At 41.9% G+C, this 66,509-nt stretch overlaps 3 protein-coding genes and 1 pseudogene across 3 annotated transcripts; 3 read left to right on the plus strand and 1 right to left on the minus strand.

The window, feature by feature from the left end:
- Positions 1-349: 349 nt before the first annotated feature.
- On the minus strand, positions 350-10,474 carry LOC134451483 (hydroxylysine kinase-like). Its single transcript, XM_063201974.1, has 5 exons — positions 10,456-10,474; positions 7,994-8,302; positions 3,807-3,949; positions 2,989-3,169; positions 350-995 (listed from the first exon to the last, which is right to left on the minus strand). The coding sequence occupies exons 2-5, from the start codon at positions 8,295-8,297 to the stop codon at positions 550-552; spliced, it is 1,074 nt and encodes a 357-aa protein (XP_063058044.1). The 5' UTR covers positions 8,298-8,302; positions 10,456-10,474; the 3' UTR covers positions 350-549.
- Positions 10,475-14,440: 3,966 nt separating this feature from the next.
- Positions 14,441-24,794, plus strand: npl (N-acetylneuraminate pyruvate lyase (dihydrodipicolinate synthase)). Its single transcript, XM_063201976.1, has 12 exons — positions 14,441-14,507; positions 16,179-16,245; positions 16,370-16,443; positions 16,541-16,628; positions 16,770-16,827; positions 16,926-17,001; positions 19,618-19,710; positions 20,809-20,954; positions 21,932-21,978; positions 22,567-22,651; positions 22,869-22,908; positions 24,492-24,794. The coding sequence occupies exons 2-12, from the start codon at positions 16,181-16,183 to the stop codon at positions 24,632-24,634; spliced, it is 915 nt and encodes a 304-aa protein (XP_063058046.1). The 5' UTR covers positions 14,441-14,507; positions 16,179-16,180; the 3' UTR covers positions 24,635-24,794.
- Positions 24,795-31,109: 6,315 nt separating this feature from the next.
- LOC134451480 (vesicle-trafficking protein SEC22b-B-like) lies at positions 31,110-52,552 on the plus strand (annotated as a pseudogene).
- A 2,391-nt stretch (positions 52,553-54,943) lies between these two features.
- Positions 54,944-60,529, plus strand: LOC134451486 (vesicle-trafficking protein SEC22b-B). The gene is made up of 5 exons (XM_063201977.1): positions 54,944-56,391; positions 57,156-57,265; positions 57,365-57,525; positions 57,923-58,069; positions 59,267-60,529. Exons 1-5 carry the CDS (start codon positions 56,317-56,319, stop codon positions 59,419-59,421), a joined length of 648 nt encoding a protein of 215 aa, XP_063058047.1. The 5' UTR covers positions 54,944-56,316; the 3' UTR covers positions 59,422-60,529.
- The last annotated feature ends 5,980 nt before the right edge of the window (positions 60,530-66,509 follow it).

Below are 66,509 nucleotides of genomic sequence, written 5' to 3' on the forward strand. Positions count from 1 at the left end.
ACAATCAAGAGAGGAGACGAGACTCACTACAGGAAAGAGGTAGACCTTTTGGGCAGCACAAAGATGAGAGATGTGGGTTTGCACATCAATGAGGACCAACACTCCATCACTAGAAAGTGAAGAAAGCCAAGTTGTGCCTCAACTTCTGGAACAATATAAATCGAGGCAAGTGCTTCACCATTCATCGTGACCAAATTTCTTAGACAAACCATTGAGAGCATCTATTCCATTTTCACCACAGTATGGATCAGAAGCTGCACTGACCACAACAGAGCCAAGATCATTGGTGTACCATCAGGTTGTTGTGGTGAGTCAAATGGAATGAAACATTGTTGATTTGATTGGCCACCGCAGGCAAAATCCGTTCCTCATTTGCATAATAATAAACTTGGTCTAATATTTTCGCTACGCTTTCAATTTGTCAGCATTTTATTTTGTAGAGGGTAAAAACATAGAACCTTGGGATCAAAATGGAGTCGCACATGTGATCCCTTCCTAGCCCCATACTTTGGCATGGTGTGTGTATGTGTGTGTGTGTGTGTGTCTTTATTAATGTTGGTCCCTGTACTTCTGGGCACACTCAAACCAGGTCCTGTCCACCTCGTGCTTGCCAAGCTCCCAGAGTAGGCTCAGGTATTTGATCCCGGGGCGAGAGTACCAGAGGGCCAGGTACTCCTCATTCTCGGGTTGCTGCAGCACAGCATAGCGGGTCAGCACCAGCACCTGGCTGAACCTGCACAGCACCAGCAGGAAAAGGCAGTCTCTCTCGGCCTCGTTCAGGGGGAAGACGCTCTCGTAACCTGCCAGAATATGGCCGCCCACGTCCACAGGAGTCATGCTCTCGATCATCATGTGCATGATGGCAATGGCCAGCTCGAAGATGTTGTAGCCACTGCTCATGTCACCAAAGTCTAGGATGCCCGATATTTTATACCGGGACTGGTTGTCCTGCATTACCAGAATGTTTTGATCGTTGAAATCTCCATGATTTATACCTTGGGGAAAGAAAAAAGGGCACCATGAATTACAGGGAAAGAAATAAATAATTATGGTGAATAATGAATGGTAAAATGTTATATGAAGGTGTCTACAAGGGTGTCGACCATGTTGTAAAAATGCCATTACACACATCATGGACATTAGTTGCAATTCATATCAGTCTTTGTCTGTAAGTTTTATTTAATTTTTGTACTGTTAAGTGGATTGTGAGTAGGATATCTCTCCCCTCTTCACTGTTTTTGAAGACAATATTGCTCATGTGTAAATTGGGGACATTTCTGAAGATTTGATTTGCCTGACAAACTATTTTGAGTGTCATGGATAATGCCAAACTCTTTCTGGAACGCACTCTGCATCACGGAAACCAAAGAATTTAGATTGGATATGAACTATCACTCGGGGGGAAATGCATTGACCACGGTGTAGTATGTGTGCGTGGCTTAAGGACGCGGTGCGCATGGTCAGTGCAAATATCGTCTAAGAGAGAAAGATATGTTAAAACTAGCCCATCCAATGCAAAGGAGTGTGCTCAAAATTCGGTCTCGTAAGGGGGCGTTGTCCCTCCTTCTTCTTCTTTTTTCGTGGTGTTTGCACAAGACGTGCGCTACCGCCATCTACAGCACTAAGGGGACCTGATTTATGTGCAAGAAAGTCCTTATGCACAACCCTTCAGCTGTCCAGGTGCAGGTGTAAGGCAGGAAAAGGTGATCAATATGAAAAGTTCATAAACACCTCACACTGGATACTGTTCTTTTCTTCTCTTTATTTTTTGTTGCGAACAACGCGTTTCGCCTAGTGCGTCTTCAGGGACCCGATTTATCTCTCTCTCATATACGATTCTCTGGTCAGTGGGTGCGACACCATAATGGATAAAAATTGTGATTCCCCAAAATCCAGAAACTCCAGCTGACAAGCACTCATGGCGTTCCACACTCCAACCCTGGCGGTAGTGGCATTGCACTTTACTTTGATGCCTCAAGTACTGACCGTAGACAGTGTTGCCAGATGTGTCTGACTAAATCCCGCCCAAAAGCTTTTCAAAAACCGCCAAAATGCGCTAAATTCTGCCCAAAATCAACAAATTACATTGACTTCTATGGGCCCAAAACGGCTGAAAAAAACGCTCATCCCAAGTAGCCCAATGGGCGGGCAACCGCCCAATCTGGCAACACTGACTGTAGGAGAAATGTGACTCCCCTCGCGTCCAAGCCATACTACGCTGTGATGATGTCTGTAATCCCTCTTCTCTTAACTCTCTTTGACGGAAACCCTGCAAGAGCAGGCGTGCCAACAAGAGACATTGTGGTCCGCCCACACACACCTGCTCACATGCACAGCCCACACAGCAGAGAGTTTTCCCTTAGAATGTGCAGCGTCAAACCTGCTGTCTGTTTACGAACAGAGACTTAGACAGAACATTGATTCCCCCGTCCCTAAGGAAGGAAGCCTTTTCTGGACATTCCCTGCAGACTTGTCGTCCGCGAGAGCGTCGGTGGCAGAGGGAGGGGGGGACTAGGAGTAAAGGAATCAAAGCGTCAAAGTCGAAGTACTCCGAATGTGTTACTACGCCTTTCATTACAGTGCCATTTCTTAATCTAGGTAGGAAATTGCTACGTTTCATTTTGTGCAACAACTTTTGGATCGGTTTACTAGTCGTGCAGGGATGTTTAAGGGAACATGTGGAACAATTTGGTCACTTCTAACATAAGGCACAGAATGATGTCCGTCGGCAAAGTTGAGCCAAGCTAACGCTAACCAGTTTGGGCTGCGCGCGTTGCTGACTGGGGGCATGTCCAAAGACGAAGGACGTGAGGAGCTCATCTCAGGTCAGAGAAGAACACACTTTATTATTGAAACACGGTGGACTGTTCCTTTGAACTAGATTCTAAACCTCACTGAGACCCAACAACCTCAGTACAGAAGGGATATGATCTCTTTTCTTTGCTTTGATGTATACAGTACTGTATATGTATACAAACAGTGACTTACATTTGCGGAAGGAGGCCATCTTGGGAACGGCCTCTGCCTTGAACTGAGTAATGATCTCGCTGACCACCTGCTGCATGGGGTCTCCATCTATGGCAGGGAGGTATTTCTCCAGAAGGGGAACATGGGCCAGACCAAAGCTGAAGTTATCCCTCTGGAGGACACCCAGGTTTGGGTGCTCCATCTGAGGAGGAGTTCACCACCCACAGACACCGGTCACACTTTACATTAGTAAACAGTGTTTAAATGTCTGTATGAGCACTGTCTATGTCCATACTGTCTTAAGTCCATGTATAAGTACTGTCTATGTCTATACTGTCTATGTCCTTACCTATATTAGTCTATGTCTGTATGGGAAAGCAAGAAATGTAATTTCAAATTCTTTGTATGACCAGTGCATGTAAAGAAATTGACAATAAAACCTACTTGACTTGACTTGACAGTGGCAGTGCTTTTTCCTCATTTAGTAGGTACAGTGAAATAACTGGTGTAACAACCTGTCATACTATGTCATGTTGCACTGATTCACCCACTTCTAAAAAAAAAATTAAAATAAAAAAAACGTAATATACTGTAGTATGTGCACAACACGTTACTACATGTTAGACTGTTTATTCCACTATATCTATTGAGGTAAGTACACTGTAACAGTGTATTCTAAGTAAGGTGTTGCCCAGACACCAGTTTTATTTACATACGGACACGAGTGTGTACTATAAAATGGAGGGGGAACAATTTAGCTATGGCCATATTGAAATTCTAAAATGACATGTACACTGTTGAATTACGGGCATATAAGTCTACATTAAATACATGCATACCTCTTGGAAGACATTATCCATGGTGGCAGCCATTTTTCCAACTTCATAGAGGATGGCAGGAGAGCTCAGGATCTTGGCAATGGTTGTACCAGGTAAATATGTCAGTAGGCGTACCAAGTATTTCTGAGGCCCAAAACCACAGTCTGTAATATGTACACAAACAGTAAAGAATGTAATATATACAATATAGCATTTTTATTCTATTTTATTTTATATACTTCATCTCTCTTATCTATTTTATTATCATTTTTTTCTGTTCTCTTTTACTTCGTTTCATTATTTTTTGTTTTTAACATTATTGTTACTCTAACTGTTAAGCTCATTGAGCTGTATGTCTTGTATGATGGTGCTATACAAATACAGTTATTATTATTATTATTATTATTATTATTATTAAGCGGGCTTGCGGAGCAAGGACCATGCAGAGCATGGCCCTTGCAGAGCAAGGCCCGTTTATAGTAATCTCTAAGTCCTGTTTCTTTTATTATTATTAAGCGGGCTTGCGGAGCAAGAGCAGAGCTCTTGCAGAGCAAGGCCCGATTATAGTAATCTCTAAGTCCTGTTAATTATTATTTATTATTGGTTCTCTTGTGCAGGGGCAGCAAAAATAGAAAATGGATATCCTCCTAGGCCTTTCGAGATAGAGACACCGTTCAAACACTAAAACGACCGGCTCGGCTTAGAGATCGCGTATATTAATAGGCTTTTCCGTGTCTCTTGTCGTTTTCCCGTTTTTGGCGATTTTGTGAAAGCCTGGGTCTCCATTGAAAACCATGGTGGAACCTTCATGAACGACAGTTCCGCCACTCTAGAGATTAGAGTGTAGGAGGCTTTTTCGGTCATAAAACATCAACACTTTCACCTAGAAATTTAGTTGACGCGTTGTTAGCGAGCTCTATGGCATGTCTCCAAATTGTGAAAGTTTCATCTCCCAACTCCCAATACTTTTTAAATGGCAGGTTTGTAAAAAAAAACAGGCCTGGCTCTATGGAGAATCCCAGTCTTTTGAAAAGTGCCTTTTTCAAGAGATCAGCGCATGTCCCACACGGAGGTCCATTTGTGCCTGAAAATTTTAACCTATAAACTTCATTCAAGACTGTTAGAGAGATCACAAGCATGACTCCGATCTGTGAAAAGGACACGTGCCAACTCCTTTTAGTTTTTTTACAACGATGTTGTAAAGACAAAAAAACTCATTCTCAGTTTCTCCCTGTTAAAGGCTCAATACTAACTGTCTTTCAGTCAATCACAACAGGTGCAGCCAGTGAAGGATTCCATTTCAACTGTCACTGTCTCAAGATTCCATTCTTAACGAGCAGGTGCGAGCAAGCATTCTAGAAGTCCATTGTTCAGCTCTGCAATGCAATGTAATATAGTCTTGCTGGACTATGCATGACAATTAACTGCTTGGCTTAGTGGTAATGCATGACCGCATTAGATTGGAGGTTGAGGGTTCGAAACCCACAAGAAGCAATGTTGATTTTCTAAATTATATCACTATGCAGCGTTCCTTGGCCGACTTAAAATGCCATACATGTATATCATTTAGTATGGATGGCAAATGTGCTGAATTACAGATATTGAGGTTGGGGGTTCGAAACCCAGTCAAAGCCATGTTGATTTTCAAAATTACATCATATGCAGTGTTTCCTTGGCCAACTTAAAGTGCCATGTATGTCATTTAGTATGCATGGCAAATGTGCTGGATTACAGATATGGAGGTTGGGGGTTCGAATCCCAGTCAAAGCCATGTTGATTTTCAAAAGTAATATCATATGCCAGTGTTCCTTGGCCAACTTAAAATGCCATGTATGTCATTTAGTATGAATGGCAAAATGTGCTGAATTAGGGATATGGGGTTGGAGGTTTCGAACCCCAGTCGAAGCCATGTTGATTTCCAAAATGATATCATATGCAGTGTTCCTTAGCCAACTTCAAATATCATGTATCGTATGTCATTTAATATCAATGGCAAAGGGGTTGGATTACAGATATGGAGGTTGTGAGTTCTAATCCCGCTCGAAGCCATGTCGATTTTCAAAATTATATCATATGCAGTGTTCCTTAGCCAACTTAAAATACCATCTATGTCATTTAGTATATCCCCAAAACGCAGAGCTACAGCACTTTCAAGATGGCTGAATCCAAGATGGCTGAATTGTTTGGCCCATAACTTCTGACTGGGTGGATGGATTTTTCCCAACATTTCTTTTAGCTTTGTTTTCTCAATAGTACTTTTTTTCATCTCTGCCCCAAAAGGCAAGCCCGCTTCCAGCATTTTCTGTGAGAATGCATTTCTAGTTATAGCTTGGTCTTGTGCAGGGGGACAGCAAAAATAGAAAATGGATATCCTCCTAGGCCTTTCGAGATAGAGACACCGTTCAAACACTAAAACGACCGGCTCGGCTTGGAGATCGCGTATATTAATAGGCTTTTCCGTGTCTCTTGTCGTTTTCCCGTTTTTGGCGATTTTGTGAAAGCCTGGGTCTCCATTGAAAACTATGGTGGAACCTTCATGAACCAAAGTTCCGCCACTCTAGAGATTAGAGTGTAGGAGGCTTTTTCGGTCATAAAACATCAACACTTTCACCTAGAAGTTTAGTTGACGCGTTGTTAGCGAGCTCTATGGGATGTCTCCAAATTGTGAAAGTTTCATCTCCCAACTCCCAATACTTTTTAAATGGCAGGTTTGTAAAAAAAAACAGGCCTGGCTCTATGGAGAATCCCATTCTTTCGAAAAGTGCATTTTTCAAGAGATCAGCGCATGTCCCACACGGAGGTCCATTTGTGCCTGAACCCTTTCACCTATAAACTTCATTCAAAGACTGTTAGAGAGATCACAAGCATGACTCCGATCTGTGAAAAGGACACGTGCCAACTCCTTTTAGTTTTTTTACAACGATGTTGTAAAGACAAAAAACTCATTCTCATCCTCTCCCCTGTCTAGAGCTCAATACTGTCTTTCAGTCAATCACAACAGGTGCAGCCAATGAAGTGTTCCATTTCAACTGTCACTGTCTCAAGATTCTATTCTTAACGAGCAGGTGCGAGCAACCATTCTAGAAGTGTTCAGCTCTGCAATGCAATGTCATATAGTCTTGCTGGACTATGCATGACAATTAGCTGCTTTGCCTAGTGGTAATGCATGCCGCTGCATTAGAGAGATGGAGGTTGAGGGTTTGAATCCCACCCGAAGCCATGTTGATTTTCTAAATTATATCATATGCAGCGTTCCTTGGCCGACTTAAAATGCCATGTATATCATTTAGTATGGATGGCAAATGTGCTGAATTACAGATATTGAGGTTGGGGGTTCGAAACCAAGTCAAAGCCATGTTGATTTTCAAAATTATATCATATGCAGTGTTCCTTGGCCAACTTAAAATGCCATGTATGTCATTTAGTATGCATGGCAAATGTGCTGGATTACAGATATGGAGGTTGGGGGTTCGAATCCCAGTCAAAGCCATGTTGATTTTCAAAATTATATCATATGCAGTGTTCCTTGGCCAACTTAAAATGCCATGTATGTCATTTAGTATGAATGGCAAATGTGCTGAATTAGGGATATGGGGGTTGGAGGTTCGAACCCCAGTCAAAGCCATGTTGATTTTCAAAATGATATCATATGCAGTGTTCCTTAGCCAACTTCAAATATCATGTATTGTATGTCATTTAATATCAATGGCAAAGGGGTTGGATTACAGATATGGAGGTTGTGAGTTCTAATCCCGCTCGAAGCATGTTGATTTTCAAAATTTTATCATATGCAGTGTTCCTTAGCCAACTTAAAATACCATGTATGTCATTTAGTATATCCCCAAAACGCAGAGCTACAACACTTTCAAGATGGCTGAATCCAAGATGGCTGAATTGTTTGGCCCATAACTTCTGACTGGGTGGATGGAGTTTTTCCAAGATTTCTTTTAGCTTTGTTTTCTCAATAGTACTTTGTTTCATCTCTGCCCCAAAAGGCAAGCCCGCTTCCAGCATTTTCTGTGAGAATGCATTTCTAGTTATTATTATTAGGCCTATTATTGTTATTCATTCATTATTCCACCCTGTTTAAACAGGCATGTGTAATAAATGTACAAATCCTAGCACTCATCAAAAGTGAGTCAGCATGTATGAACGTGTTGATGCGCCCCTCTGCATTTCAGATATGAATTAATGCATGAACACTGTACCAATCTCTTCCAGACTCATCAGGTTTCCTGTCTTGGTGAGGATGGCGGTCTGAGCTGGGAACCCTTTCTGGTGCAAGAAGTTCATGGCATGGGTCTGCAACTCCAGAAGAGTGGGGTTCTGGCTGTCTGCGGAGTTCACAACTTTGAGCACATACTCCCCACCTTCGCTCACAGACACGAAGAAATTCTGGTCCTCAAAACTTGGAAGTGGACGTATCTCAGAGTCAGTCAGGCAGTACAGGCGGCTGATAAGCTCAGATACCTGTGCATGACTGAGATTTGGTTTGGATTCCCTTGCTGCCATTTCGCCTGCAAGCATAGCAAATGCATCGTGTAACATACAGTAGTAAAAGTCAGGGGCAAGTTTAGGCCGTTTGCATAGTAGGACGGTAAAGCGTCGCAGGACAGAAGCGATTTTTACCGGCGTTGGTGAAAATACATGGAAACATATCTGTCCTTCCACACCAACCAGCGGTAATCGGGCGTCAGCGGCGCGGGAGCCGGCTCTGCTCCGCGCTGCATTTGGAAAATAGAACTCGAGCGTATTTTTCCCGCTGGCTACCTGTGGTGTTTCATTCAAATGAATGGCAAAGTAGCACGCTAGCTTTGGCTGTGGGGGGGATTTTGAACTAGACTGGCCGAGCACTCCGACGCTGTCGGTGTGAAAGTCAGAGTAGAACACAGCAGAAAATAATCAGAAAGCCCTCAACCGTCTCGCTTCCGTTCCGTTCTGCCTTGGTGTGTCTGACGCCTTAGGGTGTTTTTGGTGGTGCTATGGCACCTTCTATAGCTGGCCACGTTTCGAAACCAAGAACTGAAGGTCGGCTGCACATGTCAGCGGCCGCTCACTAACAGGTGGTAAGAGAACTTTTCAAACGATAAAAGCTAGTTTTACACATGTTGTTTTGTCAGACTTCATAGCTTTCATTTCTTGTAAGAACATAGGCCTAACTGCTAGATGCCGCCTCGCTTCCGTGTTGTATGAACTTGGGAGCATTTCTTGTTGGGTGCATTTCTTTGTTGTTTGCAATGCAATATCCCATTGGCAACTACCCAAGTTGCTAACTGCTAACAACTACGCTTTCGAGAAATGCATCCTGTGTTGTCAAATCTGTATTTCCATGGTCAGATGTTGCATAAATCATTTTCTAGTACTCTTTCACAACAAGCACAGACCTAGAGCTACCTCAGTCTCATTACTGCAGATGGGCACCTCGCACAATGCAGCACTGACATGCTGCTGTAGACGTGTGTGGTGCACATTGCGTGTAGCGCAACGCCCCACCACTCTTCAGACGGCATTTGCCAAATTGAAAAGACTTGTTGGTTTAAGTCCACAAACTTGCAAAACTAGTTGCAAAATTGCGATGGGTGCGAATGGTGTTTCACTGTTACAACCGGCTGTCGGATCTGGGCCGCATCTGGCCCTCGGGCCGTCAATTGAATAGTGACAGACTCACACTGAGTCTTGCGGTACAGGTAGGGCTGGATCCTTTTGTGGTGAAATGGCAATGACGTATACATTGGTTCTACACTTTTGTTTCCTCCTGACTGCGCGAAACTAGCTGCGCACAACTCAACCTCTGATTGTTGGAAATCGCTGTCAATCAAAAAATTAGCTCGTGTGGTTGGCTGCCAGTGTCTTGCCCCTCCTTATAACTGTGTTGATAAACAAAAAAATTCCATCTATTAATTTGGTAGATCTGTGTGTGTGATTGCGCATTATGGGATATGCTGCATCAAGATGACTAACTTCTACTGCGCTTGGCACATCAAACCACAGACCACCAGAGGGGTACACACACACAAACACACACACACACACACACACACACACACACACACACACACACACTTGCTTAGTTTATTTGGAAGGACCAATAATTATTGAAAAAACAATACAGCAGCCCAAACAATGTTAAAGAAGCACACACACACACACACACACACACATACATATCTGCATGTCTGTCTGACACCTATTGCAGTTATATGTCCATACTGGAACGCCCATACTGTTCACAATCCCCCGTGAGCAGCAAAGTTCCAGGAAAAAATAAACTTGTACACAACTTACAGGCAGCCTACCTATGTCCTTAGCTCCTACCCCTTGTACAAATTAAGCTTATGAAGCATCTAATGCTGAGTAGGTGTTGGTATGGGGGCCCCGGATGAAATTTTGCTTAGGGCCCCATAAAGGCTTGGGCCGGCCCTGGCTGTTCATGTCAGGTACCACTGTCAGCACTGGGCTTTGTGAGCACCCCTAAAGATCAGATGCTAGAATCGCCTCTGCTAAAAGTAATAGTGACATCAGTTGGAGGAGCAGCTTGAGTAGCCTAACAGTATATATGGTAATTATTGTCACACGGCCAATTAAATCTTAACGCTGTAATGTTTGGCCTATCTAAAACCTATGCAGTATAGGCTGTTGCATGAAAAGTCAAAGGCAGTTTGTTGCTTACCAGAATGTCCTCCCTTGGTCTTTTCAGGTGACTTTCTGCAGTTTGCATACTTTGAGAGAGTAGCCCCTGCGAACAGCAGCCCTGCCCTCCCACTCCAGCCCCGCCCCACATGTCAACCCCTTATAAACAGCTGTAAGCATCTACAAGAGAAAAATAAGCTGTGGAAGTAATTGCCCAGTGCACGCTGTGAACTACACTGTGGGTTTTTGAAAATAAGAAAATTATTCGTAGCAAAACTGGAATTCCACAAGTAAAGAGGATTTCAGATGAAACATGAGTATGATGAGCATGTGCGCATTCGGTTTTATACTCCTGGCAAGCCGTGAAGCTCATTGGCCTGGCGGCATGATTGAAAGTGAGATGTCGAAATGAGTCGAACGAAAGAGAACCTGTGGATAGACATTAGAATTATAGCTAGATCGTCTAAATCAGGTCAGGGATTCTTGAGAGATGGGACAAAACATGTCCGGGAGATAAAACTCATGTTTGTGCTTAAAATGTAATTAAAAATTGCAACAAAATTAGCTGGAATGATAGAAGAAGAAGTTTTGTACACTAAAATATGATTTCATATTTATATAGTTTTATTTTTTTTATTTTACACGTTGCAGTGTGTCATCAGTACCTTCAAAACCCCATGTCCGAAAGCAAGATTTAGAATTTGACAATACCAGAAATATAACAAACATCATAGCTTCTGTCATCAAGTATTTGGATAATTAATCAAACTACATGTATGTACAATGTTTTATAAACCTTTTTATATACTTTTTAAACTATTGAACATGTGTCCGGACTTTTAGTCAACACCGTAAGATTTTTTTAAAACACAAAAAAATGTACCATTATTGTGGTCAGTTCACACTCTAAGCAGCCTGGTACTACTTCCTGTTGTTAAGGTCACATTTAATATTTGATTTTATCAATGCATCTTTAGGAAGACCACCTATGTCACAACCATAATGTGTCAACACCATAGTGCATAAAAATAAGGGTTATTTCAGTATTTTGTATAATAAAAGCTTAGAATAACTTTATTGGCAAGTCCTTAAGCGACTGCTGATGTACCAGATGATTTCTGTTAGAAAATCATACGTTATTCTGAAAAGTATGTTTATTTGTCAACTCCGTAAGAGTCAACTCCATAAGATTTTCTTATGGAGTTGACATGCAAAATCTTATGGAGTTGACAAATTCACCAAAACTTTAACTCAATATGCTAATATGATATTCTTTTCAAACGTAGAAACAGGAGGAAAAGTTATTTTAGGATATTATATGTATATTAATGTGCATATAACGCATATAACTACATCATTTTTCAATATATGGACAAAAAAGTTAAAATGAAAGTTTGATTCAAAACAAATACATTTTTTAAAAAGAGAAGCTTAAGAATGTAACAAAACTGCAAAATAAACTGCAAAAAAACATTTTACACTAAATGGGCTCCGAAAATCAGATCAGTTTGTCAACTCCGTCAGTCTATTTGTCAACTCCGTAAGATTTTTTAAGCACTTCCAGGTGTTTTTGTAATATTTTGGGGGGAAAGCCCATCTTTCATCATTTTTTTTGTTTAAGCAATAAAGGGTCATTAGATCTATACCACCATGTATTTTAACCACTTTAGGTGTTTTCCTCATGGTTGCAAAATAAAAGATAAAGTCTGAAAATGGCAATTTTTCCGAACTCTCTGTGTTAATAACAGTCTTACATTAAAATATATATTTTTTAATATATATATTACACATTATCGTACATCAAGGTAACTAAGTATCATTACAATTCAAATCAGAGCTAAAGATTCTTGCTGGACTTTTATAATAATTTAATTATGCACTTTTCTTGTGTCTGACGGAGTTGACAAAAATCTAGGTGTGAAGGTAAACATGTTAATTTGTTAAAAATGTCTTTTTACCTGGAGCCTGTATTTTTACATGCCTGAAATCTACATGAATATATAACCATCAACAACATATTCTGCATTTTCAAAATCAGGTTTTCAAAACGTGTTTTGTCCCATCTCTCAAGAATCCCTGAGGTGATATGACACTGTAGTATAAGGGGCTATGTTTGGCAACCATCTTGGATTTGCAGAATATAAATGCTGGTTAATCTAACCTCAGAATCTTAATTATCTCACCATTAAGTAACAAATTAGGGCCTGTCTGGACTTGTGGACACTTTTGGACTTGTGGCTCACAACTGCCAACTGCCAGTTTGAATTATTTGGATCGACCACCATCTAAGTTTGAGCAGGCATGGAAAATTGTGGAATGCACGCGCTCAACCAAAAAACCCAAACAACCCTTATCTGTTTCAGCACCCCTGTCTGCAGTGGCCTAGGCCAAGGTCAATGCAGGAACAAACAGTCTCCCTGGAAGAACAACATAATGAAGATGCTCTGCCAACCTCACACCCCCACCCCCAAAGACACTTGGGGTTGTCAACTCTTCTGGTGGCTGGCAGGCTCCCAGAGGTGCAGCTCTTCAGGACCCTCTCCCCCATCAAATGCCTCCATTGTTGTGGTGTCTTCATGTTGTGTTGTCTTTAAATCTGCTGATCTGGTCTCCATATTGTGTCACCCATAATTAGAAGGCCTTCTCCCTATGTTGTTATCATCCCCCCCCTCCCTTGTCTAACTGTATTGTGCATATACTGTATGTAATGTGAATGTATCCTTAATTGATATGGAGCGTTAAACGTTACATGAGTGACTGAGTGACCAACTGTAGGATATTTCTGTAGCCATGAACACTACTACTGCCAGACACACAATCCTCGAAGGAGCTTTGAAGTAAGTTGTCAAGTCAAAGAAGCTGCGTTGTGATGCACCTCTAATATTTTTTCCCCCACTATACTAGCCTAAGCGTGGACTTGTGCCTGCTTGGGGCACAAAGCAGCATTGGCATGTTGCTAGAGATGTGTGTGGCGCACATTCCATAGGCTATTGCGTGTTGCACAATGCCCTACCCCACACTTTTCCGATGACATGAGTCTAACAATTAGTCCACAAGCTTGCAAAACTTGCTAAACTAGTTGGGAGTTAGAGTGGAGGACAAACTAGTTTCCCCGAGGGATTAAAATGTAAATTTGTTCTGGAGACTCCCGAATGTTGTTTCACTGTTGCAGCTGGCCGCTGTCTCAGCCGCATCTGGCCCTCAGGCCGCCAATTGAAAAACCTCATCTTAGATCTTCAGAGTCTCCTCTACTGGATGTGCCTTGGGTCAAATCCAGACAGGGTGAAATGCCCCAATTGTTTCTTGTTTTAAAAAATACATTTAGAACAAGCTTTATTTTCATCTGCCTTTGGTCATAGCTATCTACTATCTATAATAGCCAACAATATAGTTTTTTCTTCTCTTTACTCTTTCTCTTTAGTTTTGTTGACAGTTTTGTTTGATGATGTGCTATACATAATATTTATTGATGTACTATACTACATATGGCTTATTGAGGGTTTCCACAAGGGCCCCTACATCATTCCATGGGGAGTTGAGAGATATAGGCTACTACATGTCTGATCACAAATCAGTTCACAGTTTACTAATGGAGAATTGAAAGCGAATTCGATTCACATCGAGTTCTGAAGTAAAGGTACACATTAAACTAAATAGGTTTGCTTTCATGACTTGGGACTTCCTGTTCAAAGAATTCTGTAGCCTACATTTCCTACTACTTCTTTGCGTATGTGAAAATCTGAAAAATGCATATGCACCTAAAATTTCAAATGAAGTCCATGCATAAGCAGATTTCCATGCTGATTCGCATGGTACATCCAATTTCACATGAAATTTAGTACACAGGCACTTTTCCATGGAAGTCTTAGTACATTTGAACATGTGCGTAAAAAGTTACTCGTGCAACTTTTTTTGTGCGTAAGCAAGCTTTTTACGTGAGGCCCTTGGTTTTGTGACGTCATGGTGTCAGAAGTAGCGTAGAGGAATAAAGGAACTGAATCAACAACATTGGAATCACTGGAACTCTATAACATCCCATCAGCACTGCCTGAAAAGACAGTCTCTTACAGAACAACAAAATACCAGGAACAGGTAAGTGCTTTTTAATTATTTATGGCTGAATAGATCGAAACATTTTACTCTATGTAATTATTTTTCATCTTGAGTGAGAGAATGTACATGTATATTGGCATACGTATAGTGCTCTGCAATAATGCGTAGCCTACACCCCTGTTGAAAAGCAACATTTTCAACAATATTTCAGTAAGCTCACAAGTTATTTCCAAATTGTGCATATAGAGTAAGTTTAATACAACATCTGTTAATCTTACACCTGAAAAGTATGGTTAATAATATAATTTTGATGACATATGTGTATTTTTACATGCTTAACATCAATCATGGTTCTGAGGATGACACGGTTTGGGGCTGTATGGATTCCATCAAGTAGGGAACTAAATTGATGATATTCTCATCATGATCCTCTCTTTGGGATAACTCACTTTTGCACCAGCATAGTTTTACAGAAATTGAGAAATATGTCATTTAAATTATACAGTATTATAAGTCTCAATTTTCTGTCACATTCTTTTAAATGTCTAACATGACAAAGCCATCACAATAAAGGCTTTTTAACTTTTTAAAAAGGAGAGTGTCTTGGATTTTCTTCAGTTTTGCATCTTCAGTTTTTTCCCCTATCCAAAGAGCACCTCAACCAAACTTTTTCAGAGTCCAGGAAGCGCTCCTAAGCTGAATTTTTAGATGTTGAATTAAAACTTGCTCTATTCCCGTTTAGAGAATAACTTGTGTGTTTATTAAGATATTGTTCATATGTCAGATATCAGGCTACTTTTCAAAAGGGGTGTACTAGTGGTGTGGATCGGCACTGCCCTCACGATCCGATTCGATCACGATTCGGGAGGTAGTAGATCCGATTCGATTCGATTCTATTAGATCCAATCCGATTCGATTCAATTCTACAATGCATTGCAATGCATTACATTTCTACTGAACGCAAAGCAAATGTTCAGCCATGATGAGGAAATACAAGTAGTCAGATACTGAGCAACAATGTATTGGCTGTTTTCTGTATCAGTCTGTATCAGTCTTGCAATGTTTTGAAGTGTTTTTATTTAATTTAACATTCACTTGCTCCCAAAATAATAAGGAAGTAATTGAAACTTAAAAAAATTGCCGGATTGATTCTGGAACTTGCCGGATCTGGATCTGGATCGTCCATGCCCCGGATCGATTCGGATCGCCGAATCGATCATTGTTGACACCACTAGGGTGTACTCATTATTGCTGAGCACTGCACATAACTATTTACATAGCCCTTTCATGCATATGGGATCACCAGAGATCTGACTCACTGTTTGTTGAAAAAGCTCCTAGACATCATAGTACTTTGTAACATTTCTGACATTACCAAGTGTTGTAGGTAAGGGCTCTAAATTAACACAAGCCAACAGGCCAAAGGCTGGTGAAATTTCAGCTTGGCTGGCAGAAAACACCAACTTGCTTGCCACTTTCACCCATTAGTGAGTGTGTGTTTGGATATTAAGAGCAACATAGTCATTTTGACTGGTGATGGAAAAGTTCATTTAGAGACTAGAGCCCTGTAGGTAACAGATTAAGACTTGGTCATTGGAAACATCAAGCTATAATAAAGACTGAGTGAAAGGGTTTAAGATATGTATTTTTGATATGTTGAGAATACAGTGTGTTGATGTGGTGCACATTCTTATTTTGCTGGTTCTGCAGAAATGGAGATTCCCAAGAATTTGACAGGTCTTGTGGCGGCAACATTCACTCCCCTGACCTCCCAAGGGTAAGTTGCGACATATGGTTGTTGAAACATCATTGAACAGCCATCTCAAAGCTGGGAAAAAAGAAAAAAAACTTTTTTGGTCTCTTTTCTTTATCTCATCTATCTTTCCCTCTCTTGTGTGAAGTGAGATTAACCTGCCAGTGATTGAGCCGTACGTTGACTACTTGGTGTCAAAGCAGGGAGTCCGGAAAGTGTTTGGTAAGCATCCTCCTGTCTGTCTATTTGTCGTGTACAGTATAAATCAGTCAGTTTGTTTTCATGGTTTACATACATGCTGTATGTTTGTTATTATCAGTTAACGGCACCACTGGTGAGAGCGTGTCCCTGTCTTTGGACGAGAGGAAACGTCTGGTGGAAGAGTGGTGCCAAAAGGGCAAGGATAAGTAAGTCATTGGAGTTGCAGTTTGTCACACACTTTTCAAGCAGTCATTAGTAGACTGACTGTGTGTGTGTGTGTGTGTGTGTGTGTGTGTGTGTGTGTGTGTGTGTGTGTGTGTGTGTGTGTGTGTGTGTGTGTGTTCCAGACTTGAGGCGGTGATTGTCCATGTTGGTTGTTCAAGTCTCAAGGACTGCAAGGACCTGGTGAGGACCTAATGATTTTTTTGGTTTATTTGTTGATAAAAAAAAGTCAAGGACTGGTATCCTTTTGTTAGTCTAAACTAAGTATGTACTCTACACAGGCACGCCATGCTGCGGAGACAGGAGCTCATGGCATCGGTCTCATCTCGCCATCCTTCTTCAAACCACCCAATGCAGGTACCTTCATTTTTATTTTGATTTCCATGTAACATTACACTACATGACGCTGAAGCTTTTATCCAAAGCAAATTCCCAATATTACAGGGTACAGTCCCTGGAGCAATATGGGGATAAGTGCCTTGCGCAAGGGCACTTCAGCTATGGAGTGAGGTAGGGAGTGGAAGGGTGGGATTTGAACCTGCAACCATCTCATCTAATGACCATCAGTCGCCTTAGTCATTAGGTCACGGCTGCCTGTGTATCAAATACTGTATATTTGATTGAATAGTTTGAAGTAATACAATAAAATGCCTGTTCACTATACACATGACAATATAAACCATATCTATAAAGAGATCAAGCACATCCCATCCATTTGCTGCAAGTTACTAACCCCAACTCCGATGAAGTTGGGACGTTTGGTAAACAGTGAATAAAATCAAAATGCTATCATTTTCAAAACACTCAATCTATTCATTAGATGGAGAATAGTGAAAAGACAACATATTAAGTGTTAAAACCGAGAAAAAATATTGTTTTGGGGGACATATGTACTCATTTCTAATTTGAGAAATCCAACACGTCTCAAAAGAGTTGGGACGGGGACAATAAATGGCAGCAAATGTCGAGGAAGACTAAAAACAAAACAAAAGACAACACTTAACAGTTAAATACATTAACCGATGAGATGATTTTATATAAAAAACAGTGTCAATTCCTATCTTGGACATGATTTCACCAGCTTAAATGGTGGGTGTATTCCTTGTCATGTTTTGCAATGTTTTCCTTTCTGTAGTGCTTACAGTGTGACAGGTCTTGACCAAAAACCCACCATTTTATCACATGCTGGTCCTTATGATGGAGCCAAACTGTTAAAACATAGTAGAGAATGCAATTTGACCTTACTATGTGGCAGTAATCGAAGATCTCCCTTCAAAATATAATGCATGAGTGGCTTTTCATGCTGTTTAAAACCCATTTATACCATTCAGCACTGTATTTAACTCTACAGGTGAGTGAGAACATCTTAACCAATGCACTACTGCATCCGCATGCCATCATGGAGGCTGACTTTTGAAGCTAGCACTAACACAAGTTGGATGGTCCATTTTCACTGTAGCACAGGATGTGCAATGCTCTATTATTGTCAAAAAGAATGGACTTCTACAACTTCTGCTGACTTCTGTAAGCAAAGGACAGTTTCCCATGTCTTCTGGGTCTATTTCAAGTGAGCTCAGGTGCTTAGGAGAATGTTAAACCCCTGTGTCATTTTCATGCATTAAGCATTCTTAATATGGTCAATTTTCAATAGCTCTAGCACTCCAGGAATTAGAGTGAGACTACAGCCAATATATATTTCATGATGTCATGAACCTATGCAATGATTTTATTAACAAAAATATGTCTTATATACACTCAATCGTGGTAAATCAAAGGGAATTCAAAAATGTATGTAATAACTATGGTAATTATTCCCTTTGTATCTTTAATTCTGAGTGACTCAGCCTCTCTGTGATGATCTTATACCTGGACACCTATATTGTCCGTCAGTACAATTCATTTTGAAATGTTCTTCTTTGTTGTTTTATCTTATTTGGATGTTTACTAAATTTCACTGATCCCCGTCCCAACTCTTTTGAGACGTGTTGGATTTATCAAATTAGAAATGAGTACATATGTCCCCCAAAACAATATTTTTTCTCGGTTTTAACACTTAATATGTTGTCTTTTCACTATTCTCCATCTAATGAATAGATTGAATGTTTTGAAAATGATAGCATTTTGATTTTATTCACTGTTTACCAAACGTCCCAACTTCATCGGAGTTGGGGTTTGTAGAAGCTTGCCCAAAGCTTTTTTGGAGGGTGCTGTTTTGTTCAAAGTGAATGTTGTCCACCATTAGTCAAAATTAAATAATACATTCTTCACCAAGGCACTTTAACATATAGTTAACATGTCCACTGGGGACTCCATGAAATTGCTCACATAGTGGCTATTTCATTGGGTAATAATTGGGCCTCTTTCAGGGCATGGGGCAATTTTACAAAGTCCTCAGACATGTCATTAAAGATATTTACAAGTATACAGTTTGTTGGCGTGCCTAGGTGAAGACAAGTTTTTTCTTTTCAACTAATTTTGTATATAAATTAGTATATACGTAGGTATTTGGTATATCTTATATCTTATTCGTATATAAGATGTAAACAAGAAGTGGATACATGCATGTGTATGTAAAAAAGCACATTTGTGTATGTTTGCGATCATTTATTCCAGTGATTCTCAAAGTCTGGTCCGCGACAGAGCTCAGGTGGTCTCCGAGGGGATTTCTACTTTGCCAAGACAAGCTGGCAGTTGGCTATATTTGTAACATTATTACAAAACTAAACATAAATGAAGTGTTATTTTTTATCACAATCAGACATGCTTGTAATGTGAATAAAAAGTAAGTGATCTGCATCAAAATTAGCAGTGTCAAATTAGCACCCGTGAACTGTGAATTAAGTTGACAGGTGATCTCTGAACATTTTTGGGGGGACAAAGTGGTCTGAAAAGTTTAAGAAACACTGATTTATTCGATATTGTGTTGCATGGGGTGCTGCTGACAGAGTTTTATGGTTATTTCCTGTTCCCCAGATGCTCTGAGGAAGTTTCTTCAGGAGGTGTCAGCTGAGGCTCCAGCTCTACCCTTCTACTACTACCACCTCCCCGCCATGACCGGGGTCAAAGGTGAGAACACTGCCCTTTTGTTGCCTGGTTCACACCAGACCATGCGTATTTCTCAAAGTGAAGTGCCCTAATCTCGCTAGGTCGAGTAACGCCCACTTTCAAGGTGTATCCAATTATTAATCACAATTAGAACTGGTCTTTGGTGAAATCCGTGAAAAATGGTCTTTACTCGTCCTAGCAAGGATAGAACACTTTCACGTTGAGAAATACCCCATATCACAAGTGAGATATGACCCGGAGACAACTTTCTAGGGAAGGTGTGGTTTATGATTGCCAACGGCGATTTGAATGTATCATTTAGTGTATACGTAGCCCATAGCCAATCGTGTCAGTTGTATTCAAACAAGCTGCAAGCTTCCATTTGTCGAGTGATATGTATCATCATCTTTCCACCCCTCCCCCGCTCTCGGATTGGCTCTCTAGCTCAGGCTAGCGCTTTTGGACGAGCATCCATGCTGTCTCTCAGATTGGAATGATTGTGGAAAGGCATGGGAGTTCCCAGGCTAGACCTTGTGTACTTGCAATACTCATCTGCATGGTGCCATTTTAGAGGGGAATGTGGAGAAACAACCCCGGCCACCATTCCCCTATGTGATTTTAATATCAGTTCAATTTAACTTCATTGATGTGACTTTACATAGGCCTATATAAAGTCCAGGCATGACTACTAACCGATATCTTTTAGTGTTTATGTTCTGCTCTAGATTTATGTACAGTTGAAGGAGAGGATTGTGCACATTTTTCATGGCAGGATAACGTTTCGACTAGACTGTTGAGGTCGAAACGTTATCCTGCCATGAAAAAATAAAATACAACAAAAAGGATTCTAAGTGACTTCTCAGACTTCTCACTCTGAAAACTAGATTTATGTACAAACACACACACACACACACACACACACACACACACACACACACACACACACACACACACACACACACACACACACACACACACACACACACACACACAAATAATTGTGATTTATTATCTATTGTTTATTGATTTATTATTGCCAAATGAGGCAGGGCAGACCTTAGACAAGAGCTTACCTTTGTCTCTCCCTTTGTGTTCTCCCTTTTATGTGTGTTATCTAAGTGCGTGCCTCTGAAGTGATGGAGGGAATTAAGGACATGATCCCGTCATTCAGCGGCGTGAAATTCAGTGACAGCGACCTCTTGGACTTTGGCCAGTGTGTTCATAAAAACCCTGACCACTGGTCGTACTTGTATGGAGTGGATGAGGTACGTACTGTATGTTCCCAATGTGTAGTGAAATGGAGACTGGACATGGTCTATCTGTACCAACTGCCAAGTCAAGCTGCTGCCAAGCGGTTTCTTTGGTCGTCCTACTTAGGGCAGTCATGGGTGAGCGGTTAGGGCGTCAGACTTGCATCCCAGAGGTTGCCGGTTCAACTCCCGACCCGCCAGGTTGGTGGGGGGAGTAATCAACCAGTGCTCTCCCCCATCCTCCTCCATGACTGAGGTACCCTGAGCATGGTACTGTCCCACCGCACTGCTCCCCATGGGGCGCCACTGAGGGCTGCCCCCTTGCACGGGTGAGGCATAAAATGCAATTTCGTTGTGTGCAGTGTGCAGTGTTCACTTGTGTGCTGTGGAGTGCTGTGTCACAATGACAATGGGAGTTGGAGTTTGCCAATGGGCTTTCACTTCACTTTCACTTACTTACATGTGCATTATTTGGTGTGTAAGATTTTATTTATACATTGTATTAGCCTAGTCTGATAACGAATAACTTACATAGGACATCCCATGCAGGTTCAATTTCAAACAATAAAAAACTCTGCCTATTTGTTCTCTTTCAGACAGGTTGATGAGCTAATTGGTGGAATCACCTGTGTAAGAAGTGTTATCAGCACAGGCAGTAACTCAGTTTTGTCAGCCTCTGCCCAGGGTAGTGTTTAAGCTTTTAGTTGCCACCACAGGGCCCACAGGTTGAACTAGAGCCAACCCACCATACGAATATATTGACAGTTCACATACTGTTATCCAAGTAGTTTAGCTGTAAGTGACTGGATTTCATCTTTGAGTTTGAAAACAGTTCGTTCCTCTTTCCAAGGAGCTTTGTTCAGAACTGCTGACAAAGCTGTAAAGAAAATGAAGTTCCTTCATTAAGAGGGGGAAAACACTATTGGATAAGCTTGACATGGATGACGCATTGACTTTTGTAATCTTGGCTTGGCTGTGTCTTGTCATTGCAGCAACTGTTGGCAGCGCTTGCCCTGGGAGCAGACGGGGCAGTGGGCAGGTAATGCAACAACTCCTCTTACCGTCTGCCTGTCTTATGATCTAGGAGGCCATAAAGGCGGAAAAGCAGAGCAACACGCCTGCTAAGGTTCAACATTATGAGTTTAACATTACATTGTAATATTTCTATACGAAAAAAAATGCTGTCTACCACCATACAGTTAATACAACTACAACCTGCAGTTATGGTTTAGGGGAGATCTCCATATATTTTCCGTCACCCATAATCATTTGGTCATCAACCCAATGATATCCATTCACAACAGAACATTTCATTTCATTTCTAAATACACATCAGATAAAAATGTTTTTAAAGCATGAACATTATATACCAGAACAAAGATTGATGTGGGTTTAACACAAAACATTTCATTGCAATATTTATTCAATAACAATACTGTCTATCAGACAGTAGTAGGTGGACACAAGTACGGTATTACACGCCATTACTAAAAGCAGTCTGAGCCAAATGAGAAAGAAAGATTATTTTTGCAATTTCTGTTCTTAAATCTTGTAAATATTGTGTTGATATTGTTGTTGTAGTTTTACTAAGTGCTCTAATATCACCTGTTCTCTTTTCACCGATCAGCACATACAACTACATGGGAAGTCACATGAACAAGGTGCTTGATGCCTTCCACAGTGGAAACCTGGAAAAGGCCCGCAAATATCAGGTAAACTGCTGACCAAACCGCTGTTTAGATAAACAGGGATTAACAGGGAGTTTTTGGACACAACTACAATACAGCACTTGTACAAATACAAGTACATAATGATTTCTGAAGTGTATTAAAGGCAGTGCATCACTATTAAGCTTCTGGAAATCAAAATGAAAACACTCTCAATATCTTTGCATCTGTATTTTAATAAAGCATTATCTATGTATTTCAGTTTCAGATGCAGGAGGTTCTTCTGTTTGCAATAAAGAATGGTGAGTCTGTTCCCAGGTGAAAAACCCATATACTTAAAGTGTACTTTTTTTGACCGTACTTAGTACAAAGTGTACTATTTTCGGCAATTTAAAGTGCGCTTCATTGCACTATTAGTGCGCTGAAGCACTACTAAAGCAGTACTTCAGCACACTTGCAGCACACTGAGGATGCTAAATTGGCACCGCTTTTGGACAACTTTAAGTGCACTACAAGCATACTTTTGAAAGTATGCTCAAAACACGCTTTTCATGCATTCGTATGGCATTAATAGTGTGCTTGAGTACACTTCTATAACGTTTTATTGTTACTAGAAGTACAATAAAAGTATATTAACTTCATGCTTCTTTGGACTACATTGGAACATTTTAAGTCTGTAAAAAGTATATCATATTAAGTATTGTAAATATATAACAGGTATGCTTGAAGTATATTTACAGTACACTCCCAAGTACAACAAATAATATAAATGTAATACTACAAACCATGCTGGTTCTCAGAGCTTGTACATTACACACAGCCACATGTCAAAGTAGTGATACAGTATGCATGCCTAGCACGACTGACATTTACAATCATTGCATTGTTACAGAGATTTCAGATACACATTTCACTTAATTTCATTCTTGTTACACCTTCCTGCAGTTGATCATTTGAATTGATCACAAATGGTGACCCTTGATTCTTTGTTTGAACAAATACTTTCAACTTACCTCTCACCATGATATCATGGAAAGTGTGAGTCTACAGTATATATACCAGAACATATACGTGACCATCATAATGACGGTGGGAACATGGCCATTTTTTGTGTACCACTTTAAAATGTTAAAACTCCTACAATAAACGCAGAATATAACAATGAGTAATATTTTCACGCAAACCAAAGATATTCCTTAGAGGTAAATGGATTTCTGTTTGAGAAATTTAGCTCCAAGAAGTGCATTGCATGATGGTACATGCATGATGGTGCATGATGGGTAAATGAACTTTGTGTAAGCACACTTTGAATATATTTGGGTGAAGTACAATCATGGTGCACTTAGAAAAAGTGTACTTGCAATATGTTAAAGCGATTTACTTTAAAGCGCACTATAGAAAATCACACTTCAAAGACATTTGGGTGAAGTGTAATCATATTGCACTTTGAAAAAGTACAATTGCAATATGTTATTAAAAAATACACTTTTAGTAAGTTCACTATTAGAACACTATTAGTATATTCCTCTAAATACACTTTAGCCAAACATCTTCGAAGTACACTTGAAGTATGGTTCGCTAAGTGTACTTTCTTTAAGAGCAACTTAATTACATCTAATTTTAAGTACACTTTAAATAAGCATATTGTAAACATACTTTTTCTTAGCACAAAAAGCACGAGTGCACTTTTAACATGCTAAGTACACTTCAGTCATGCTTTTATTGTACTAAATTGAACCACTTTTTCACCTGGGTTGTAGAGTGTCTGTGGAATGTATCTTCCATATTTGCTGTGTTAATATTGTGTTTGTATCTACATGTATTGTGTATCTGTGTATTGTTGGTGTTTCAATCGCCATATTACATACCTTGCATATGTCTGTAGGGTTCGGCCTCGCCATGAACAAGAAGATCATGTCAGATCTCTCTGGATTGTCTCTGGGTCATCCTCGCCTCCCTCTCGTACCCTGCGATCCAGCAAAGGCACAGACTGTAGTTCAGAAAATACTGTCCATGGGAGAACAGTAAACGTTTGTGGACAGCAGTCCAAGGGGCATTGGATTGTGGCACGCCTGGTACACCTCAGGACATGGAGCCTGAAATAATACAGTAGGACAGTAGAGTACAGTAAACATTTGTAGTAGATAGCTATCAGAACCGTTCAGGAAATGTCTTTGACTGACTTCAGGCATAGAATTATTTCCAGCCTTTTGCCCTGTTCTTCTCTATTGTTAATTCGTCCGATTTATGTATGGGTGCTTGGCTTCTGTGTGTGTTGATCTTCATGTTGTGTGCGGATTGTCCGCTTTAACTTCTTTTATCTGTTTCATCAGTCACAAAAAAACAACAATGGTAATGTGTAGATTCAGCAGTGGTAATGTTGAATCATACAATCAGATGGTGGGCATTGGCTAAAAGGGACTTCACCGTATAAACATTGTGCAACTGTTTTACCAGGGAAGTTATGTAAGACATTGTACTCTACTGTATGGCCAAGAGCATTAGTGTTGTACTTTGATTTCTACTTGAAGCAGATAAACCACAGTATTGTTACACACATGCATACATTTTACTCACTTTTTGGAAAATGTTTTATATGGTGAAAAAAAGACTTTGTTATTTGTTTCATCATTATTTTGTATCCCAGTCACTGTGAAACCCCTTAGCACAGAGCCTATGTCATAACCTTACTGTCACCAAAATCGTATAGACTATGTCTTAATCTGTTACTTGGGATTCTCGGTAGTCATATAGCATTGTTGTTATGATGTAGTTGAGTATTTTCAGCATTAACGACGGTGACCCCATCTGCAGTAAGAGGCTAACCCCCCCCCCCTTCTGTGAATGTGCCTGTCAACGGTCACAGGCCTTACTCTTTGCTGAAAACACTCAACTACATCATATCAACATTGCTATGACAATGCGGAGTCTAAGTAACCGATTGGTCATTATGACAATAAGGTTGTAGCCTAACAGAGGCTCTGCACTAAGGAGTTGAGAATAGAAACTTTCTCTCTTCGTTGCTTCAATTGTTTGCCTGTTGTCTTGTCTTTAACATTTCAGAGGGAAGATAGAGGGAGGAAAAGGCTTCAGGCATCTCTATCTCTCTCTCTCTCTCTCTCTCTCTCTCTCTCTCTCTCTCTCTCTCTCTCTCTCTCTCTCTCTCTCTATCTCTGTTTCTCTTGTATAAATAAAATCTGGCATTCTTATTTCAACTGCTGTAGTGGATCAAAGTCTTTAATACTAATAGTGATAACCTAAATACTGTCAGCTGTGATGTTTGGTATCAACAGCTGTCATGTGTCATGTCTTAGTCCTTGCCATGTGTGTGTGTGTGTGTGTGTGTGTGTGTGTGTGTGTGTGTGTGTGTGTGTGTGTGTGTGTGTGCGTGCGTGCGTGTGTGCGTGCGTGCGTGCGTGCGTGCGTGCGTGTGTGTGTGCATGCACGTAGGGAAGTTGACTATTCAACACTAGGCGTAAAATCCTAGTTATCAGCTGTGATGTTTTTTGTCAATAGGTGTCATGTGACCCAGAATCACAATCTATGAGGCTAAAGTGCGCTCATCCAGCCTTAGTGTGCGCCATCGTGTGTGTGTGTGTGTGTGTGTGTGTGTGCGTGTGTGTGTGTGTGTGTGTGTGTGTGCGTGCGTGTGTGCGTGCGCGCGCGTGCGTGCGTGTGTGTGTGTGTGTGACAGAGAGAGAGAGAGAGAGAGAGATATTCACAGAGCAGCTTTGTGTGGTATACAAATTGGGAGGTCTCATCCTGTTTTCTCAAGCTTACAGGGGCCACAAATCTTAGAACTGCACATTCAAAGTAGGCCTATATGGTCAGACACACTTACAACCCTCTTCACAGCAGGACGTCACTTTCCTGATTCTCCACAGAGAGGTGCACACCATTAATGAGTATACCCCTTTTGAAAAGTAACATTTTGAACAATATTTCGATAAAGTCATTTCCAACATGTGTGTAGAGTTTAATAGGTCTACATCTGCTGTGCTTACAACAGAGAAGTAAGTTTGTAGGCCCCGTTAAGATGTAACAATCAAGGATGAAGAACAGTAAGTTACCGTCTATGCCAGCCCCTAGGGGGAGCTGTTTGACAAAGACACAACAGGTTAGTTTTGAGCTTGTGGCTGGGTAAGAAACACTCAGAAATGGCATCAAATGTGCATTTATTTTTCCTCCATAAGTTCAAAGGTTTCAGTTTACAACAAATGGCAGAGGGCGTTCCACTCGCCAGTAGACAAAATTAAAACCCTTAACAAACACACATCACAGCACTAGCTTTGTCTCAGGTGAGGCAATGGCTTCTGCTAGGCCCATTCAAAGTTCAACATAAATACATATCACCTCTGGAGGTCGCAAGGCCAGAGAAGATGTCCAGGGAGCACAGGAATCAATCAGCATGCTGGTGGAATTATTCCCCAGTTGGAAAAAGGCCTGTAGCCAGGAGAATTAGCCAAACAAAGAGAAAACAGCCAGATCTCAACCAAAGGTGCTACTCCAGTAGCCTGGGCGAATAGCCGACTGTTGACTCCGTCAATCAGTCTGGCAAAAGCCATGAGGAATCCGTCTCCATGGACGATGGGAGATGGTCTGATCTTACTCTATCATTGAAATGAATTGAAGTTCCAAACTCAAATTAAAACCCATATTGTGCTTTATTAGCATGCCTGTTACGTTATAGCGTTGCAAAAGCATACAAATAACAAAACGAAAGTCTGAATATAGTTACCTTAACCAATCAGTAACGGAGCTCGCGGGTGAGTTCTACGTCACCACTCTCAACTGTTTGCTGATTGGCGAAACACTGAGAGAACCGAGCTCGAGGCTTTTGCCAGACGATGTGCGGAGCCAAAATCTTTGGGTGGAGTACAGAGGATGGCGTCGCGAGGCTACTACTCCAGTGCTACCAGGATGCGTCTTCCTGTACAGCAGTCCCTGGACTGTGGTGGTCATGTGGCTTTTATGTAGCAACCTATCAAGGCTCCAGTTCACAGATTGTGACCTCCAGAGGTGATATGCATGTACGTTGAACTTCTAATGGGTGTTCACTTGCATGATACGCTACAGCATTCCAGCAATCAAGGTTTCAGCAATCCTCTGTAGCCAGTTTGGCCTTGATGGGACAGGATGGTGTCAAGTATGTGTGGTGGTAAACAAGTGAGTAGTAGGAAAAGCACCCCATAATTTCAGCCTATTTCAACATGCAGTTGTAATGCTCACACTACCCTGAACTTGTCAGTACCTGAGATTTTTTTTCTCTCTCTTCAGCCTTTTCCGAAATCCTAGTCATTGTAATGGGGAAAGGTGTTTGTTCACATTTCAAAAAACATTTTGATTTATTACCAAAAACATCCAAAAGGTTATGCAACATCAGCAGACAACTAGCAAACAGTGATGTCTTTTGGGAAAACTTTTGGATTATGCCAATGTTAAGATTTTTTTTAAATGTAAACAAACACCTGCCCCCATTAGAATGGCTCAGATCGTGGAAAGGGCTGAGCTGAAAAATTTGGCATCACCGGGTACTGACAAGTCAAGGGTAGAGTGAGCAATACAACAGCAAATTGAAATTGGCTGAAGTGGTCCTTTAAAGGGGTATGCCACTATTTTGGGGCTTAATACAGTTAAAATCGTTGGCTGGGGTTTATAAAGGTGGTAAAGTGTCTTATTTTTCATGTTAAGCGTTGTCTTGCTTTAAGACAAGTTAAAAGAGGGAATATGTCGCTAAGCTAGTGACAGTCAATGGATCCGTGTAGCATGCTACACGGATGCATTGACTTAAGTCAAGCATGCTCGTGGGACCGACATGGTTTGTGGCTGCATGATTGCCGTCAACATTGGGAAGCTGGATTTCACCAAAAGAAACATGTCACTGTCAACATGTACTGTGACTCAGCAGATCATGAGCCTCTCTATGGAATATCACTATATTGTTAACCTTACTTTTCTGTCGTAAGCTCAACAGATGTTTTTAACTTACTCTGTGCGGGGGTGCGGTGGCGCAGTGCGCTACACCCCCCACATTTGGGCTTGCATGCCCACGAGGACTCAGGCTAAGGTCATTTCCCGATTCTCCCCTTTCTCTCTGTCCCATTCGCTTCCTGTCACCATCTTCGACTGTCCTGTCAAATAAAGGCATACAAGCCCCTAAAAAATCATTAAAAAAAGAAAACGTAGGCTACTCTGTGCACATTTTGGAAATACTATAACTTCGGTGCAAATTAATATATTGTTCAAAATGCTACTTTTCAAGATGGGCGTACTCATTATTGGTGCACTGTAGCACAGAAGACATTTCTAAGCAGTGTCAACATAAATTAGCTTTGAGGGTATCAAATAGGCCTACCTGTTGCTACTCATCTTACAGTAATATACTGTAAGATGTCTAACAACAGGTAGGCCTATTTGATGATTGGGTGGGCCTGATGTGTTTCTAGCAGCTGACTTAGAAGAATCCAGCAAACATGAAAGCGAGAGAAAAGAGGCATGCGGTTTTGGCAGACGTCTCTCTGGAATGTGTCCGGGAAGCCAAAGGGGCAGCAGCGTGTGTGTGTGTGTGTGTGTGTGTGTGTGTGTGTGTGTGTGTGTGTGTGTGTGTGTGTGTGTGTGTGTGTGTGTGTGTGTGTGTGTGTGTGTGTGTGTGTGTGCGTGTGTGGTGCAAACCAGCCTGCAGGAACTCACCCGAGGAAATAGCAACGGAAATCTAAAATCTTTCTGCTCTGGCCAGTCTGCAGTACTGTATCTGAGTTGTTTGCCTGTCTCCAGGTCAAAAGCAGAATGGCCCTCTCCCTGTCGGTGTGGCTGTGGTGGACCTTGCTTAGGGGTTACTGGCTCTCTAAAGAGGACAGCAGCAGTAGCAGCTCCCCTCCGTTTGAGCTGGGCATTGGGCAACCATGCGGAGGAGAAATGCTGGAGAAATTGTGTAGGGCTCCGCTGACCTGCATGAATTCGCTGGAGTCTGGGGAAGCAGTGTGTATGAGTAAGTCCTCTTCTTCTTCTTCTTCTTCTTCTTCTTCTTCTTCTTCTTCTTCTTCTTCTTCTTCTTCTTCTTCTTCATATTGTTGTTGTTATTGTTGTTGGGTCAGTGTACTTTTTCGTTCATCCATTATTATATTTTGGAATGAGAGATGAAATTCAAGAAATTCAAAAAAGGGTGCTGCGCCACCGCACCCCCGCACAGAGTAAGTTTAAAACATCTGTTGAATTTGCTCAAAGCAGTACAGGCAGAAATGGCTGTATTTGATTTTCATCATATGTTGCCTCATATCATAATAGTATTAGAAAAATTGTCATTTTTGATCGATTTTCAATGTTTTTATTTTTAATTTAAATTCATTTGACTGACCCTATAGTTCAGGCTTACCCGGAAAGAAACTTTGCTGTCTGACTCGCACAAGAAATGGTCTAGCTCTCTAGCGAAAATACGAGACATAGGCCTAAGGCTTAAGCAAAGATTCTCCAGACGTAGCCGGATCCAGAGACAAAACAGAAAATGTATTTGAAATATCAAAACAGTTATATCTGTAGATGGAAAGTGTATGAGATTTCAAGTTGTAAGCTTAAAGGGACACTGTGTGAGATTTTTAGTTGTTTATTTCCAGAATTCATGTTGCCCATTCACTAATGCTTCCTTTTTCATGAATACTGACGACCACCATCAAATTCTAAGTATTCATTATGACTGGACAAATTGCACTTTTCATACATGAAAAGGGGGATCTACTCCATGGTCTGCCATTTTGGATTTCCATAAATACCCATTTTTAGCTGCAAAAATGACTGTACTTGGACCATACTAGAAAATGTTTGATCAAATTTGGCAATAGGCAGCCCAGTTTCAATGAGCAGCATAGTTGCAGTACCTTTTTTGACCATTTCCTGCACAGTGTCCCTGTAAGCATACAATTAAAAAATGACTCCCTCCCCCAACCTGCAATGTATCCTCTAAAACCTGCCAACTCCGTAAACAAAGTTGTGTAAGTGAGCTCAACTGATCTGCAGTATTTACCAAGTGTGGGTCTAACCGCTGTCTACTTTTATTTGCACCTAGTCTCATGACAGTGCAAGAATCCCATGACAGTTCAATGACATATGACTAAAAACAACTTGCCAACCACAACTTTAAAGACTTACAAACTGTTTAGACCTTCCGTGGCCTAGCGGTAGGGCACTCGTCCACTATGCGGCCGACCTGGGTTCGATTCCCGGCCCAGGTCCTTTGCCAGTCATTCCCCATCTCTCTCTCCCAACTCTCTTCCTGTTGCCATCTTCACTATACTATCATAAATAAAGTCAAAAAGACTAAAAAAAATATTAAAAATAAAATAAAGACTTACCAACTGCATCTTCAAAAGCAAACAAAAACTGTGGATAGGCATATAGTAAGTCATTCACAAAGAGCATGATCTGGTGGCAGCAATATTATTGTATGCTCACAACTTTTATAAATCTTGTCCTTTTCTCCAAGCACGACCGCCACACAAATACTGTGCCCCCTGCGCCAGTGTGAAGTGTCCTCGCAAGCGCGGTAGGTGCCGAGGTGGCATAGTGACCGAGCCTTGTGGCTGCTGCAGGGACTGCGCCCGCCTGCATGGGCAGCTGTGTGGTGGGCCGCACTGGACCAGGGGATACTGTGACCAAGGCCTCACCTGCTCCCAGATCACCGGCCTCCAGCCTGCCAACCCTCCAGAGACGGGAGTTTGCAAAGGTACAGCCTTCTCAACGCGGCCTATTGCCAAATTTGATGTTTTCATTCATATTTACTGAATAATAAACTAAAATTGACTAGTTTGAAGAGGGAAAGGAATTCTCATGATATAAAACAAGTTTGAAGAGGGAAAGGAATTCTCATGATATAAAACTAGTTTGAAGAGGGAAAGGAATTCTCATGATATAAAACAAGTATATAACATCAGATACACAATATACTGTACCGTATCCATGAAAATATGGAAAGCTGACAGGGAGGCCTGTCCCCTGCTCCTGACTGTCTTGACTCAGTGCTTCCGGGTCATCAGACGGACGCGTGGGCTGACCCGCTGTGCCCCTGGCAATACGGCTGTAGTGTGCGGGTGGGGACATGTGACTGCTACTTTCAACAGACCTGCCAGCTGGGTTTCAGCTACCGAACCTATGAGGACTGTGACAAGGTCGTGATGGGTATGTGTATATGTTTTTCAAGTCATCCAATAAAGTCATGTTATTATTACATTACACTTAGCTGACACTTTTTTTTTCAAAGCGACTTAGAGCTATTATACAGTAGGTACAGGGTGTTGGTTACAGGCCCTGGAGCAATTTAGGGTTAGGTGCCTTGCTCAAGGGCTCTTCAGCCATGGATGAAGGTACTGGTGAGGGCAGGATTTGAACCTGCAACCCTCTGATCTAAAGGCCAACGGTCTATCCATTGACCCATGGCTGCCCGATGGCTACCCCATGTGATGTCACAATAGCCTAACTGACATCCGTTTGGAGAAGGCATGGCAAGCATCATGTATGTTTCCTTTTCTAGTGCGCTATTAGAGAACAAAGAAATGTCGCGCTCACACTCAATATCATGGTGTAATGAAGGAACATACTGGTAGGTCAAGGAAAGGTATATTCCCTCTCTTACATAATCTGTCTCTAGTCTCAGTCTCAGTCTCAGTCTCTCTCTCTCTCTCTCTCTCTCTCTCTCTCTCTCTCTTTCTCTCACTCAAACTCTCTCTGTCATGGGTGTATTTTGAAAAACATGAATAATGACATGAATTTGACACCTTAGTAATGTGAGTTGCTTGGATGCTCAGGGTTATATCATCGCTAGTCAGTCCACACATATCGTGCAGAGTGACATGACATGGATATTGACACTCAGCAGACAATCACACCCCACCCCTGTATTCCACGCCTATGAAACCCTTTCCTGTTTTGGAAGGAAAATGTTGCCCGTTTTTAACTTCTACTTTTACTTTTGACATCTTACATTATCTTGCATTAATTTACATCACTCTACATGGCACTTGGTTATCATTCTTATCGTGTCCCAGAAAGTGTGCGCATATATTTTTTTCATGCATAAGCAAGCATACAGCCATGAAAAATACAGCCATGGCCTATGCCTTAAGATGGGAGGATTTGGTCTTGGTTTAATGAAGTGCCTTTTTAAAGTATTTTTGGGCCTTTATTTTGATAAGATGGTGTGAGAGGAGACAGGAAATGAGCAGGAGAGAGAGATGTGTTAGGGTTGGGAAATGACCCAGGCCAGACTTGAACCCCGGTCCTAATGGGCATGCAAGCCCATATAGTCCACGGGCCAGGTGAGATGTCGGTACCACTCAGAGGGGCAAAGGTTGCTTATATTTTTTGAAAAGATACATGTCTGAAGTTAACATTTTTGTATGATAACCCTTCTGGAAGTACAGCCAAGTTAGGGTTATCAGCCGTTAAAGTAACACCCCCCATCTAAAATAAAGGTTTTTAAGATGGGTGCCTGTCTTTCTACTGGCCCTTGTTTAAGACATATAGGGATGGTTAATTTTGTTATGTGTGGTATCGTTGCGAAGGGGAGACTCTGAGCTTTCATCCGACACCTTTCGAGAACATTTTGGTTAAGTATAGCCCTCCCTGCAGCTCTTCAAACATTTACTCAGACACATTTTTTTCAATTTTCGCCGATATCATCTCTTGTCTTTTCATACTGTGGCATCAGGGAGCATCAGAGAAACCTATTTAAAACTCTAAAATATTGTCTTGAGTATCAGGAATCTGAAAATATATCCTTTCACTATGTTATCCCATTTTTAGGGGGTGATTTTCAGTCTTGTATCAGGCATGCCACTTTTTTGTTGCTGTTTTTTTGTGTGCTAATGTCTCGTATAGTCAGGCCTTTTTGAGACATTCTGCAGTTGGTTATCATAGCTTGTTATATATCATCAAGGAAGCCGACAGGGGGGGACAAAGGGATGTCTTGTCCCGGGCCCAGGGAGAGAGGGGGCCCAGAATTTGATCCTCATTACATTGTATGTATTGAATTTGGGGCCCTTTCCGATGTCTTTGTCCCAGGCCCAGCCAAGGCTGTCAGCGACCCTGTATATCATATGAAAGCTTGGATTGTATAGTATACAGATATGACCATGTATTTGGTGTACCTATTTGCATAGTAACCTATTTGCATAGCAACGGTTGCCAATTTGTTGTTATGACTGAAACTTAATTATATGTCCAAAATACCTCAAGACGTTTCAACCTTGAAGATGAATTTGAGTGGTAAGTAATATATCTGACTCCCACTCCACTTTTCTTTTTTACACTGCATTGTACATGACCCCACACTACTCTATCAGTTCCATGTAGTGGTAAACTGGCAACGCTTCTAGGGCCATTCTGCAATTGGTTATCATAGCTCATTATACACCATATTAAAGCTTGGAGTTTGCAGTGTATGGGATATTATGATATTATGATATTATGATTGCTGTACCTATTTGCTTGGCAACGCAGGTAAAGCATTTTCCTTACCAACCAGCATCAATGATACAGTTTCTCAGCGATTCCATTGTGTAATGATACGTGAATCCTGACTACTTGTCCTAATATCAGTGTTGTGATGTTGTGATCTTACTCGAGGGGTAAGTAAAAGTCATGTACTCATCCAAAATCTGCTCAAGTATAGGTAAAGTAGTTCATAAAAAATACTAAACTTAAAATGTAATTTGATGAAAAATAGTTCTTTGTTACTTTCAATTAGATGTCCTCTAGTGGCCTAGGCCTCTTTTTTTGGTCTTTTATGGCTCATTTTGTGACAGGAAAGGATTGGCGAGAGAGAGAGGCGGCAGTCTGGTGCCCTATCTAGCAACGGTCCATGCCTAGTCCTTTTGAGATGCTCTTCATTTAGTGGTTTTGTTTAGTCAATAATGACACATCTGGTGTTCCCAGACAGGCCCTCTTGCAGGAAAACCAGCAGGTCTATCATCTACAAACCTAAAGGCCAACTTCAGTCTTGGGTAGTGATTTGAACAGGCAGCAGGGCTTTGTTGCATCTGGTATTGGAGACCTAGACTGTATCAGAGGTGTCATGATTTATAGCAAAATGTAAAAACTGTCTGTGATATAACAGTTGAGGATCATGAAGAAGTTGAACATATTGCAAAGGAAGAGTGAGGGACAATACCATCAGAAAAGTACAAAAAGCTCATTGATGAATGAAAAACATGTTTGGAAGCTGTCATTGTCATTGTGCACCCAAATACTACTGGTGAGGACTGTATACTGACCATTCAGAAGACAAAAATATAATTTCTGGGGATGTTTTCTTGGTACACGTTGGGCCCCTTTGTACCAATCAAACATCATTACAATGCCCCAGTCTACTTGAACGTTGTTGCAGGCAGTTAAATGGCTTCTTATGGAAAAAGGGGTAGGCTACAGCCCAGTACCCAGCCCAGTACCAGCCCAGCAAGGTGTACCTAAGTAGCAGGTAAGTGTACATCTTCTTTGTGTATGCATTTTTTCTTTCTAAAGTGGAATGTAGTATACAGTATACAGTTTTATGCATAAGTCAGTATACAGATGGGATTTCAACCTGCAACCCTCTGATCTGATGTCCATCTCCTGAACCACTACGCCACAACTGCCCCATGTGCTGTTACAGTATGTGTAACATGGCTGTTATGTAACTGTATGAATGCCACAGTTGGTCCTACTCTCTACATTTACAGTGCATGTGCAGGGAGTACTATTCAGTGTGATATGAGGTTCTGTGCTATTGTGACATTAGCACATGTAGAGTAGCAGGGCAATAACAAACCCATTACATCTACTGTGACTACCAGGTTCATAGAGTTCAATGCTCAGCATGGTCTCCTATTGTAATGCACTGTACTCTACTGAACTATACTCTACTGTACCATACAGTTCTCTACTCTACTTCACTCCACTCCATTGTTCATTACTGCTGCTTGGGTCTAGGGATGGGTATCAGTGTATGCCTGGAAAGTGAGCTGCAGTTGCTCAGTTGGTACACCAACACATGTGAATACAGTACATGTATGCATGTTGCTTCATCGGTGGCATGGTGTAGTAGTTGTTGCAGCAGTATGAAGTTCAGAACTCGTGCTGTCTTTGCAAAGCTCTGATGACATTGTACCCCACTCTTCCTTTGCAAACCTCTTCATGATCTTCACCTCAAATCAAGTGTTCTTGCAGAGGGTTTTTAAATGTTGCTGTAAATCATGATACATGTGGTACGACCAAGTGCCGCAAATTCTCCAATTAAATTAACAAGTTTTTAATGTGACAACTCGAGAGTGTGCAGCACTTATCTCCTCCTGCAAGTGTGCAACTGCACTCAGGACCCGCCAGGTTAGTGGGGGGATTAATTAACCAGTGCTCTCCACCATCCTCTTCCATGACTGAGGCACCACAATTATGGTACCGTCCCGCTGCACTGCTGGCTTCCGGATGCCCTTTGGGGGCTGCCCCCTTGCACGGGCGAGGCATAAATGCAATTTTGTGTGTCGTGTGCACAGTGTGTAGTGTGTTGTGGAGTGCTGTGTCACAATGTGAATGGATGTAGGAGTTAACTAGTTGAACTTTCACTTCACTTTCTACTACTAAAGACTACTAAAAAGGGACAAGTTAAGGGATGAGTTTATGTTGTGTTTTTCACACAATTGCTATGATTTCAGTTGCAAGACTAATATCATAGGGGACATTATCACATATATTTCTGGTATATAACCTCTGGGCGCATAACAACATTGATTTTAGGACAAGTAGTCAGGATTCAGACACCATATGACACAATGGAATCACTGAGAAACTATATCATTGATACTGGTTATGGAAAATGATTTGCCTAGTTAACATTGCTCTGCAAACAGGTACACCAAATATATGATAATATATGAATATGCTACCCACTCCAAGCTTTCATATGGTATATAACAAGCTATGACAACCAACTGCAAAATGCACCTAGAGGTATTGCTTCCTGAACTTTATGAGAAAATGGTAAAACTGTGTTTTGAAAAAAATAACATGCCTCATACAAGACTGAAAATCACCCCTAAACATGGGATAACATAGTGAAAGGATACATTTTCAGATTCCTGATACTCAAGACAATATTTTAGAGTTTAAAATAGGTCTTTCTGATGCTCCCTGATGCCACAGTATGAAAAGACAAGAGATGGTATCGGCGAAAATGGAAAAAAATGTGTCTGAGTAAATGTTTGAAGAGCTGCAGGGAGGGCTATACTTAACCAAAATGTTCTCAAGAGGTGTCGGATGAAAGCTCAGAGTCTCCCCTTCGCAACGATACCACACATAACAAAATTAACCATCCCTATATGTCTTAAACAAGGGCCAGTAGAAAGACAGGCACCCATCTTAAAAACCTTTATTTTTGATGGGGGGGTGTTACTTTAACGGCTGATAACCCTAACTTGGCTGTACTTCCAGAAGGGTTATCATACAAAAATGTTAACTTCAGACATGCATCTTTTCAAAAAATATAAGCAACCTTTGCCCCTCTGAGTGGTACCGACATCTCACCTGGCCCGTGGACTAATAGGCCTATATGTGAGGGCCACATAAACTGACTTTGCTCCAGGGACCTGCGACTTTGGTACTCTGCATCTAAAGGGTTCTTGGATGAATGTGCCAGCTAAGTGTAATAATTAATTAAGAAAAAAACACCCACAAAAAATGTAATGTATTTTGTAATGTGCCTCCCTGCAGAAGATAGGTTCTTCTGGGACTTGGATTACCATCCAGATTATTATGAAGAATCAGAGGGGAAGAGGCAGATGGAATGCAAAGAGTGGCACTGTAAAGTGCAAGAGGGCCACTGTGTGTGTGGAGAGAGGACCTGTGACCCTAAAACTTTACCACTCTCTGAGAACGCATGCCACAACCTTCTCCGTATGTAAACAGTTTTGTTTGTTTGTTTCTTGGTTGTTTGTTGGTTGTTTCTTTTTGCATTTTGGAAAGCTCTGGAAAGAATAACTTCTGAAATATGACAAGCTCAAATCAAGAACCTTTTGACGCTATTATTTGTTTGCAAACGAGTCAGAAAGTTAATGAACACACTGAAAAACAGACCATTATATGAACACATTGAAACAACTTAAAAAACAGATATGCAGATGCCCTAACATTTCTCACGTTTTGCCTGTATTTCTTCACAGTGCATTCCAAATGCAGAAATGTGACTTGCCCTGAAGTTCCTCTTCCACCCTGCCCTGCGGATTCTATGTTAACGGAGCCTTTTACTCCGCCTGAGAAATGCTGCCCCCTAGTGCCGTCTCTGTGCACTTGCAATTTTAAAAAGTGCAAAACATCCATCTCTCGCCCAGTTTGTTCACATGGGAACATTTTGAAAACTGCCAAGGCCGACGGATTCCCCGGCTCTTGCTGTAATGTGTATACATGTGTGCCTTTTGAAGAGGATCAACCTGAGGAGAGGGCTGGTTAAGCACACACCCAGGGAAGCTAACGGGTATATTGTTTGTATAAAGTAGAAGTACTCTAACAAATGTAATTACAGTACTATGGTGTGGTATTACATGGTTTACTACTTTGAAATTACACCTGTAAGCGTACTTATACTTTATACAGTTCTGATTGTATGTATGCCTTTCAGATGACTGGGCTCGGCTTTTCAGCAACCTTGCATAAATGGGAATGAGACACTACAGACTGTATGTCAAACCATTTGAATATTGAGGGAAATTTAAATTGTTGCTGGTAGCAAATCATGAAAGGTAGGCTGCATTTGAGCTTTCAGTTTAAGTTTGTCTTTGTTTTTTATTACATTTCTTTTTACACTCATCTATGCTGTCAGATATCGAAATTATATTCTTTTGTAAATAATATGTGAATAAACCATTTCCATGAAGATTTTTGCAATTTGTAGTTTACTGCAACTCATTCAGGAGTGCGCAAAATCACTTCAAATTCAAATCCATTCCATTCTAATCAATAACGCAAAAATGCATATATTTTAGCTGCTGTCTTTTAATGGCTTTCGTGACGTATTATTGCAGAGGATTTGGATGGACTAGTAAAAAGATGTGTCCTCGTACAATAATGCTGGACTATTAAAGATCCTTTTCAATAGGTCTAGGGTTGATTATTAAAATGGCCTCCTCACAGCCTTCGCTAAACTAATTGTAAAATGTTGCAGCAAGGGTTCTTACAGGGACAAGAGAGACATAGAGCACATCCAAATTTAAGGAATTGACTTCAAAAATGTTTTTGTGTTTAAAAAAAATTATAGTACCCTACTGGATATGTTCGACTGTGTGCAACACTTATGTCTCTCAATATCACATAGGATACTTGTTGGTAGTAGCCAACCAATGGTCAAAAACATAAAAAAAGCAGTGTGGTGATGCAGCCTATTAGCCTATCTGCTATTCTGCAAAGCTTTGGAACTAACTTTCAGATGAGGTTTTTTGTGTACCATACCGAGTGCTGTGTCGAACGGTACAGTCACAGGTTACTCTGTTTATGTTTACATGCTGCCATACATGCAGTGGCTCTTTTATATGTACAACGCTGACAGAGTATGCAAGTCAAAACAGAAGCAAGAAGATACAGTTGTAGGGGCTTGTTTTTTCTGAGACAAGTGAGAGAAGTTGAGAAAAGTAGCAGTTTCCACTCGCAATCTCCATGTAAGTAAGTAAGAAGAGGTTTCAGGTACAAAAATCCATGACATTGCAACCAAGAAGAATCTAAAAATCTTGTTTTTTTTTTTTTAAGTTGAGATACTGTCTGCTCTACTGTGTCTCAGGATGTGCAGTGCAGCTTATGTCTGAGCAGAGAGTTTGCTGGATGGAGTGGGTCCGTTCTCTCTGTTTTCTTCTTGCTGCGCTGCACAAGTCCATAGAGGGGCCTTGATTTAGCCCAGTGGTTCTTTTTTGAACAAACGCCCCCTTGACCTCATCATAAGCCTCCCAACGTGCCCTTGACCTCATCATAAGTCTACCAATACCCCCCTTACTATTGAAAAATGAAATAGGCTAATACCCCCCAATGGGAACTACGCCCCACCCCCACTCAGATGTATCCTTCTCAACACCCCCCTAAGGCTTCCAAACGCCCCCAGAGGGGCTGTAGCGCCCCGTTGAGAAAGACTAATTTAGCCTTGCCGTAGCCTGTGGTGAGGGTGCTGTCTATACCTCTGTAGGCCTGGGTGAGAGGGCAGTTGTTCAGTCCAGCTTTCCTGAGCATCCTTGTAAATTATAGCCATGGACTTTTTTCACTGTAGCTGTAGTTTTCAAAGGCCAGCTCAGGTTTGATTTCGCTTTCCATTCCCAGGAATTTATGGCTGTTGGCCCTCACTACTTCTGTTCCTTGTACTTCCGGCCAGCTCAGCGCATCCAGCGTTTGGTCTAAAGGTCTGCGGTATTGTCAGAGAGACTATATATTTCAACAGTCACTATTTTTGATAACATTGTTTACACATAGCTGGGCTCAGGTCTGGACATCAATCAAAATGGTGTTGCTTACTATGATTGCCCGGTTGGCAGACGGCCTCCCGCTTGCGGCCTCCATGCAAGACCAACAGGTAATAGGCTACATCTGCCTTTTACTTTTCGCAGCACAGCCTAAGTAAATGAAACGTCAGCATTGAGTGCAAATAGCTAACTAACAACCTGTACTAAAAGGTAAAATAACACTTCATTCTTCTTTCTATCGGCCATACGACTTGTGGGAAGAGCGTGAAATATTTCTTGGGAGAGCAGCTGTTTCCATAGGCTTGAAATGTAAAGCAGCACAAACTTTGTAAACATTAGCCGCAGTTTTCATTTAATCTGTTCCGAACCCAATGCAAGCACCCTAAATCAAAACGGTGAACTAAGTTATTTGTCCTTCAGCTCATATTATGCTTGACCATACGGCGATGAACGCGTAGGCCTACGCTTATGCCGTGTCCAGACCAAGAGCGAACTACGCTGCCTGGTAGCGTGGGTAGCAGAAGAAGTTTCGCCTTGAATACGCTGTATTCGCTCGAGACGCAGCATTGACATGTTTGATTCAGCTAATCACATAACGGCTCTGGCTTGACAGCCTGGGACATTCGGAGATATGAACGTTCCGATTGGTTGCCGCCGAACAGCGTCAGAGCGAATTCGCCTGCGATTAGATTTAGTTTAATCTTCAAAATTCGCTCTGGTAGCGCAAGAAGCTTCGCTCCTGGCGAATTCGCTTTGGTAGCGCAGGTCGCGTGCCCTCCATAGAGAAATAATGACTTCCGTCGCTTCGTTCGCTCCGTTCGCTCTTGGTCTGTACACGGCATTACAGTAGGTAAAGAAAGCAAGACCTTGGGTGTGTCTTAAATCACGCACTTGTGCACTTCGGACACTGTGTTTCAGTGCCTAGGGCACTCATGCTGAAAATTTCGGTTGAGCCAGTGCACTTGTAGCAGAGTGGTGTTACCAAGAGTTCAAACTTTTACTCTATCAGGTTTTAAAAGGTGACTACGCCAGTCTCGTGAAAGGGAGAGACAACCCAGATGTTAAAACACAATTTTCCCCGACAGGTTCTAGATGACAAAGGATGACACAGCTGTTGCACATACAATAGTTTTTATTTTCTTCTGCTTTCAGTCTTATTTGTATTCAAAATGTGCAGGCAGTTCACTTGAGTTTATATACACAAACAGAGTTTTAACTCCACTGAAGTCAATACAGATGGATATCGTGAAACCGTGACGGTTGAAGTGCGAGAGCACTCAGTAGGCTAGTACGGGAGATTTACTGAGAGTGTTACCTACACACTACACTGTGAATACTAAAGAACACTGCAATCAAAACACACAAAACAATCAAAATAACAAAAAGAAGTCACAGCACACAGAAATGATTCACAGTGAAGAGGTAGTCCCTATGGTAGCAAATCCCTATGTTTACTATACCACTCAGGGGATCTTACATCTCACTCGATCGACAATCTCACACACGGAAGTTTACACAATAATACTACTAATCTCAAACCGGGGATCTCTAATCACTCATCCTTCTTCCAAAGGAGTTCTCCACGACCTAAATGCTACTGACTAATCTCAAGTGCTTCCTCAACCTAGAATGCTAAAGGCATGACTACTTCTCCAAAGGGAAGGGTTTCCCAACCTCCTGAATGACCAAACACATGATCTAAGGCGTATAAACTCGTTGTTGCCTGTATGACTGATCAGCTATGACGCCTTGACCAGAAACTGAATCACATGATCCAAAATCTGAGGTTACATTGGCTACAGTGTGATACCAAACTTTTTTTTTAACCATTTCACCTGACCAATAACAACTTGTCGTCATTTGAAGTGGTCTGACTAGCATACGCCTACCAAAAATTCAGTATAGATCTAACATTTTTCCAAGTTATGGAGCTCATATTTTAGTTTTGTGAACCGTTTTATATGTGGTCACATCAGAGCATGAAATGAAGCCAGTTAATCTGAATTGCAAATAATAACACAGGATGTTACATGTCATAAATGATAATAGAAAATATCCAGGTGACTTATGTGAAAAAATGAAGGTGAACATTTTGGGCCAATTCGTCAAAATGCTTTGACGGTGAAGCAAAATCACCCCAGTCACACATAATGATGTCATAATATACGCCATAATCTTTGACTGAAGATCATACCTCCGAAGTATGAGGCTAAGGCAAATGGTCATTTGGCTTCCTAGACTGCAGATCTATCAAGGGCTCACAAGTTTTGGTCCAAAACGCCCGGCCTCCCCGGTTATGGGCGGGGGCAAAAATGCCCGGTCTGGCAGGAAATTTAACTAAAAGGCTCTGCTGTCGGATGGTAGAAATTGAAATTAGCCAACAGGGGAAGTGACATGTGAAGAGTGACCAGTGGTAGAAGATGAAATCACATGATGGGAAGCTCAAGCATTCAGGAAGGCCATCTTGAATCCTTGCTTGGTTCGGGTTTCTCACCATTCAAATGCTGCGGTGAAGCATCAACATCCAACGTAGCCACAGTATCAACATAATGGGTTAGGCTATCGCCAGGTGAATATGCAGAAGGGCTTACCTTCACGCTGGTTAGGCTATACTCACTGCTGGAAACCTAGGCTTGGCGCAGCAATTTCGAGCCTGGCGCACTGCCTGCAAGCAGCGTCTGCCGTATGGGTCCAACACCTAAAGAAAGCCAACGAACCTCCACTACACCCCGCATACAAGGGCTTTAATCGGTAAACTCAAACCCGGTGCAACCGGTATGAGGTATCTGTAAGCACAACCTAAAAAATACTAGACCGGAACGGGCAGGGCTGCCAGCTTGGCCCCACACATGGGCATCTGTTTTTCAATTACATCTGTTTTCATTACAACTAACAGGGTACACTAACATGGGGACAACTAGTCTGTTTACAACTGTTACATGAATTCCCGGCTTTTAATCGGCTTTTAATCGTACGGTGCGTCCACTGTAGCGGCACCCTAGATGGGATAACCCTATGATGGGATAGACAAGAATTCACTCACACTGCCAATCTCTTCACCTGCGCACCTACCTAACACGTACCCAACACATTTATCATTTATCATACTATTTATCATCAATAACATAACCGCACGGCATAAAAACACAATAATACAAGCATAAAACAAAGCAATAAAACTGATTGCGATGGAAAAACGGATGGCGATGGATGTTCGAAGTCCATGGAGTGTCCATGTCAAAGTCCTGCGGCCTCCCCCTAGGTGTTCTATCCAGCCCAGTAACTGGCTGGTCCTCTGGTCTGGGTTGCTGGGGGGAGCCTTGTCGGTTGCTGGGGGGAGCTGATCACCCTGATCCTATTGGACTATTGGCTTTCTATATGGACGGGTCCGGCACGACGAGGGACCCGTGGCCTGCCGCACTCTCACGCTAGGTGCCCTGGCTGATGGCACCTCCAGCACGTCACCGGCGACCGTGGAGACTCTGTGCGTCGACCCATTGAGACAGCAGGTCCAGCTGCCATCTCCTGTAACTCCGCCAGTTCAATCATTTTGGGCCCTGGGTGTCCGCTGCGGTGTCGCCTGCCGAGGGGGCAGCCGCCGTCTTCCCCCAGTAAAACAACCAAAAGAAAAGAAAAGAAAACCATGAGCTCTTACCAACAGCTGTGCCTCACAAGTCATCCTGCCGACTACGCCAAATGTAGCAGAGTGGTGTTACCAAGAGTTCAAACTTTTACTCTATCAGGTTTTAAAAGGTGACTACGCCAGTCTCGTGAAAGGGAGAGACAACCCAGATGTTAAAACACAATTTTCCCCGACAGGTTCTAGATGACAAAGGATGACACAGCTGTTGCACATACAATAACAATGTTTTTATTTTCCTCTGCTTTCAGTCTTATTTGTATTCAAAATGTGCAAGGATTCAAGACTGGCTTCACACTGAAAGTGCCAGGATGATCCCCTAACAATGGTGAACAAACGCAGTGCTTGAATGATGGACACTGCACGCACTAAACGGTGGCCTTGTTGACAATGACACGGAGGAAACGTGGCATTCAGTTCAGTAGAAGAGTTTGGTCAACAGTCTCCTAATAATGTCAGCAATGTTGATAGGACACCACCAACCTTTTCATGCCAACCCAAGTATTGCATGAGTGATTGTTGCCCTTTGGGGTGAAGGAAATGTTAATACAAGCGGCAGACGCTGTGCATTGTAAACAATCAACCGATATTTTGGCGAGCTAATGTCATGCTCAGCCGTCACTTCCAGTGAGGGCACAGTACATAGTGCTCAAATTTTTCTACGACACTATGCACTGAAGACCTCAGTGCACTGTATGCACTGACTGTCAGTGCACTGACACAAGTATGTGATTTGAGACATAGCCATGTGTTATGATGGGCAATGATGGCTTGACGCAGTGCTGACAGTGAACCTAGGTCTGTGGTAGCCTAAACCTATTATTCTCTTAGGTTACTAAGAATACTGTCATCTAAAAATACATTTCCTTATTAATTAATGGAAATGGATCACCAAAAATCTAATGTGTTTTTCTTGCTTCCCTACCTGCTTTGAATTAGGGGAGTGAAAAGGTTGTTATTAGGTGATTAGCTTTCTCCCTAAAAAACAAGAAAAACAACAACTAAAAACAAAAAAAAGATCAGACGTCCTTAACACTAAATTGATTATTCTCATCGTCAGGTGTTAATCTCAAATTCATTACTACAGGACCCCATCATAGTACTGTAGCGAAGGGGAGTAGGGTTGCCCAGCTGGAACTCGAACCTTCTGGGGTAGTAAACTGGGGCTCTGACAGCTACACCAAAGAGCCAGGCTCCGTGGTGTGACAGTCAGAACTACTGTTGCACCTATACCAATACCAGTATCGGTGGATCGGCACTAAAATGGTGGTATCGGTATCGGCGAGTACCAACAAATAGGGCACCGATACCATTTACAGGTGCTTGTATGACACTTAAACAGCCTTGAAATTAGTTATTTCATAGAGGTATTTAAAAAGTATAAAAGGTTTTGCTGGATTCACTTTGTATTAGTCTTTTTCCTGTTTCACAAAGGTAGGCAGCAGCCTGACAAAGTCATGCAATGATTTTACATCCAAGTAGTATGCACTACAGCCCTTCATATATGGGTGGTTGACGTTTAAGGGCGTAACGCAAAAAAAAAAAAAAAAGTTTTTCAAATTCCTGAAAAAAATGATGGATAAAAATTGGAAAAAAATAGAAAAAAATAAAGCACTTAGTGGTCTGTGGAATTTCACCTTATTTTTGCCATTTCTGGGAAAATGTGTCTTGCATCAACACATAGCATAGGCATGTCACACCGCAGGAAAATGGAGTCACACCACAGGGAATTCACTGCATTATGGCCATTTTAATCCTTTTGTATACATTACTGACATCTGAGCTCATGCTAACTTGATAATGATATTGTGTTTAATCTTAATATGTGTTTTCATTAATAAAAAACTTTTTTTTCCTCCTATAAGAGCAGTCACACCACAGGACACCATAAAATGAACCTAAGCATTGCGTGACAGAAAGATTGCAATATGAAGACATATTAAGAGGTTAAGAGTCACCTTAAACTTCCACAGCACTCTCCAATAACTGAGGTACTGACTGGTTAGGAGCCAGTCTTTAAGACCCTTGTAGTTGGCCTTGCAGCTGCACATTCACAAACATTGACATACATGTCACCCCACAGGACGCAATTTGTGTTACGAAATTTAACTTGTAGTTAATATTACTGTCTTGAGTTTTTTCCACATTCACATATCTTAATCTAAAGTTAAGATTTATGCAATCATGCCAAATGCTTCATACATTATTCAAAATGGTGTTGGTTAATTTATATATATATTATTATATATTGTTTCATTAATGTTACAGTCACACCGCAGGAAATTTGACATATAAACCTTTACATAAATCTTAACAAAAATGTTTCTTCTCATCTAAGACTAATATGAAACATAATGTACCACATCTTCTTTCATTGACATTTGTTTTTTAAAGGAAAATAACAGTTTTGTAGGTTTTTAACCAATGTTACGAAAAAACAAGGCGTCACGTCTCCCACCCATATATACATTTCAAATAGGGTGGTATCGGTATCGGTATGGTATCGGTATCGTCCAATGCTGCACAGCCAGGTATTGGGTATCGGTATTGGGGCCAAAAAATTGTATCGGTGCAACACTAGTCAGAACACACCCACAACCCTAGAGATGGTCACTCCATAACACTGCCTTCCCCTTCGGGAAGCGCTTCACACACTCATGGTGTCCCTCACACAACTGCCCGTCATGCTTCTTCCATCCAGTGTGCCCCATCATCAATGTTTCACCTATCACTGGTGTCCCTCACACCAGGGTCACCAATCCTGAGTGTCCCTCACATGGAATTATGACTCACACACAATGGCATACGATTCCTACGGCCTCACTGTAACCATCCCACTTCTGACACCATTTGTAGCGAATGGGAGTAGAGTTGCCCAGCTGGAACTCGAACCTTCTGGGGTAGTAAACTGGGGCTCTGACCGCTACACCAAAGAGCCAGGCTCATTGACGTGACAGTCAGAACACACCCACAACCCTAGTGATGGTCACTCCATCACAAGTACCCACTGTACATGTCATTTTGCTTTTCATTGTCTTCAGCTGGGAAGAGATCTTCAGCGATATCAAAACCAAGCCAAACAGTTGTTTAAGAAACTAGACGAACACAGCCCAAACCGCTGCACTTTGGAGGCGGGTTCCTTGTCCTTCCAGTGAGTACAAATAATATTTCATTAACAGTCCTGTTTGCTGTATGCATTTTTTCCAAATGAGTTGACCCTTGGTGTTTTTTCCCCCTCTCCATTTTTTCCCCTTGTAGCTATGTTATCACACAGGGGGTTGTGTACCTCATCCTTTGTGAGACAGGGTTCCGAAAAAAAACTGGCCTTTGGGTATCTGGAGGACCTGCAGGCTGAGTTCCACGAGCAGCATGGGAAGAAAGTTCCCACTGTGTCCCGGCCATACTCCTTCATTGAATTTGGTAAGAGCACGCACACACATACACACACACGCACACACACACACACACGTACACATACACGTACACGTACACGTACACGGAGAGCAGGATGCGGATGGTGCTCATCATCAGCCAACGGGGCGACTGGAGAATTTCAGAAGTTACAAGTCAGTTGATAGTCAGTCAAAAAACTATGACTTGGTTTGTAGTTACAAACCAATTGGAATGATTTTAGCTTCAAATGTCCTTGGCTGACAAGCCAGAGTCACTCTGTGATTAGCTAATGTCAATGTCACGTCCAGAGTGAAAAGGAGCAAATTCATGTTGAAGCTCCCTGTTCGGTACACACACAGACAGTGTGGGATGTTTGGTGCTCAGCACTGGCGACTCATCACCATCCAAGCAAGGAACAGAGTTTTACCTGATTTGTCCTTGTCCCTGTCCCTGTCCCTTGTGTGTGCCTTTCCTCCATTCTCAGACACCTACATCCAGAAGACCAAGAAGTCGTACATTGACAGCCGGGCGCGCAGGAACCTGGCCAGCATCAACACAGAGCTGCAGGACGTGCAGAGCATCATGGTGACCACCATAGAGGATGTCCTACAACGAGGAGAGAAGCTTTCTGGTAATTACATCCAAACAAGTCACATTTATAAAGGAGAACTTTATAAACAACAATTAACATCTTAAACCCTTGAAAGGTGTTCGTGTTTTTGTTACATAGAAGGTGTTCGGGTCTTATGACCCGGACATACTGTATAGAAAACTAGAAGCACTCAGAGAGTGCACGCCTCCGCCAAGGAAGCTGCTTGATACATTTGACCATGTTACACCCTAAGTCTTTCTGCCTTTTTTTTGTGCTGTTCCCGCAATTCAATTTCTGATCACTAGGGGGTGTCTAGATGGTGGAGAATCTTTTGAAAAGTCCTGGTTCCGGTTTGTGATCCGGATCACCACCAGAATTGAATCACTTGTTCCTTGGGTCATTACTAACAGCCCCACAAAGTTTCGTCCAAATCAGTTGATTAGTTTTTGAGTTATCCTGCTGACAGAATCTTTAAAAGAGTCCAGGGGGCATATTATAGAAAACATCCTATCTCAACTCATCCTATCTTTAACTTTTGACTTAAGATAAGATTTTTTCCAGTTTGGTACAGAAACAAATCCTAACTCTTTTTAGGATTCTTATCTTATCTTTGGATATCCTATCTTATCTTGAGTTAGGAATCCTAAGTAGCGATCTAAACATCTACAATCTACTTTTTACCTTCGCCGACTTTGTCGCGAAGGTTATGTTTTGACCGCTGTGTATTTATTTATTTATTTGTGAATATGTTTGTTTGTTTGTTTGTACTTCGTATAACTCAGACAGAACTGAGCCGATTTTTATGAAATTTAGTGGGATGATTGGTCATGACCCAAGGAACAATCGATTACTTTTTGGGAGTGATTGGGTCAAAGGTCAAGGTCAAGGTCACGAAAAGGTCAAAAACGTAAATTGAGCCGATTTTTATGAAATTTAGTGGGATGATTGGTCATGACCCAAGGAACAATCGATTACTTTTTGGGAGTGATTGGGTCAAAGGTCAAGGTCAAGGTCACGAAAAGGTCAAAAACGTAAATTGAGCCGATTTTTATGAAATTTAGTGGGATGATTGGTCATGACCCAAGGAACAATCGATTACTTTTTGGGAGTGATTGGGTCAAAGGTCAAGGTCAAGGTCACGAAAAGGTCAAAAACTTTTTTCTTTGCCAAGCACTATATGCCAGAACAACGTGTGCATGCTGAATTGAATAAGAGGTCAAGAATGTTCCAAAAATTTAATATTACAATATTCCGGTCCGATTTAAATGAAACTAACACCAACATTTGGAGAATGTTATGCCCCACACTCTGAAGATGGCCAGAAAAAAATAAGTGGCGTAGGCGAAGGTTTGCGCTCTACCGAGTGCCCGTTCTAGTTATGTCTGTTACCTGACAACAAATGCACAGTTACCTAGCAACAGTGCGACACGACGCAAGCTAGAACAGAAGTTTTGACTGTTAGAGGCGTTTAACTCGAATCTTTGGGGCGTCCGGGTTGATTGGATCATTCCGAGGAGGGTATCCGGATTAGACGGATCACTCGGATCACTTGAGTCACTTATTTATTTATTTATTTTAATAATAATATATTTTTTAAAACGTTTTTGCTGTTAAGTGGCTATGCACCTCGCCTTTTTTTGTTTTTTTGCTTTGATCAACAAAACTCACTTTATGAATCGTCACAGAAACAAAACTCATGCTGCGATCCGACCCACCTGGGTCTTCTCACTAAACATGCGACCACGACTCAAAGACGCCTTTGGCAGATTCTTCACCATCTAGACGCCCCCTAGTGACCAGAAATTGAATTGCGGGAACAGCACAAAAACAAGGCAGAAAGACTTAGGGTGTAACATTGTCAAATGTATCAAGCAGCTTCCTTGGCGGAGGTCTGCGTTCTCTGAGTGCTTCTAGTTGATACTATTTTTCTCAAGCAAAAAACTGTAAACGGATCCAAAAGACCCAAACACCTTACAAGGGTTAAGCAATCAAGGGATTTAGTGAGCTGACACAGCTTCTCATACATCCAGTGTCACATAATAAAGAGAAAAATATACCTATACACACTAATTCTATGGTCAGACATAGAACACACACACACACACACACATACCAAAAGTGTGTGAAGCAATGCATACCATATTGGCATGCTAACTGATTAGCCTGTGGCTCCATTCCATTATCTAATCTCCCATCCTCAACTTGGGCTTCTCCTTTGGAGAAAACTGTAAAGTTTTCCCACCGTCAGCCCAGGCACAACAGGCTTGGGGGACTTTCCCCATTCAACATCCTGATTGCAAACCAATGAAAAATGACCTTTGAATTGTGCTTTTGCAAGATATTTTTAAACTTCTATTGTCAATGACGTCTTGCGACGTCATCACGAGCCCACAAGCACAAAGGAGAACGAGAGATTACATATGGAAGTGGACTATCAGTCTGTTTCTTGTTACCGTACCAGTTTAAAGTTGGTAAATGCATGCAAGATTACCTAGAAATAGATAATGTTGTGACAGTTCCATTTTTTAATAGTGGCTTTATCATTGCATTGTCAATGATTGCTCACATAGGCCTACTCAAGTCAGGACTCGGACTTGTGTCCGGATTCAAGTCTGTTTTTCTATGGACTTTTTCATGGAGTTGTCTTGGACTCGCTAGTAGTTGAACTCAGACTTGTCAGGGACTCGGACACTGGTCTTGCCAATTATGGGTTTTGGACTCACCACAGTCTCTTAATTTTGTTTAGAAAACTTGCCATCACAGATTCTAATGTGGAGCTTGAAATCCATTAATATACTACGTAGTTTATCTCTGCATGGCATAGGCTATATGTGTCTTTGAATCATTCACATTGTCATTTATCATTTGACATCTGATAAATAACAGATATGTGACTCTGGCTTGACCTGGATTCCAATCTTTTTGGACTCGGTCTTGTCCAGCACCCAATCCTCTTTGGACTAGTCCTGATCTTGGACTTGTCTTGGGCTCTTCAACGGTGTTCTTGATTACAGCCCTGATAGTTCTTATTTTGGTTTGTCACCTATTGTTTTTGTAATTATCAAAAGAAGATGGTGTATGCTTAAAATTGTTCTACTTACATTAAGCATTTTGTGTGAATTTATTAATCTGAAGGTTGGTTATGAAAATCATTCTCCTACATAGGGTCATAAATATTTGGACATCAGCACAATTTTGCTTCTTCTTTTTGGTTCTATTCACCTTCCCTGTGTTTTTTCAATGAATGAAATAAGATGTACTATAACTGCAACATTTCAGGGTATTTACATCCAAATCAGGTTGAACTGTGTAGGAATTGCGACAGTTTCTACATATATGTGCCTCCCGATTTTTAAGGGACCAAAATGACTGGACATGATTAGCATATATAGTACAGGCCAAAAGTGTGGACTCACCTTCTCATTTAATTAATTCTCTTTATTTTTGTGGCTATTTACAGAACTTAGTACATTTTCAGGGAGGGCATCAAAACTGTGAATGAAAACATGTATAATTATGTGCATAACAAAAACATGAAAATATATAAAAAATAAAAACAATTATTAAAAAAATATTTCGAAAATGCAAAACAGTGACGTCAACACAGAACAAAAAATACCTAGTCAGTCGAGTCCACTATAATGGATACAAGCAATACAAGAGAGATTTTCTTGATCTGATAATGGGTCACTTGGTCAGCATAGCTGGTAATCTAAGTGAAACAGTGATACAAAAAGTAAAAGTTAAAGTGAAAACCCTGCCACAGATTCCCCCCAACACAGGTTTGACCTCTCCAAGTAACTGGCTATGACTCAATATCAGATCAAGAAAATGTCTGTAAAATGCTTGTATTGGCAAGTGTTTTTAAACTAGATTTTAGGTCTCAAAATTCTAGTTCTACAATTCTAGTGATTTATTGTTCAATTAGGATTGACATGACTGACTGGACATTTTTATTTGAAAATAGACAAAAATAAGCTTATTGAAATATGTGGGTCCATCAGTTGTGCCATGTTGACGTCAGGTGGATAGACAGCTGGTATTGCTGTTGGACAACAGCTAGAATTATATTTTTTGGTAAACACGCAATTCTCCATGTGTTCAAGCACAGTTTTGATGCCCTGCATGAAAATACACAATGAAAATCCACGAAAATAAAGAGAATGCATAAATGAGAAGGTGAGTCCATACTTTTGGCCTGTGCTGTACATTAAACTTTCATGTAATATTTGGTTTGGTTGCATGAATCTAACCATAATAATATACTAACATGAATCTTACCATATGGTCCACTTGATGCAATTTGATGAAAATGATCACATCTCCCCTTTTTTTTTTGCTACTCTGCAGATTTGGAAAAGAACAGCCTGTCAAAGAAGTACCGCTCTGATGCCAAGTACCTGAACACTCGCTCCACGTACGCCAAGCTTGCCGCGGGCGGCGTCTTTGTCATCATGCTCATAGTTTATGTCCGTTTCTGGTGGCTCTGAAGAGAAAGCAGAAAGCTCCGGATAAGAGAGACGGTAGAAGAAATCGCCAGGGGAGAAGAGGGAACGCCATGTGACATGTCTGGGACGCAGAAGACCCTCCCATATGCCGCGTCGTGGACAGACATTAAGCTCATTCGATTTTCCATCAATGTCGGCATGCGCATGCAGACAGCAATGTACTCTGGATGAAAATGCTGCATGATGGTTAGATTTCCTGTCCAACTTCTAAATTTCAGTCATGTTGCGTCGACGAGGTGACATGTCACATGGTGTCAAACTATCGCGGGATGAATGAGACTGCAGTCGACTGCAGTCGGATCTTGCAACCCCTGCAGTTGCTTATCCCCGTCGATGCTCGTCTGCAGACCGCCTCCGAGGTCACGCTCCCATGAACTGGTTGGTCAACAACTCACTCACGTGTGTACACTCGGCTCCAAAAGAGTTGTCGCCTACCCATCTGTTTGGAATAACAGCTAATAACCTGACTTTCAATTAATCACTTGGCTTCAGAAGTCACTCATATGAAAGCTAAAACCCTCTCGAATGAAAATGTATGTACAAAAATAAATGTTATGCACCAAAGAAAGATTGACCCTTTAATGAACACAGACAGGGCAGATTTTGACAAGACAAAAGTTTTGTCGCCTATCGAACATAATGTGAAAATGAGCAGATAAGTCACTTCAAAACACTTCAAATACGCAGATCGGGTGTCATACTTAATCACTGATTCACTCACACCTCTCCAGAAAATCAACTTTGGCCTTAGGTGTACTGTATGTTTAGGGTCATTGTAATCATGGAAAGCAACACAATGAAAATCAATGGAGTTCAATGAGAGATGGTGACATATTTGCTATTCGTAGAGCAATACATTTTTAACTTCATGATGTAATCAATGATAAAAGCCCTCACACACCAGCAGCATGCATGCAGGTCCACATAAGAGCTGTATCCCTCCCATGTTTGACTTTAGGCACCATGTATTTTTTCCAAATTCTTCACCTTTAACACCAAAGAAGTCTCTCCCACTGCCCTGTCACAAAAAAGCCAGCCAAGAGTACGTCAGGCCTAATTTTGACAAAAATGAAGGCTAATGGGACTCATACTCTGAAGTCATGTTCCCAAGATCCCAAGATCAACCATTTTAGAACTGATAGCATCAAAACTATATGGTGTTGGAGATGAAGAATATGAAAAAAGAGAAATGGTGCATTAAGTGAAACATGGTACAGATACAGCTCTTATGAGGAGCTGCATGCATGCTGCATGTGTTTGAGGGCTTTTATCATTGATTAAATCATGAAGTTAAACATGTATTGCTCTACTAATAGCGAATATGTCACCATCTCTCATTGAACTCCATTGATTTTCATTGTGTTGCTTTCCATGATTACAATGACCCTAAACATACACCTAAGGCTAAAGTCGATTTTCTGGAGAGGTGAGAGTGATTCAGTGATTACGTATGACACCCAATCTGCGTATTTGAAGTGTTTTGAAGTGACTTATCTGCTCATTTTCACATTATGTTCGATAGGCGACAAAACTTTTGTCTTGTGAAAATCTGCCCTGTCTGTGTTCAATAAAGGGTCAATCTTTCTTTGGTGCATGAAATTAATTTTTGTACATACATTTTCATTCGGGAGGGTTGTAGCTTTCATATGAGTGACTTCTGAAGTCAAGTGATTAATTGAAAGTCAGGTTATTAGCTGTTATTCCAAACAGATGGATAGGCGACAACTCTTTTGGAGGCGAGTGTATATGAGTCTTGTCTCACACCCCTACACAGGTTTGCACTGCTCCCCACTTCAGTATCCTCCTCTCCACCTGTCCCCCCACACCTCACACGTGGTGTGTTAGTAGTAGATCAAACTGATGCGAGCTCATCGTCTCGTGCATATTTGTGGCCGACTTTAAATGCGCTGTATTTAATACCACCCACCACATGACAGTATGTTTTCGCTCACATGCTTTGTTAACATCGATCGATGGTAACAGACTCAAGTGCGCATTCTAACCAGAATGCTTCAGGCGGGACACAGTGGGCATGCACGCTGCCTAGCAAACTTGCTGCCTGGCAGCACTGCTCCATCACAACCAAGGCTATTGACTCACCCCATCCTTGATGAGTCCCGGGATGGTTGTGTCATCAGCATTTCGTGATAATATTGGGCTCATACGACTTAAGATTCGCTAGATCAACGTTGCGAAAGCACGTGAGCGAGAACTTGTTGTCATATTGTTATCAGACTAAGCTCATTCGATTTTTCATCAGTAGCCCCATTCGACTTCTGTTGCTGTCGATCAACATTGACGAAGCATGTGAGCGAGAACATGTTGTCACGGTGTGGGTGTTATTAAATACAGCGCATTTAAAGTCGGCCACAAATATGAACGAGACGATGAGCTCGCACCGGTTTGCTCTACTAACACACCACGTGTGAGGAGTGAGGGGACAGGCAGTGAGGAGGAGCTGAAGTGGGGACCTGCGCAAACTTGTGTAGAGGTGTGAGACAAGACCCATATACACACGTGAGTGAGTTGTTGACCAACCAGTTCATGGGCGCGTGACCTCGGAGGCAGTCCGCAGACAAGCGTTGAAGGGGATAAGCAACTGCAGAGGTTGCAAGATCTGATTGCAGTCGCATTCATCCCGCGATAGTTTGACACCATGTGACATGTCACCTCGTCGACGCAACATCAACGAAATTTCTAAGTTTGACAGGAAATCTAACCGTCATGCAGCATTTTCATCCAGGGTGCATTGCTGTCTAAATGCGCATGCATGCGTTGACGACAAGTCGATCGCACCTATTGTCTGCATGCGCGTGCAGACAGCAATGCACTCTGGATGAAAATTCGCAATGATGGTTAGATTTCCTGTCCAACTTAAAAAATTCATGTCATGTTGCGTCGACGAGGTGACATGTTCCATGGTGTCAAACTATTGTCCCACACCACACAGGTTTGCACTGCTTCCTACTTCAGCTCCTCCTCTCCACCTCCCCCCACACCTCACACGTGGTGTGTTAGTAGATCAAACTGGTGCGAGCTCATCTTCTCGTGCATGTTTGTGGACGACTTTAAATGTGCTGTATTTAATACCATCCACATCGTGACAACAAGTTCTCGCTCACGTGCCTTCGCAGCATCGTCGCTTGCAACAAACTCGTCCGCGCCTGGGTGGTTGTGCACTCCCTCACTCAACTGAATGATTGTGGGTTAATACAATCCGTCACCGACCCCAGTTACATTTTTGATTCCCTAGGATCAGGGGTCCCCAAACTAAGGGCCGGGGACCGGATACAGCCCCTTTGACCGGCCCTCCACCTCACCATTTGAACTGGCCCAAAGAAGCAATCCTCACAGAAAAAAATAATGATAAATTATATTTTTGAATATTTTATTTTGTTTATTAACAGGCCTTCCTACAGTTTAATTTTCACTAACCTAGTGTGAATCATCAGAAGTTTCTTGTCTTGATAGTTTATACCATTTCAGGCCTACCATTTCTATTGTATCACTCATAAACTGTCAATCACCATATTTTTCTAACCTTTCCTTGCTACAGTATTTGTACATGGTTATTAGAAATTAAAAGGAATACCTGTGGTATTTCAAAGTGGAAAACATGTAAAGTACTCTTCTTTTTTTTGCAAATCACTTGTGCTAGAAATTATGGCTATAACAGGCAGTGGCCTAGTATACAGCCCACACGATTGATCCCGGCCCCTGATAATGTGTAGCCTCGCGACGCCATCCTATGTACTCCACCCAAAGATTTTGGCTCCGCACATCAACAGTCGGCTTTTCGCCCAGGCTAGATAATGTGGCCCCCAGAGGGAAAAAAAAGTTTGGGGATCCCTGCCTAGGATGGATGATTAGCCTGGTCTTACCATATTCCTCCCTGTACTATTGATCCCTGCGAAGAGTGGTGGTAGGAACTAAAGAGTGTCAGGACTATATTTCCACCGGACTTTTTCAAGAGAACACTAAATACGTCCCATGTATTTCCGGCCAGCTCAGCGCATCCAGCGTCTAAAGGTCTGCGGTGTTCTCACAGAGGCTACATATTTCAACAGTCACTATTTTTGATTACATTCTTAACACATAGCTGGTTTCGGGTCTGGACATCAGTCAAAATGGTGTTGCTTACTATGATTGCCCGGTTGGCAGATGGCCTCCCGCTTGCGGCCTCCATGCAGGAAGACGAACAGGTAATACATCTGCCTTTTACTTTTCGCAGCACACCCTCAGTAGAAATGAAACGTCAGCGGTGAGTGCAAGTAGCGAACTAACAACCTGTCCTGGAAGGTAAACTAACACTTCATTATTCTTTTCATCCGCCATACGACTTGTGGGAAGAGCGTGAAATATTTCTTGGGAGAGCAGCTGTTTCTGTAGGCTTGAAATGTAAAGCAGCACAAACTTTGTAAACATTAGCCGAAGTTTTCATTTAATATGTTCCGAACCAAATTCAATATGGCAAGCACCCTACGTTAAAACGATGATCTATTTGTCCTTCAGCTCGTATTATGCTTGACCATACGGCGATGAACGCGTAGGCTTAGAGTAGGTAAAGCAAGACCTTGTGTTGTGATGGGCAATGGTGGATTGACGCAGTGCTGACAGTGTACCTAGGTCTGTGGTAGCCTAAACCTATTCTCATAGGCTACTAAGAGTACTGTCATAAAAAATACATTTCCTCATTAATTAATGGAAATGAACATCACCAAAAATCTAATATGTTTTTCTTGCTTCCCTAACTGCTTTCAATTAGGGGAGTGAAAAGGTTGGTGATTAGCTTTCTCCCTAAAAAAAACAACTACTAAAAACTTGAAATGATAATAATAAAAAAGATCAGACGTCCTCAACACTAAATTGATCATTCTCATCGTCAGGTGTTAATCTCAACTACATTACTGCACGACTCCATCATAGTACCTACTGTACACATAATTATGCTTTTCATTTTCTTCAGCTGGGAAGAGATCTTCAGCAATATCAAAACCAAGCCAAACAGTTGTTCAAGAAACTAGATGAACACAGCCCAAACCGCTGCACTTTGGAGGCGGGTTCCTTATCCTTCCAGTGAGTACAAATAATGTTTTATGATTAACGGTCTTGTTTGCTGTATTTTTTTTCTAATGAGGTGACCTTCTGTGTCTCTCTCCAATTTTCCCCTTGTAGCTATGTTATCGAACAGGGGGTTGTGTACCTCGTCCTCTGCGAGACAGGGTTCCCTAAAAAACTGGCCTTTGGGTATCTGGAGGACCTGCAGGCTGAGTTCCACGAGCAGCATGGGAAGAAAGTTCCCACTGTGTCCCGGCCATACTCCTTCATTGAATTTGGTAAGAACACACGCGCGCGCGCACACACACATGTACACAGAGAGTGGGATGCAGATGGTACTCAGTAATTGAAAGCAAAGCCAACGTTGCGACCAGAGCAAATTTCAGAAGTTACAAGTCAGTTAATAGTCAAAGAGCTAAGACTCTGTTCATAATGAAAACCAATTGGAATGTTTTTATCTTCAAATGTCCTTGGCTGACATGCAAGAGTCACTCTGTGATTAGCTAATGTCAATATCACGTCCAGAATAAAAAGGAGCAAATTCGGTTCGGTACACATGCAGACAGTGTGGGATGTTTGGTGCTCAGCACTGGTGACTCATCACCGTCCAAGAAAGGAACAGAGTTTGACCTGATTTCTCCCTGTCCCCTGTGTGTGCCACTCCTCAATTCTCAGACACCTACATCCAGAAGACCAAGAAGTCGTACATCGACAGCCGGGCGCGCAGGAACCTGGGGAGCATCAATACAGAGCTGCAGGACGTGCAGCGCATCATGGTGGCCAACATAGAGGAGGTCCTACAGCGAGGAGAGAAGCTATCAGGTAATTACATCCAAATCAAGTCACATTTATTCATAAAGAGCTTTATGCCAACAACATTAACCCTTGTAAGGTGTTTGTGTTTTTGTTACATAGAAGGTGTTCGGGTCTTTTTGACCCAGACCTATAAAAAAATAATGAAAAAAGAAGAAAAATCATTGCTCATATTCACCCTCATGTTCCCTTTATCCTGCTTGTGAATTCCTGTGTATATATGTTTTTGAGGGTGAGTGATACAGAGAGGCAAAGATAAGGAGACAGTGACGAAAGGGATTAAACGCAATCCAAGCTCTCGGCCACTAGCCACTAGTGCTCTTCTTGCGCAAGGTTGCAACATTGACACACAACTGGAGGACAGAACAATATTTGCACATCTTTTTCCACATAATTCACCCTCTGCCTTGTCTACTCGACATGTGATCAGTACTGCATCAAAGTAAATGTAACTTCACTCTTCAATATACGCCATAGATTTCCAACCACGTTTTGGTACTAAGTCACCAGTTTAATTCTAACTCAACAGAAATAAAACCCCATTCATTTTCTGGTGAGTTCGAATTAAACTGGTGAGTTTGCACCAAAACGTAACATCGAAATCTACGGGGTATATTGAAGAGTGAAGTATGGGTCACCAGATCAAGCAAACAAAAACAGCTGACAGCAAAGCATCAAGGATATCTGGGCTTCCATTGACTTCAATGTTAAACACATCATGGCAGTGATTAAGACAAACACAGTCCTAATCAAGTATTGAACATTGACATGTTATGTAAAAAGTTCCAAATTTCAAATGAATTGATGTGACCCGAATTTCTTTCTTGTTTTTCTGAAGAAAATGGTGATTTTATAACAATATTCTAATAATGTGAATTACTCAATTCATGTTTTTTTGGAGCTGGAAGGCCAAAATAAGTTTAAAAAATTAATGAATGAATGAATGAATGATTGGAATAGTTCAAAATGTTGGCAGTGCATCTACAAGCCATGAACGTTAAACATTATTGATGGAATTATGCAAATAAATCAATTTTTTCATGATACTCTAATTATATGGCCAGTACCTGTGTACATCAAACTTTCATGTATTAATATTTGGTTGCCAGTGTACTAACATGAATCTTGCCATATGGTCCACTTGATGCAATTTGATGGAAATGATCATGAAGAGTCACCTCTCTCCTTTGTTTTGCTACTCTGCAGATTTGGACAACAAAGCCAGCAACTTGAACAGCCTGTCAAAGAAGTACCGCTCTGATGCCAAGTACCTGAACACTCGCTCCACGTACGCCAAGCTTGCCGCGGGCGGCGTCTTTGTCATCATGCTCATAGTTTATGTCCGTTTCTGGTGGCTCTGAAGAGAAAGCAGAAACCTCTGGAGAAGAGAGACGAGGAGAAGAAATCGCCAGGGGAGAAGGGGTGGTGGAGTGGGGGGCGACTTGATTTGGAAAGGTTAACGTCCAGCCGTCCAGGCTGTTTGAAAACATGCCCTTCTCCCCACCGGCCTACTACCATCTACATGCCCCCCCTCCCCCACTTCCATCCCAACTTTCTCTTAAGTGGAAGACAAGAGACTGATCTACACATACTATTCTTTACTGTGCGACATTTTGTTTTTGTAATGTAACCATTATAGAGTTTTATTAACAAAGCAGAAGTATCCTTTGTTCTGACCTGAAGTGATGCACAGTGCGTGCGTGTGCGTGTGTGTGCGTGCGGGTATGAATGAGTGTTTGCTTGTGTATAAGCATATGTGCGTGTATATGTTATGTATTTTATGTGTGTGTATGTGTGGAGAGGAGTAGTGAAGGAAAAGTGTTGTTTTCCTTTGCTACTATCTATCGAGAAATTGTCTGACTGCATCCCTGCTCAACCTTAATGTGCACTGCACTACTCCAAGGCATTCATGATCACATTCTCCCTAACACAAACTAAGGGAACTGGTCGACTCCTAATTGGCCCTTAATAATCACCATTTCCCAATGTCAAGTGTATGAGCCTTGGAAGTGTGTCAGCCTAATTAGTCAACGCCCAGTGATTGGATACTCTTCAGAGTTCACCAAAGAGTACCCAATCACTGGGCGTGATTACGAAGGCTGGTATACTTTGAAGGACGCACACTAGACATTGGGAAACGACAGCTGTCTCCCTGGCCTATTGTGCCCCAGCCGGTGAGACTGACACAGAAGATTTAATTGAGTAAATTGACTAAAACTGTGCAAAGGTCACACTGTTGAGCTGGGCTGTTGAAAAAAGTTGATCAGCTGACTGTTCCCTCCTGATTTCCGAGCAGGGTTTTTTGTGTGTCGTTCTATGAGATTGTTTACACAACTGAAGCTCTCCCTTGTACAAACATGCAGACTTGGTCCAGGTGTTTGGCATAACCCATCTGCTGGGTTATGCGTTAGGGGCTGCAGTCGTCTTTGCTTGACGCGTTCAGCTGAAATAAAGGTGTCTGTTTCGGCCCACATGTCCCCTGCGTTCCATGTTTTAGAGAGGTGCAACCATCGACTGACTGTACTGTGAATTATTTGAGGTCCATTCATGGAGTTATAGAAACATTCTGTGTCTGATTTGCTTAACCCAGTCATGCTCTCATCATTGTGTTCTCTTCTCTGGACTTTAAACTAAGTGAAAGGTCACAGTAATGCTTGTTGTGAGTGGATGAAAAACTGACAATGGGGTGAAACGGTCTGTACCAAATATATTTGGTTGAAGATTGGTAAGTTTGTTTGAAAGGTTGTAATTTTAAATGTCATTGAAATTATGAAGCATTATACAAAAAAAACATCAGCCAATGGGAAGTTTTCCCAACAAAATGTCTCGCACTGTAAAATGGCAGGGTATCTGTTTTCAGGAAGAAAAAAAAAAGTTTTGGCTCTCAAGCTGTGATGCCATGTTCTACCTGCAGAGGGAGCTGTTCACTAGCATAACAGCATATTCTGAGCAGTCAGTCTGAAACACCCTTTGCTTTGCTAGGCGGTAGGGACTTCCTTCATCGAACAACTTGTGATGCACCACTTAAAATGGTCCTGTGTTTTGAGAGCCTTCTATAAAGAGCTCCCATTCCCAGCTGCAACTGCAGTGCATGTCTTGGATTTGTAGCCAAAGGCCTCCTGTTTTTTTAAATGGGGAACTTATGTACACTCATGCAGACAGAGAAAGGCATTGTGGTCCCCTTGTTTCCCCTCTAGTGCAGGGTGAGCTTGCACAGGAAGTGGGTACAGGAGAAACGAGAAGCAGCCGATGGTAGCGTGCGAAGCTAACCGCAGGGCACAGAGCCGACTCAACTTTTCACCTCTCGCTTTCGTCAGCCTTCAAAGGAAGTCCGTGCACTCTGACCCCATGCAAGGGGAGTGCTGCCTTGTTTTTCGGTGCAGGGGATGGACGCTGAGGCATTCAAAGAGTAGCCGAAAAGAAAAGAACATATACCTGTAGGCCCTACTGATGAACATAACTACCTTTGGTGAATCATTCTGATCTGGAACTTGGGTTGTAAAGTGCATAGTAGTGGGGCCACTAGGTCCTTGCTTAACATGCATTCTGGAAAGCTGAGTGGCATAGAATGTAAGACACGCACTCACAAGACTGGATTGGAAACAAAAGATACCAAACAGGCATTTTTGTGGCTCCTTCCAAATTGTGGGTCGGCCTCTAAGACAGTGTTGAGAAAAAAAACAAGAAGAGCATTGACCCTTTAGAACTGGAAAATACCCTGTATGCCAGATTACCAGTCCAGGCCAGGATACTCATATCACTTTCCCCCCACAAATGTACTCAGCACTCCCTATGAATAAACAACAAGAGCCTTTTACATTCACAAAAAAACAACATTCTCCTGAATCAATTCTTTGTTCAGTGTCCTTTTTAAGTATTGGTGTCGGTAGGCCTACTCAAATGTGCTCCCACATCTCCAACTGTGGACCATTTTTTTGTGTGCAAGCCTTATCTTTTTTTTCATCCATCCCTCCGTTCTACTTAAAATTCCGCATCCTTTCGCAGCCCGCACAGTACAAGAGCTCCTGCCCTTTCTCACTTTGCGCCACAAAAGACACTTAGCTGCTCAAGATGCGTGACAGAAGTGCAAGGAAATGACTGGAGTGTTTGTAGCACGTCATGGCCACGGGAGCTGTTTATGTCATGTTTATACGAGTGCTGCAAACATGTCTTCTGCAGCTGAAAACGAGGAAGTGTGTGTGTGTGTGTGTGTGTGTGTGTGTGTGTGTGTGTGTGTGTGTGTGTGTGTGTGTGTGTGTGTGTGTGTGTGTGTGTGTGTGTGTGTGTGTGTGTGTGTGTGTGTGTGTGTGTGTGTGTGTGTGTGTGTGTGTGTTTTCTTTGCACACAACATTCTGAAGGGGGAAGGCAAAGCTTTTTTGGCTAATAAAAATGTGAAGGCCTATTCCACTTTGCTTATGTCTGGATTCCAAGCCTTAGTAAAGTACATAAAACCGGCAATGTGTCTAGTTGCCTCACACCATTGGGGATAATCCTAGCTGGTGCATTAATCTGCCCTGGTTCTGTCCTCTAATTACAAAGCCCTTTCTAGTTTTGAATCTGAGTAACAGGTCATCGGGGTGTGCTTACCTCTGTGACTTTGCCTATTGTGCGAGCCCAGAATATGTCATGTTGTTATGCTATTCCAGAAAGCAGGGATAGGCACATACTATACTTCAGTATGTAAACACAGAGCAAGTGACTTATAATAGAAGAGACATGTGACTTTGCTTTGATTTCAGGATAAGCCTGCAAGTCCCTTCTATTAGCATATTTACGGGTCAGTGACATTCTTTAGTAGCAGGCATGAAGTGGTAAAACCACATCTAATGTCCATAAATGAATTAGTGATTGGTAATTAGTGTACAAGCGATGAATATGCGTCTTGGATTATCCCGTTAAACCAAAACATAATTTCATCTGTACAAGTGGTGGCTACTACAAAGGCAAGGTGCAGTTATTACTTTGTCAAACACCTCATAACACTTCCTTTATCTTGGGACAAAGCTGTATGGTCCAACTTGGTCTCGTTTTTCAGGCATTGCTATGTCAAATTTGCTGCAACTATTATCCAACAATACGTTGAAGGCCTTTTTCTTAGTTCTGATGTTGGCGTAGTTACTGCAATTTGCCTTTGTAGGGCAGAATACTGGCTACTACAGAAAAACGTCATTGACCCTGAACAACTCGCTCAGGGTGAACTTTGCTGGGTTAGTGTCTAAACCCCCTTTTTGGATTATGTCCCCTGGACCACAGTTTTATAAAAGTCACTGCGGAAGACAGACTGTCTGTCCTGTCCCCGGCCGGCCGCCTGTCCTGGCCCTCCGAGTGTCCTTTCCCTCTGGGTTTCCATGGCAGCAGGGGGTGCATGACAGTCATGTGAAAAGGAAGCTGATTGGATTAAAATACTTTGTGTGATCAGGGGTCAGGGATAACGCACACGCTCACTAAACACACCATAAACTGATTACACTCTCTCTCTCTCTCTCTCTCTCTCTCTCTCTCTCTCTCTCTCTCTCTCTCTCTCTCTCTCTCTCTCTCTCTCTCTCTCTCTCTCTCTCTCTCTCTCTCACGCACACACACACACACACACGTCATATAGTCACTCACACACATTCACACGCATATAGACCACCAATGCCGCTGAGGCCAGACCTCAGGCATAGAAAAGAACACAAGTTGTAACTTAAAAATACTGTATACAGCACACTGTATAAACAGTGACACACCGTCTCTCTCACGCACTACCATATAATGTGTGCACACACAAACACACACACACACACACACACACACACACACACACACACACACACACACGTAGGCTATGTTCTTTCCTTACTAATTCCAATGGCTGCTGAAAATAGCATGCACTCCAGTATTGCTTTGAGCCATAGCCAGGAGACTATACTGTGGTGATTCAAGCAGCAGCAGTGACGTCGTGACACACGCATGCACGTACAGTACTACACACGCACCAAGCGCACGCACGCACACACACACACACACACACACACACACACACACACACACACACACACACACACACACACACACACACACACACACACACACACACACACACACACACACACACACACCAGTCCATATGTCTCTTCCCCTATTCATACACCTCAACAGTTCCTCAGTCTCAAGTCATTTCAGTTCCTGGGTTCAGAAAAGTAAAAGTTCTGCCAGATACCCAGCCCAGTGAAAGTCACTTAAACTGCAAATCGTAAATATCGGAACTCTCCAGACAGTGACCCACAGTAATTAGTCGGTACTGTTAAGAGCTCAGGATAAAGCAGTAAGCACACACACACACACACAACACACAACACACACACACACACACACACACACACACACACACACACACACACACACACACACACACACACACACACACACACACACACACACACACACACACACACACACACTGTGACACTGCAGTATAGCAGCCTGGCTGGCTGGCTGGCTGGAGATTAAAAACCATGTGCTCAACCTGAATCATGATGAACTGGCACTACATGTTCACAGAGTTCAGCAGAGGCGGTCTAGGCAGACATCCCGAGGCGGACCCTGCTGCCACGTTTGATCTAGCCAATTCTCAATGTACTATAATGGCAATCAGAACCGTGTAAAGACATGGACTCCAGGGCTCTGATGACAGTAACGACATTCTGTTCTGTTCTGTTCTATTCTATTCTATTCTATTCTATTCTATTCTATTCTATTCTATTCTATTCTAGTCTAGTCTAGTCTAGTCTAGTCTAGTCTAGTCACTGAAACAGTTCCATAGGTCATTTAATTAGTTCATGGTTGGGGTACCTACGGCTCGGGATTTGTCTTATCTAGTCCCCGATATCATCTGTTGTGCAGTTTCACATGAAATATGACATATTTTGTAAAGCAATCTTAGAAATTAATGGATAACGTTCATTATGTCTGTCTGTTTATGAAAATCTCAAGTGTGAATCTTAGAAATTACATTTGCAATACAATTAAGTTCTTTTTTTCAGGGTACCTCATGAGGGTGAAGTCTGTTGCAAAGGTGGCCGCCTTGAATCTAGGCCTAAAGTGCAGGGTTTGTGTTCAGTACGGCCCTTGGAGGATTTAATAACATTTCGATTTTCAAATGAAAAAAGGCTCCTCACCCCTGACTAAGTTGAATCTGTGTGCAAAAAGCATAGGCTGAAGGGCATGGCAGGACTTATATTTTCTCAATCCTGCTCCTCTGATTCTGGAGTTCGGCCAAGTTCGAGACGGGAGAGACTTTTCTTTTTAATCCAGCTCGCTGCCATTGTGCTCAAGGAAAGACGGAGCTCTGCATTGTGACTGACTACAAATTATGTGTTGCTAAAACCAAGCTATGCTCTGAGTACAGAATTATACCCTTTACATAGAGATGTATATGTATTTATATCCTTATGCACTTACAGATTGGTAAATGTTTTTCTCTGTGTGGTGTGTTAATTTGCAATGTGTGTTAACTTAGCAGTCGCGCAACTGGCAAAAAAAATGCTTGGACTAAATACAGCGCAATTGTTTTCCCTCTGCGTTTGGAAGGATGGCGTAGAATAGGAACAGAAAACCACAGAGGCAAAGAAAACAAGTCTTTTTTTCACAGCCTCATAACCTGTTAGCCTTATTTATACAGTAACTGATGGGCCCCTGAATTGAGCTTGGCTCTGAGACAAATAACCAGTTCCTCAGTCATCACGAGAGGCAATAACAATTCAGGCCACGGCATTTAAATCTCTCTCAGCCTGTTATTTCAATATTTATTCAAGCACGCACATATTTAAACAGCCATTGACACTTTCGCAGTATTGCTGTGTGTTTTTTTTGTTTGTTAAATAGCCTTCCCCTTTTTTTCCCTCTGTTTCACGATCATGGGCTGTGGCCATGGACCCATCATCTCTATATCATCTCACAGCCCTCTCCATCACTCCCACCCCCTCAACCCCCTCTCTTGTTCCTCATCTCTCACGCCTTCCCCATCTCCCGAATAGAGAGGTGGCAGCTGTATGGCAGTGGCTCAAGGTCGTAAAAAAAGAGAAAAGGGGGCTGAAAGAGGAAGTTGGATGGGACAGTAGCGGTGCGCAGTGAAAGGGGGGGGGGGATTTGTGCATGTGAGTTATTGCCCCCCAGCACACACACACACACACACTGGGGGCCTGGGAACGATGCTCTTCTCATGGAGGGTATACGTGTGGGACTCGGGCGGCGGGAGATGGATGGTAGCTCGGCTCATCATCACCTAGGAGTGTTAAGCACAGTGTCATCCATAGATCCATCGCTCTGACAGTAAAGAGGAAGTGATGTCACACGCGGCACAAGGTGCCCTTCACACAATGCCACCCCAGTTGTAAAGCCGTCAGACGAATCTCGCTTCTCCCTCTTTGATCGGAAAAAGAAAGGCTAATTTGTATTTCCCAGTTGCAAT

The sequence above is a fragment of the Engraulis encrasicolus genome, chromosome 6 (assembly GCF_034702125.1).
Source record: "Engraulis encrasicolus isolate BLACKSEA-1 chromosome 6, IST_EnEncr_1.0, whole genome shotgun sequence".
NCBI lineage: Eukaryota > Metazoa > Chordata > Actinopteri > Clupeiformes > Engraulidae > Engraulis > Engraulis encrasicolus.

Bases quoted from the DNA above. Each gene is read 5' to 3' on its own strand.
- LOC134451483 (XM_063201974.1), bottom strand. From the start codon at position 8,297: ATGGCAGCAAGGGAATCCAAACCAAATCTCAGTCATGCACAGGTATCT. The intron at 3,950-7,993 runs GTACAGTGTTCA...TACATATTACAG, and splicing joins GATGAGTCTGGAAGAGATTG to ACTGTGGTTTTGGGCCTCAG. The intron at 3,170-3,806 runs GTATGCATGTAT...ACTCCTCCTCAG, and splicing joins TGGATAATGTCTTCCAAGAG to ATGGAGCACCCAAACCTGGG.
- npl (XM_063201976.1), top strand. From the start codon at position 16,181: ATGGAGATTCCCAAGAATTTGACAGGTCTTGTGGCGGCAACATTCACT. The intron at 22,652-22,868 runs GTAAACTGCTGA...TATGTATTTCAG, and splicing joins AAAAGGCCCGCAAATATCAG to TTTCAGATGCAGGAGGTTCT. The intron at 22,909-24,491 runs GTGAGTCTGTTC...ATATGTCTGTAG, and splicing joins TCTGTTTGCAATAAAGAATG to GGTTCGGCCTCGCCATGAAC.
- LOC134451486 (XM_063201977.1), top strand. From the start codon at position 56,317: ATGGTGTTGCTTACTATGATTGCCCGGTTGGCAGATGGCCTCCCGCTT. The intron at 56,392-57,155 runs GTAATACATCTG...CATTTTCTTCAG, and splicing joins CCATGCAGGAAGACGAACAG to CTGGGAAGAGATCTTCAGCA. The intron at 57,526-57,922 runs GTAAGAACACAC...CTCAATTCTCAG, and splicing joins ATACTCCTTCATTGAATTTG to ACACCTACATCCAGAAGACC.